The sequence below is a fragment of the Homo sapiens genome, chromosome 18 (genome assembly GCF_000001405.40).
Source record: "Homo sapiens chromosome 18, GRCh38.p14 Primary Assembly".
In the NCBI taxonomy this organism is placed as follows: Eukaryota; Metazoa; Chordata; class Mammalia; order Primates; family Hominidae; genus Homo; species Homo sapiens.
The window spans coordinates 7,223,107-7,288,836 of record NC_000018.10 but is presented as its reverse complement, the minus strand read 5'-3'; the positions used below and the strand labels follow the sequence as shown (position 1 = coordinate 7,288,836).

At 44.0% G+C, this 65,730-nt stretch overlaps 1 protein-coding gene and 2 long non-coding RNA genes across 6 annotated transcripts, besides 1 other annotated feature; 1 reads left to right on the top strand and 2 right to left on the bottom strand.

The window, feature by feature from the left end:
• Positions 1-9,791: 9,791 nt before the first annotated feature.
• LOC105371974 (uncharacterized) lies at positions 9,792-16,438 on the bottom strand. 4 transcript variants are annotated; one of them, XR_935122.4, is made up of 5 exons: positions 16,337-16,426; positions 12,473-12,603; positions 11,895-12,176; positions 10,768-11,314; positions 9,792-10,407 (listed from the first exon to the last, which is right to left on the bottom strand). It is a non-coding gene; the product is annotated as an uncharacterized LOC105371974 (long non-coding RNA). The 4 variants fall into 4 exon arrangements; XR_935121.4 differs by lacking the exon at positions 12,473-12,603 and having other exon boundaries at positions 9,792-11,314; positions 11,895-11,941; positions 12,033-12,176; positions 16,337-16,438; XR_935119.4 differs by having other exon boundaries at positions 9,792-11,314; positions 16,337-16,437.
• Positions 16,439-20,233: 3,795 nt separating this feature from the next.
• Positions 20,234-39,753, top strand: LOC105371973 (uncharacterized). The gene is made up of 4 exons (XR_935118.2): positions 20,234-20,317; positions 25,294-25,425; positions 31,584-31,706; positions 39,671-39,753. It is a non-coding gene; the product is annotated as an uncharacterized LOC105371973 (long non-coding RNA).
• Positions 40,337-40,838: an enhancer, noted in NCBI's record as "H3K4me1 hESC enhancer chr18:7247997-7248498 (GRCh37/hg19 assembly coordinates)". NCBI's record gives its function as "activates a minimal SCP1, AML or CMV promoter by ChIP-STARR-seq in primed H9 embryonic stem cells {active_cell/tissue: H9 hESC(primed)}" and the evidence as "EXISTENCE:reporter gene assay evidence [ECO:0000049][PMID:30033119]".
• Positions 56,793-57,748, bottom strand: LRRC30 (leucine rich repeat containing 30). The gene has a single exon (NM_001105581.3). The coding sequence runs from the start codon at positions 57,696-57,698 to the stop codon at positions 56,793-56,795; it is 906 nt and encodes a 301-aa protein (NP_001099051.1). The 5' UTR covers positions 57,699-57,748.
• Positions 57,749-65,730: the final 7,982 nt, after the last annotated feature.

Genomic DNA, 65,730 nt, shown 5'->3' with positions numbered 1-65,730 from the left:
AGGGTGGCTATGGTACACTTTTTTTCAAGGTGTTAGACCAAATACCTTGTGCCAAAACAAACCAGTGTCTCAGCTAATTGAGCATGCAGATGTCACCAATTCACCAGAGTCGTTAGTACGCACCGGCTCAGGACCTCTGAGGCTCCTGCTTACGTAGATGCGAGAAGTGTCTGAGAACCAGCAATGGGTCTCTCCCCATCCAGGTCACCTACAGGCAGCCCCAAGTCCTGAGGAGGGGGCTTCTCACATTCCACTGAAGAAAGAAGCTCCAGCACAAAGCACCCAGGATGGAACCAGAAATTGGAAAGCTGACAGCCCCACCCCACGTAATCCAACCTCCCCACTTCTCCCTGACCCCATCCTGGGGTGTAAATAAATAATTGAGAAAACACATTTTCTCCTGAAGTTTGTCTAATTTCCTATTTCTAGAGACTGGGAGAGCACATGCATTGTTCTCTGCTGAAGACAGTTTTCATATAAATAAGGGATTCACTGTGACTCCTTTCACTGAAGTTAAAATTCCATTTAAAAGTAAATTGAGTTCCTGAAATATATGTATTGGCAGCAGGGGCTACCACAGCTGGTATTACATTTTACATTTAACATAGTGCTGTGTGCTTTGACAGATTCCAGACTTTTTCCTACATAAATCAATAGAGTGATGTTTGAAGAGCTCAAATCTATCTTTCATTCTTCCCCCTACTCCAACCCTGTATTCTGAAACCCATAAAGAAGTAACTTTCTAGCAGGTGTCATTTCGTTGGAGAGTATTATTTACAGCATTGGACTGACTGCAACACCGTCTGTAACTGCAAACTCACACAGGAAATGCTAGGAGGAAGAGCCAGGATTTTGCTTCTGAAAGGAAGCATTCTAATGCATTTTTAATGGTATGTGTGTATATGTATGTGCAAGCATGTACGTGTGTGCACATATGTGTGTGTGCATGGGAGCATTTGTGGGGGGGTGTGTTCATTATGTGCATGTGCATGCACATGTGTGTGCACTTGGGTGTGCAAAAGTGTATGTGTCCATGTGTATGTGTGTGTGTGCATGTATACGCATTTAGGTGTGTGTAATCATATGTAATTTTTTCATGACTCCTGTGACCTGACCGTGGTGGACATAAGTATTCTAGGGAGCCTCCAGCTGAGGCAAGAACCATCAGGATCAGGCTTAAGGGTCTGGAGGAGGCAGGGGATGAACAGTGGTGGGAATCTAGAAGTTTCCCAGATGGCGTGACTTCTGCCTTTCAGGAAAAGAAGCCATGCCCCTACCTTCTCTCACCCTCAGGAAGCCAGGGTGCCGACCGGGTAATCACATTCTAGGTGGGAGAGCTGGTCTCATTTTCCAGAGGATGGAGCTTGGAGCTCCACACAAGCTCGTGCTGAGAAACGGGAGTCTCTCACTGGCCACATTATTTTTTAATGTAACGGGAAGGTGAATCTTTGACTAGAATCTTTTTTTAAGACTAAGGATCCATAATTTTTTGCCCCAATGGAATGACGTGACTTGCAGCCTTATGTTCTACAATTGGCTGATAGATTTAAAACAATGGGTAAGTAAAGAACCGGCTAGGACCTTTGACTATTTAACATTTTAGATGAAGCCAGAGTTGCCGGGTCATGACGGTGCTCCCTGACGGCTGTAAGCGAAAGCAAGGGTAGGAAGGGAAGACAGCAGAAATTTCGAGCTAGGAGCTGACCCAGTTGTTCATGTCTGCATAGCCCAAAGAGTGAAGCAAGTACAGAGCTGTCGCAGCAATTCTGATATTTCAGGAGATCTTCATTGTTCTCCTCCCCAGCTTGTCTTTGAAGAGAATATTTTTTCTTTTGTTTTAGTCTGAAACATGATTATAAAAATTCACAGAATATTTAATCTCTTTCTGTAATGGTTAATTTTTTGTGTCAACTTGACTGGGTTAAGGGATGCTCAGATAGCTGGTAACACATTGCTTCAGGGTGTGTCTGTGAGGGTGTTTCTGGAAGAGATGAGGATTTGAATCAGTGGACTGAGTAAAGCAGATCCGCCCTCACCAGTGTGAATGGGCCTCATCCAATCTATGCAGGACCCAGAACAAATAAAAAGATGAAGGGCGATTTGTGCTCTCTCCTCTTCAGCAGAGTCAGCCCTCTTTTCCTGTCCTCAGACATTGGGGCTCCTGATTCTCAGGGCCTTCAGACTCTGGGACTTACAACAGTGCCTGACTCCAATCCCTGTTCTTGGGCCTTTGGCCTGACTGAATCACACCATCAGCCTTCCTGGCATACCAGCTTGCAGATGACATATTGTCACTTCTCATATTCTCATATTGGGACTTCTCAGCCTTCATAATCATGTGAGCAAATTTCCACAATAAATCTTCTTTTATCTATCTGTCTGTCTGTCTATCTATCTATCTATCTATCTATCTATCTATCTATCTATCCGTCCATCCGTCCATCCATCTATCCTACTGGTTCTGTTTTTTGGAGAACACTAACACACTTTCCTTGGCTCTGTGGTGTAGATTTTCACATACTTTATTCTTTTCAATAAATGATATTCATTAGAAAGAGAATCATATGTGATTTAAGTTTGAGAAAAGAAAAACAGCTCTGGGCAGTCTGAGCTCTGTGACACTTGCAGGCCCAGAGAGAAATGAATATGCGGCTTCAGTCATGCCCATGTCCAGGGGCAATTGTTTAAAGTCATTTTGTTCCCAACTAACTGCCTAGCCCATTATCTTCGTGTTCCTGGAATTTGTGATACAAAGAACAATGTATTGCCAATCAATAGCTTATGCTATTTTAGTGAAATTTCTGGAAAACAACTAAATAATTTCCTCCTGTTCTCCTTTGAAAATCCACTTGTAACTACCACTAATAAGAGTGTATATTCAGGGCAACTTGAATCTAGGCTCCAGGGTTGTGATTCTCAAGTCTGGCCCATATAAACTCTCTACTTATATTACTTTTGCCTCAATTTCTTTCTTTTAGATTGGCAGATTGTATTCCTTGACAGTCGGTGTATTCTAATTTTGGGGTCAGAAATGAGAGTCACTCCTGTGACTCCCTAGGAAAGAGGAGTTGTCTCTGTCCCCTTGACTCCACCATCACTGCCCACATTGGCCCACATGCTGGAGCACCAGAAAAAGCCACGTTTTCACGTGGGTTGAGCTTGGAGTTACACATACGTTTTTCCTAGGAAATGAGAACTCTCTGGTCTAGTTCTTATGTATTCTGGAATATATATATTTGGTCTTTCTTGGTGGAGCAGAATAATCTGAAATTTAGTTTCTTGCAGGGAGGGAAAAGCAGCTACTTAGATCCCAGGCCTGGACAAATGAGTGTTTGCCAGATCCAGCTCCAGCCCCGCATAGTGGAGTTCTGCTTTGAGATTTGGGATAAAGCCATAGGCAATTCAAACAATCCTTAGCCTTTGATTTTGCTAATCACTGTCCCTCAGAGACATAGGAGGGGGCTGTGATCAAGGGTTTAGTATGGACACTCCTGACTCCTTTATCAAACTCTCTCAAAATACTTCCTGGTACTTTCTATCTCATTATCTAACAGCTCTACCAACAGGTCCCATGAAGAAATAGATTGTGGGAGGGAGGTGGGAAGAGAATTGAATCAACCAGGATGCATGGCTAAAAAATTGAATTAGAGGAATCTCACTTAAATTCACCAGCCAAAGAGAAGTAATTTGGTTTACACAGAGGAAACTAATCCCATCTACTACTCACTGTCCCTTGGACTGTCTAGCTGAATTCTCTACAAAGATGAGATAGAAGGCGTTAAACAATTGGCTGGCTCCATGGAGGTGTCTGATGAGTTGTTACCAGCATACTTTGCTCTTCCTCCTGCTAGCTATGCTCTAAAATGAGACCCCCAAAGTGCAAAGCATAGAGCATCCATCACTAGTATCCAAATCCTCCTCATTCTTCAAGATCCAGTTCAATTTCAAAACCTCCCCTATGTGCCAGGCCATAGCGATCCTTCCAGCACCATTCAGACCATGATGTGACTGTTCATGCTGTTTCTTAAGTGCTTATTTTCATCCAATATGATTCCTCTTCTCAACTAACTTATAAACACCTTAAGTGTTGCTACCATAGTTTATATTTCTCTGTTCCTTACACACAGTTTAGCACAGTGCCTTGAATATAACATGTGCTCATATACCATTAATGGATTTTTAAATGAAGAGTCTAAAAAGCCTGGGATTGAAAGAATCTGCTTGGATTTTTCATTTAAAAAAAAGGAAAACCAACGGCTCAAATCTTCATCAGCAAGGCTAGTCCTGAATTGCAGTGAGGGCTTCCTTCGAACTCTTCCTGGCACATTATCTCTCCCACCTACTTGTCTCAAACATCAGTAAACTAGTTAGAAAATGATCTATTTTTTGGATAGAAAGTCCATCAATTCAAAATACATGGTTTTTTTCTTTCATTTTTAACCCTAAAATTGGGATGCATTTTCGACTGATGGCCCTTATAACTGGCAGCACGGTTTCCCCATCTTAATGTTATATAAAATAATGGTGTGTCTTATAATCAATGGTGACTTAAAGCTGATGAAATATGGTGTGTTTACATCTATCATTTATCATATGCTTATCTAGAAATTAATCTATGCAGTGGCCTTTGCATGATGAATGAATGTGGAAGGTGTCCATAACTTTCATTAAAATGGGACAGTCCTGGCCAGGCGCGGTAGCCCATGCCTGTAATCCCAGCACTTTGGGAGGCTGAGGTGGGCAGATCACCTGAGGTTGGGAGTTTGAGACCGGCCTGATCAACATGGAGAAACGCCATTTCTACTAAAAATACAAAAGTAGCCAGGCTTGGTAGCTCATGCCTGTAATCCCAGCTACTTGGGAGGCTGAGGCAGGAGAATCGCTTGAACCTGGGAGGTGGAGGTTGTGGTGAGCCAAGATCACACCATTGCACTCCAGCCTGGGCAACAAGAGCAAAACTTCGTCTCAAAAAAAAAAAAAAAAAAAAAAGGGAGAGTCCTTTATGCCCTTCCTTCCTCCTGGTGCTACTGCCATGCATGTTCTTAGGTGTCCCCTGAGAGGTTGTAGGACATCAGTGGACTCAAAAGTGGGGAAAGAGAAACTGCATAAATGGAAGGAACAGTGAGGAAGGCATTCAGGGGGAGATGTCCAGGCACAGTTGAATCCAGGCATAGCTGGTTTGCTTGTCATTTCTACTTCCATTTTAACCTCCCTTTATTATTTATTTGTGTTTATACTGCCTGAAATTTCACCAACCTGTGATGTATTGAAACTTTGGGACTGAAATAATGATCTTCTTTAAAAACACAAATATCAGAGTTAGTGATTTCTCAACCTTAATGTGTCTTACTCTGTTCTTCTTACATCAACTGAAATCAACAACATCAATGGGGTAGTACTATGGTTTGGGATCTAGCTTGTTTGACTAAATTTGATCCCCAGTGTGGTGGTGTTAGGAGGTGGGGCCTCGTGGGAGGTGTTGGGTGTGAATCCCTTATGAGTGGCTTGGTGCTGTCCTCACGGTAATGAGTTCTTGCCCTTGAGAGACTGGATTAGTTCTCAGAGAAACAGATTATTTCCTGTGAGAGTGGGTTGTTATAAAGCCTGGATGCCCCTCAGTTTTTCCCATATTTGCATGTGTCTATCTTCTCTGCCATGTTGTGACACAGCATAAAAGTTCTCGCAAAAAGCCAGGGCTGTACCCTTGAATTTTTGAGCCTGCAGAACCAAGAGCTAAATAAACCTCTTTCTGTTATAAATTACCCAGTCTCAGGTATTCTTTTATAGCAATGCAAAATGGACTAAGACAGGGAGAGTGGAAGAGAGGAACAGATGGCATGAAATACTCTGGGGAATTGGATGGGTTATTTGGGACTAAGTCTTCAAAATAGGAGTTTTGATGTGGACAACTTTGGCCTCAGTAAAAGCATAGATGTGTTGCAAAGAGGAAGGATGGGGAAATTGGAGGTTTTCAAGCTGGCCTTAAGCAAGAAAAAGGAGAGAAAACACATCTCCCTCTTGCTTCTTTCTCTAGCACAGGTGTGGCAAACGAGATTGCTGCATTGGCTGTCCAGCATTTATCCTCTCTTGCTTTTTCTTTTTCATTCAGGCATTGACCATTTCCTATACAGTCCAGGAGCTTCAGGGAGAGTGTATACCTTCCCCATTTCCTGATTGGCTTAAGTCAATGAGCACATCCCATCCTAGAGAAAGTGTTTAAAAATGGACATATGACCCAATGTGGGGACAATGAGATTGGTATGTCTGAGAAAGAATCTCCTCTCTGCTTCTGAGAAACCCAGTGGAAGGAAAATTAGCTCTGGACAGTATAGGGTAAGGCTGTGATGTCCCATCCTATTTTAGGTGACATGAAATTTTGCAGGTTGATCTGGAAGCCTAACCAACGTGTATATCTATTTTTTTTTTTTTGAGTCTTGCTCTGTCACACAGGCTGGAGTGCAGTGGCGCAGTGGCACGATCTTGACTCAATGCAACCTCCGCCTCCTGGGTTCAAGCGATTCCCCTGCCTCAGCTTCCTGAGTAGCTGGGATTACAGGCACCTGTCACCATACCTGGCTAATTTTTTGTATTTTTAGTAGAGACTGAGTTTCACCGTAGTAGCCAGGATGGTCTTGATCTCCTGACTTCATGATCCGCCCGCCCTCGGCCTCCCAAAGTGCTGGGATTACAGGCGTGAGCCACCGTGCCCAGCCATGTATATCATTTTTACAGTAGAACATTTTCCTCTTGGGAAAAACAGTTGACTTCAAATAAACTTTTGGAAACCAACCTGTTCATCAATTGGAGAGTAACAGTGGTAATTTTTGAGTAATAAGAGTCATTGATATGTACCAAAGAAGTGAAGAATATTTTTTACAATATTTCAAAAATTTAAAATGACATTGTGTCCTGAAGTGATATATTAGAATTGAAGGGAATATGACACTCTGATTTAAAAATGCAAGAAACTGAAGTAATTTATGAAGTGCTGGCAGCTAGCTTCACATCCCCTCTCACTGCGTGGGCTTAAAATTACTTTGGAGGCTTTGGTGAGAAGCTTTAGTGCATTGTGTTATGAAAGTACCAGGTTCAGGCTCCAACAGCAGGAAGCAAGCGCTGGCCCAGGTCTTGGGAAGAGATCTGCACAGCCTGGTCTTGACATATATAGAGATTAGGTCTTTTTCAGTCCAATCTTGTCCAAGGAAGGGGCCCTAGAACCTCTGAAGGTTGAGATCCATTTGGATCCAGAATGATCTGAAGGGTCTGCTTTAGCTGTGGGTAATCTTCACACTCACATGATAAAGCAATAAAATAATAATAATAGCCAATGGTTTTAGGGTTCTTTACAGTTTGTAAAGTGCTTTTACATGCATTATCTCATTTGTGCTCAGGATAAGTAGGTCCCTGTTCCAGAGAGCAGCAAGCAGGTCATGGAAGCTCACATGTAGTACAAAGGGTCTCACAGCAGAAAAGGGATCTAACGGGCTTTCCTGACTCACAAACTTAAAACTCAATCTTATGAATGAATCCAGATGCCTCCACCATATCTTGCCTTGTGCTTTACCAAAAAAATTGGGACCACCATGTTGAGTTCCTTTATTTTCCATCTTCTACATTTTGATGTATCCTCACAATCATCTGCACTCTTTCCTTTTTCTCTCATCTTAACTGAATGGAAAGATCACCCCCTACTCCCACCTAAAGCTAATAAGTTTGCCCGTGTTAATCCCTCCTGTATCCTTCCTTAGGTCATCTTTTTGTCTTGTCTCCTGCCTCCTTCCTCTTTGTCTACAATGTGTTGACCTCTGCCCTATACTAACAAACAAAGCTTTTATCTGTGGCCACTAGCCTTACCCTTTTGCTTCCTTCCTTTTCTTTCCTTGCTGTTTAGAAAAAAGCAGTCTCTACCTGCAGCCTCACCAAGAATCCTTCTCCCTTCCCCATATATCCAGTCTCTCCCCAAGAGTTGTCAGCCCACTTTTGTTCCTTTAGATTGATTTCTTCTTCATGCCCCAGAAAACCATCCTAATACAAGCCTTTATTACCTCTGTTATGGGCTAAATTGTGTCTCCCCCAAATTCATATGTTGAAATCCTAACCCCAGTATTTCAGAATGTGACTATATTTGGAGACAGGTCTTTAAAGAGATAATTAAGGTAAAATGAGGTCATACAGGCCAGCCCCCAACAGGTATAACTGATGTCCTTATAAAAAGAGGAGATTAGGACACAGACATGCACAGAGAGAAGACCATGTGAGGACACAGTAAGAAGGCGGCCGTCTACAAGCCAAGGAGAGAGGCCTCAGAAGACACCAATCCTGCCAACGCCTTGACCTCAGACTTCCAGCCTCTAAAACTGTGCAATAGTAAATTTCTGTCATTTAAGCCACTCAGTCTGTGGTACTTTGTTAGGGCAGCCCTAGCCCTCTAGTACACCTAATTAGCTGACTAGCCATTTGTTATGCTCCCAGTTCCTTCCCTTCCAATGACAATGTCCTTCTGCATGACCAAGGACAAGAATAATTTTCCCAAGTTGCCATGTTAACCATGTGATTCCCCTTCTCAAAAAGTTCCAATGGCACCCTTCTTACCTGCATAAGTTTGAAGTGCTTCATCCTGACATTTAAGGTGCCCACAATTTTGCTACCATTGTCCTTTCCAGAATCAGATTCTTTAACATCCTACCTGAACTTTCTGCTTCTTTATTTTATTTTATCTATTTTTTTATTTTTTGAGACGGAGTCTCACTCTGTCACCCAGGCTGGAGTGCAGTGGTGTGATCTCAGCTCACTGCAAGCTCCGCCTCCTGGGTTTACGCCATTCTCCTGCCTCAGCCTCCCGAGTAGCTGTGACTACAGGCACCCACCACCACACCCGGCTAATTTTTTGTATTTTTAGTAGAGACGGGGTTTCACTGTATTAGCCAGGATGGTCTCGATCTCCTGACCTCGTGATCCGCCCGCCTCGGCCTCCCAAAGTGCTGGGATTACAGGCGTGAGCCGCCGCGCCCGGCAACTTTCTGCTTCTTTCATATTCACCTCTGCTTCTTCTGTGCACTTCCCGTCCCCGCCACCCCTCCGCATCCCCATTGATGGAATTCTGTCCACATTTCAAGGCCAGGACCAAATGACACCTCCAAAAAGCCTTGCCACAATTTATTTTTCTTCTAAATTACAGAGGACAATAATATGTATTTCACTCACAGGGCATATAATCCACTTTGCCTAATTTTATTGTTATGAACACTCTGGGAATAATTCATCAACTAGACTGTAATCACCTGGAGGACAGAAATGAATATTTTATACTTTTTTTCTTTTTGTATTCTCTCTACTTCTTGCTAGAATGCTTTATACATTGCAAGGGATCCATAACTATTGGTAACAAATTAATAAAACCAAAGTACAGGTTAAAATGAGTATCTATTATTCCCTCCTTCCAAGACAACACAAATGATATTTTGGAAGATATTGAAATGTGGGATCCAGCTCTATATTCTACAATGGTTCTTATTTATTTTTATCTACCTATTGTCTTGGTTTTTTATTTATCTATCTCCTATATCTTACCTATGGATTGTTTTGGTTTGTATTGGTTGTGAAGAAGTGTTAAAATACTGCTCTTCTCTGCTTGGGTTCTCACTTAATTACTTTTGTAATATAGTCATTGCATTATTTGAAGTAAGCAGTTCCTGTATAACTTCCATGACAGAGTGTACTCATATCATGAAGATTAGAAAAATGGATAGCAAACTATTTTTATTATATGAGTTATTAAGGAAAGCGTACCATTGCTTTGTAACTTTTTATTCAGAGAGGCTTTACTTTTGTTTACTGTATTGCTGCATAATTCCCCTGCTCCCTACCCCAACGACACTCCAGAATAGCTATAGCTTTGGCAGTGCTTGCTGGCTACACAAATATATCACTGCAATTGGAAAAATATCACTGGAGGGACAGGTCCAGGTTTGAAAATAGGGCAATTAGCTCTCAGCATGAAAAGGTGTGTCAGATGCTCCTGAAACTGAATGACAGATAATGCTGGCTTGAGCCAGGCATAACACCAAGGGCCGATGGTGTTCACGTAGAATTCCTCCTGACTTGTTTCTGCCAAAAAAGATCACTTCTGAACTGAATTCCACTGCTCACCCCAGGAGAATTTGCCAGTAGGTAGTTGTGCAGACGTGTGTGTATATATGGGGTCAAACATTCATGATCTCTCATTGTTTTCTTCATTATTATGAGGAATTCTGCTGCACAAATCATATGTTACTCTTCAGAACAAACCATCATGGTAGACAGTTGGTGTCTGCATCATCAATAGTCCCTTCCTTTGGAAGACTGCCTTGCCCCAGTTCCTGCTGATTTGCCCCAGCTCCTGTTGATTTGCCCCAGCTCCTGTTGATTCTGGGTTTGTGGTGGGGATTCCAATCATATTCCTGAACACCCGACTAACCGCCCTGCAAAATCCTAACACCAGCCTCACACCTGATGACAGGTCAAAGTAGGGAAATGTCACCCAAGCTGGGCCAATGAGAATTGGCCCTGGGAATTCTCTATACTGAAGCAGGAGTGAGCGGCTCTTTCCTCTGGGGTTGCTACTCTTGACAGGACATAAGCCTGGTTTTAGCAGTACCCCATGACAAATAGATCTAATCTGTTTGGATTAGGGTGAGGGAAAGAAGCCAATTTACGAAGATAAGCAAAGATAGACTGGGAGAGAGAGAGAGAGAGAGAAAACGGTGACATTTGCCTCACTGTACCCACCTTTCCCTAAGACCATCTCTCCAACTATCTCCTCAGTCACATGCGTGGACAAATCCTCTTTTCTTCATTTCCATATTAGCCTAAAGAGCTAGATTCTGGAGAAGAGGGTGGTGGTGGTGATGGGCTGTGGAAAGGTGGGGCACCACCTTGCAGTGAGTATCAGCCCTTTGCTTGGATGTGCCAGGAAAGGTTAACAGGGGGTCTGGAGTGGTCCCGTGGTGTCCTGGGTCAGTCTCATGTGAGCTGGGCTACCAGGTAGGACAGCCACAGTGGCTGGCTGTGCATGGCTTTCTAGCATATAGCTTCTATTCCCGATTCTTTCAATCTAGCCAAGGAGATAAGACTTAACACTCCAAGTAATAGAGAACAATCGGGGCATGCTGGTCAGTCCTCCAGCATTCACAGCATGCCCATTGATGCTGCAGGGCTGTGGAGATGAGGGACAGGTGAACTTGTAGAGTCACTGGGCTGTCACTTCGTCTTGTAGGTCCTTGATCATGGACCAGCCTGAAGGCTGACTAGAGTTGGTTCTCAAATGGAATCCCAACTGTTTAGGTGACAGGATAAAGCTATTATTCTCTTGACCCTTTAGAATTAGAATAGCTCGCAGTGTTTGATTCCTACTTTTCTTGAAGGTTCTTCTTTTTGTCTTACTCTGTAATTTTCCCAAGGATTATTAGGGTGACACCAAAAGTGCAGGGCAGACTCTGTGCTACTCCTGGTTTTGGCCAAACAGGGCACCTCTCTCTCACACTGTAGAGAAAAGTGTGTCTGCGGCCGGGAGCAGTGGCTCACGCCTGTAATCCCAGCACTTTGGGAGGCCAAGGTGGGTGGATCACGAGGTCAGGAGTTCGAGACCAGCCTGACCAACATGGTGAAACCCCGTCTCTACAAAAGATGCAAAAAAGGTAGCCAGGTGTGGTGGCAGGTGCCTGTAATCCCAGCTAGTCAGGGGGCTGAGGCAGGGGAATTGCTTGAACCAGGGATATGGAGGTTGCAGTGAGCCGAGATCATGCTACTGCACTCCAGCCTGGGTGACAGAGTGAGACTCCATCACACACACAAAAAAAAATTGTGTCTGCTTCCCATGAGGTCAAACGGGGGATGCTGATACTTGTTCTACCTACCTCACAGTATTATTGTGACAACCAATGAGGCAGTCCATGAGATAGCACTAAAGAAGAGCAAATAGCATAAAAAGTATTATCCATTGATGCCTCTCAGCTCCAACACCAGACACTTTACCCAAATCAAAGAATTATAACCTTGCAAATTTGCTCTGCATGGTTCAGCATGGTCCTTTCTCAGAAATGCCAGGACCAGATGGATGAGGTGGCCTCCATCCAGCCACTGTCATGGCCGATGATCTTGACAGGTCCTTTGACTTTTCAGTATTTACTCTGAAAGAACTTATGCAAGAAATCATAAATGAGACACTATAATAAAGCATTTGTTTAACTCTCTCCAATGTATAAAACTTTTATATTTACAAACTCACAAGATAATGCATCTTTAAAACAGATTAAAACTTTTTTAAAAAGATAAAGAGGGGGAAATAGAGCAGAGAGAAAAAGCATATCTGTGGCAAGCACTCTTCAAAACAATTTAAAGTCTCAGGGACTAAATTCTTTCCCTACATTATCAGGAACCCCTGGGAAGACAGAATTGATGTGGCCACCTCAATCCATCCCATGTGGGTACTTACATCTGGAGTGAAATAGTGAACAGCTTTTAAAGAGATGAATCCTCATTTCAGGAATGAATATTAAATTTCACATTTCATAAAAGTCTTGAGCCAGATCTACTACATGAAAAGTGACTCTCAGTTATTGTCATCTGCAATGAAAGAGGGAACCCTCCACTTGTTTCTTATTTGCATTGCCTGGATCATATTGGCAAAAAAAAAAAAAGCCATTTTCTCCTCATTTTCACCTCAGCTGTCCCTTGTATACTAAAGACACTATAAGGATATTTTAAACTCTGGCAGGGCAAAGAGGTCTCTGCATCTCTCATCTCTCAATATTTATCTAAATCTAACTTTGGTCATCAAGAAATGTATAGAATATGGTCTCCTGAGCTTCTTAAAACTTGTCTACCTAGTAAATGTGGTAAAATAAGACTAACCCTGTTGAATAAAGTGACTTTATGGTGGGGTATGCCTTTTTGTCTATATTTCCTCCCATCCTCAGAATGAATATGGGTTTGCTCAGGAAAACAAAGACCATTCTAGTTAGGTCAAGCAGGAAGGGATTTCATGGAGGGGCCTGGGTGCTTATCACACTATTGGAAGTCTAAAGGAGCAACAATCTAGGGGCCACCATGACATTCAGGTTTGCTGTTAGAGTTAAGAGTTGATGTTGCCTAGAGTGGATGAAACTAGAGACAATTGCTACAGAGTTCACAGACCCTCTGTAGACATGACATAAACAAGATGTCGAGGCTGAGGCTGCTGAATAACTCCTGTCTGGCGAGAGCATGACCATAACTTCCAGAGAAAGAGACAAAACAGGGCTTCTGTCACGCTTCCACTTTCCAAATATCAAGTGAGTTTATCTCATTGATAGGATTAAAGATGTATGCAAAGCACCTGTAGCAAGGGAGAAGGGGAAATGTCGTTTTCAAGCTTCTGGGCTGTGAAGCATAAGAAAAAGCAGAAGGCAATATATTGCCAAAGATAAACCAGACATAACCTTCATCTTAAATATTTCTGGTCTGGTGGCCAGGCACGGTGGCTCACGCCTGTAATCTCAGCACTTTGGGAGGCCGAGGTGGGAGGATCACGAGGTCAGGAGATCGACACCACGGTGAAACCCTGTCTCTACTAAAAATACAAAAAATTAGCTGGGCGTGGTGGCGGGCACCTGTAGTCCCAGCTACTTGGGAGGCTGAGGCAGGAGAGTGGTGTGAACCTGGAAGGCGGAGCTTGCAGTGAGCCAAGATGGTGCCACTGCACTCCAGCCTGGAAGACAGAGGGAGACTCTGTCTCAAAAAAAAAAAATTCTGGTCTGGTATCTTTCCTTCACCAACCACCCACCTTCCTGTCTCTCTCAGCCACTGTAGGCTTCAGGTTGGTCTTGCCCATTGTTGCTTGTTGTCCAATGCATTTCTTAGATAAAAGGCAGTGGCCACGTAGTCTTCAAAATAATTTCCCGTTCACTTCCGTTTTTTCTCCTTTGGACCTCAACCTTCCCAATCCCTTCTACCTCTACTTTCCCCAAATTTAGAAAAAATGCAGGCCAGGTGTGGTGGCTTACGCTTGTAATCCTAGCAACTTGGGAGGTCAAGGCAGTTGGATCACCTGAGGTCAGGAGTTCGAGACCAGCCTGGCCAACATGGTGAAACCCTGTCTCAACTAAATATACAAAAATTAGCTAGGAAACCCTGTCTCTACTAAAAATACAAAAATTAGCTGGGCGTGGTGGCGGGCACCTGTAATCCCAGGCTGAGGCAGGGGAATCGCTTGAACCCAGGAGGCGGAGGTTGCAGTGAGCCGAGATTGTGCCATTGCACTCCACCGTGGGCAACAGAGTGAGATTCCATCTCAAAAAAATAAAGAAAAAATGCAGGCCAGCCTCGGTGGCTCACGCCTGTAATCCCAGCACTTTGGGAGGCTGAGGTGGGTGGATCACCTGAAGTCAGGAGTTCAAGACCAGCCTGGCAAACATGGCGAAACTCCGTCTCTACTAAAAATACAAAAATTAGTTGGGGATGGTGGCACAGGCCTGTAATCCCAGCTACTCGGGAGGCTGAGGCACCCAGGAGGCGGAGGCTGCAGTGAGCCAAGATCATGCCACTGCACTCCAGCCTAGGTGACAGAGAAAGACTGTCTCAAAAAAAAGAAAGAAAAAGAAAAGAAAAAAATGCATAAGTAAACATCCTATCAAAGAATGGAAATGCCAATACCTATGAAATTGATTAGATTTAACAAGGAAGATGTTACCATCATGATGAAAGCTGTTGAAAAGCATAGTAGCTAGGTCTAGTTTAAAAGTGCATTAATTCAACGCAACATGTACATTTTCATGCAACAAAAGACCCACAGTGGCATTTTGACATGCTTCCCTCCCCTTGGATCCGATTTGTATGAAAAGTAAAACCATACTAAGAGACCATGAAGATGTCATGGGTGCGGGGGCTGTGACAAGATAGAGTGAGGAAATTTTATAAGGAACTTCTGGCAAAAGAGAGGAAATAAGCTGTGCTATGGTGTGACCTTTAGTGAAATTTTATGTCACATTTGAGCAATAAAAGGAAATGAGTCAACCGACTCCCTTCTCCCGTCTAGGCTGGGAGCCATGTGCTGAGGACCAATACTCCAGTCCCACTCGCTCCCTCTCCCGCCACTGCTAGGCTGGGTCACAGCCCAGGGGGGTGAGAATGCGGTTCTGTGAGTGTGCCAGGGACTCAACTATTGTCTCAGGGCTCCAAATCCCGTCCGCGCTCTGCCCTCTGAGGGTGGGGTTGAACTGTGAGCCACATCCTTGCTGTGCCTCCAGCTTCCTGTCAGGCTGTGCCAGTGGAAGGTGCTAGAAGGAACTGGTAAGGAGGGGAGCAAGGAGGGACTTGATTTTCCTGTCCATTCCCCATTCTTGAGTGTTCACACTCCCTCCCAGCCGTGTCAGTCCCTCACCATAGCAGCAGCTGAATCCAGTTTGCAGTGTTCCTAACACTCACAGAACCAACCTCATCACACACACCCGGAGACCGGCAGCAGCTGAGCAGCTCTGCGGGCCCCTGAGCTTTTAGGTCCTGGTGTCTCCAGCCTCAGGGGTGGCAGCCGCTCCCTGCTGTTACCTCCTCCCTGGCATCCACCATTATCCTTTTGTTTTTTTAGTTCCCCAGCTTCAACCGAATGCATGGTTTACAATTCTTTATTATTACATTGTCTCTCTTCAGATAACTGGTGTGGCTTCTGTTCCCTGGCTGAACGCTGGCTGATACCATAAACAAAATGGAGTTTTTGGAATAGTGGAGGCTTTGCATGAGTATTTGCTGAATGAATGAGTGAGTGAAGGAGTGAGTGAGCCAGTGCTCCCACTGCTGTCTGTAGCTGTCCATGCCCTTTGCACCTCGCAGGAGGAAACCAAGGCGCAGCTTAGAGCCCTCAGCCTCAGACTCAGCCTCCCTCGCCTTGTTGCCGCGACTTTCATCCAGCTTTGGGGCTCCCTCCTGTGGGCTCTGCTGGTCTCAGACAGGGCAGCAGACACAGTCTGGGCACCCCAGGGTAAACATAGCCCCGGCCAGATGCGCCCTTGTGTCTGCACGAGGCCACTTGGAGCTAACGGGGAGGGCCAGTCGAGCTCTGCGTGTAAAACACAGCGTTTCTGTTGTTTCTGCCAGGCCTTCACATACAGCTCCCAAACTCCGGCAAATCTCAAACGTAAATACCCTGCTCTAGGAAAGAAAGTAGCCAGGGGGAGAAGTCTGGTTGACTATTACCCAATTGAAGTCCCACAGTAGGAAGTAAATGAACCTGATTAAAGAAAATGGAGTACATTTCTGGCTTGGCAGAGAAAAAAATATATAAATAAATTTTTATATGGGCCTGAAATTTTCCCTTGTTACTTACTTAGGGGCTGGAATCCTAAAACGAGAGTGCCACCTGCTGACCATCGTCAGACTCCGATCCGAGCGTCGCGGGTATTTCAAGGCAGGTGCCCTGAGTGGCACAATGGGGGCCAAAGCATTCTATGTGAACACCGCACAAAGGATTCTAGGCGTGACTGCCGTGGCCATGTAGTTTCCACAGGGTGTTTGGCGCTGCCCAGAGTATGTGGACTTGTTACCTGTCCAGCACCAGGCACTCCTCTGTAAAAGTGCCTCTGTGAGGCCGGGCCCGGTGGCTCACGCCTGTAATCCCAGCACTTTGGGAGGCCCAGGCGGGCGGATCACCTGAGATCAGGAGTGGGAGACCAGCCTGGCCAACATGGTGAAACACTGACTCTACTAAAAATACAAAAATTAGCCGGCATCGTGGGGTGCGCCTGTAATCCCAGCTACCCAGGAGGCTGAGGCAGGAGAATCACTGGAATCCGGGAGGCAGAGGCTGCAGTGAGCCAAGATCGCACCACTGCACTCCAGCCAGGGCGACAGAGCAAGACTCTGAAAGAAAAAAAAAAAAAAAAAGGCCAGGCGCGGTGGCTCACGCCTATAATCCCAGCACTTTGGGAGGCCGAGACGTGTGGATCACGAGGTCAGGAGATCGAGACCATCCTGGCTAAAATGGTGAAACCCCGTCTCTACTAAAAATACAAAAAATTAGCCAGCGTCGTGGCAGGCGCCTGTAATCCCAGCTACCCAGGAGGCTGAGGCAGGAGAATCGCTGGAACCCGGGAGGCAGAGGCTGCAGTGAGCCGAGATCGCACCACTGCACTCCAGCCAGGGCAACAGAGCAAGACTCCGGAAAAAAAAGAAAAAAAAAGTGCCTCCGTGGAACATCTGGAGTATCCCTGCTTTCTGACAAAACTCTTGGCAGATGAAACTGAAACGGCACAGTTCATGAGTGGAAATAAGTGATTATGGCTTTGGATTAGATACAATAAGTAGATTAAAGAACCTGTGCCAGGGAACCATAGTGTGGTAGAGCCAGAAGGAAGCCTTCGAATATTCTTTGTGAGAAAGCCATAGTGAGCCTTATTTTTCAAAATAATTTCAACCTTTATTTTATACGCAAGGGGTACAAGTGCAGGTTTGTTACCGGGGTATATTGTGTGATGCTGAGGTTTGGAGTATGAATGATCCCATTACCCAGGGACTGAGCACAGTGCCCATTAGGTAGTTTTTCAGTCATTACGCCCTTCTGTCCCTCCCCACTCTTGCAGTCCCCAGTGTTGACTGTTCCCTTCTTTATGTCCGTGAGTACTCAATGTTTGGCTCCCACTTATTATTTTTTTTTTTTTGAGACTGAGTGTCACTCTGTCACCCAAGCTGGAGTGCAATGGACTCCACTCACTGCAACCTCTACCTCCCGATTTTAAGCGATTATCCTGCCTCAGCCTCCTGAGTAGTTGGGACTACATGCGCCCACCACCACGCCCAGTTAATGTCTGTATTTTTAGTAGAGATGGGGTTTCATTGTGTTGGCCAGTCTGATCTCGAACTCCTGACCTCAAGTGACCCACCTGCCTCGGCCTCCCAAAATGCTGGGATTGCAGGCATGAGCCACCGCGCCTGGCCTTGGCTCCCACTTATAAGTGAGAACATGTGGTATTTGCTTACGTTTCTGCATTAATTTGCTCAGGATAATGGCCTCCAGCTGCATCCATGTTGCTACAAAGGACATGATTTTGTTCTCTTTATGGCTATATAGTATTCCACAGTGTACATGTACACATTCCACATTTTTTTTAATCCTATCCATTGTGAATGACCATCTGGCTTGATTCCATGTCTTTGATATTGTGGATAGTGACCATGAATCTTATGAATGAGGGCAGTGGTTGACAGTTTGTAGTTGCCATTTTAGGGTATTGGAAAGGATGGTCCCATGTAAGAGCTTTGAAACTACTGGTGATGATGAGGATGATGATGATGGTGATAATAAATAGTGCTTGTTAGCCCCCTCCCTGAGGGGAGGTGAGACACATTTCCCAGTCAGTTTCCGAAACCCCCAATAAAAAATGTAGTACTTCTAGACAAAATTAAATGAGGATTAAAATGCAAATATGCCACAGAACAGAAAAAAACATAGACTCATTTGTGTAACTCCAAAGAGCAAAGTGTTTGCAATTAAATGACTTCCTGAAACAAGTTTTGGAGTGGTGCATGTGTGTGAGGACTGTCTGGCCTGGGTGAGCTAGAGATGAAAACCTGAAAAGGAATCGGGGGTGGGGATTTATTCCAAAGGCCAAAGGAAACACAAAAGGCTGGAGCGGCGCTTGACAGAGTCCTCCTGGCCATGACGTGATCACCATGGCTGATCTCAGATACATGCCGTGGGACGCTAGAACATGACTTTGCTTTCCTGCCAACTCAGCTCTTCTGCTGCCTGGCCTGGGAGAGTGTGAGGAGGGGTCTGTGAAAGCCACAGTCTTGCTTACAAACCAATAATACATAGAATCTCCAGGATAACATAATACCATGGTCTCCAAAGTATAGGATCATTCTCTGTTAAGTTTTCTTTTCAACTTTTTACTGCTTTATATTTATTTCATTGGAACTTATTCAGTATTGACATTGTTTGGACATTTTTCTTCTCCAGATCTCATGTTGAAATGTTATCTCTAATGTTGGAGGTGGGTCTTGTTGGAGGTGTTTGGCTCATGGGGGGCAGATCCCCAGTGAATGGCTGGTTGCCATCCCCGTGGTGATGAGTGAGTTCTCACTCTATTAGCTCGCGTGACAGCTGGTTGTTAAAGGGATACTGGAACCTCCCTCCCCTCTCTCTGTCTTGCTCCCTCTCTCACTATGTGACACGCCCACTCCCATCTTCTGCCATGAGTAAAAGCTTCCTGAGGCCTCACCAGAATCAGAAGCTGGTACCACATTTCTTGTACAGTCTGCAGAAAGAACTGTGAGCCAAATAAACCTCTTTTCTTTATAAATTACCCATCCTTGGGTATTCCTTTATAGCAACACAAAATGGATGAATGCAACAACTTTCTGGTAGGTATGTGATTTACCTGCTGTCCTACCACCAATTAAATTATATATATATATATATATATATATATACCACCAATTAAATATATATATATATATACATATAGCCCACATGTACTCATGCCATCTCTCTCTATCTACCATAAAATTCGTGAGTCTCTATTGATTGACACATAAGCAGAATCAAGTGATATTCACAGCAAGACACCACAGGAGCTTAAGGTGCTTCTGAATCATCAATGATTGGATTACATTCAGTGAAATTTTAGTGTCAAGTCTATTTTCTTGTGTTCTAATATTCTAAAATTGAACATCCACATTGCCAAATGTGACATTTGGTGACTCACTGTCAGCAAGGATATCAATTGACCAGCATTCCTCTTCAAGTGTGCCTACAGCTCATTGCAAGAGGGGGAAAATCAAATCAAATTAGTTCCTTTGTGGATATAACATTTTCACTTCAATAATAATTGAAGGCTTTCTGGGCAAGAGAAATATATCTTAAGGTAAAATCTCAAAAAAATTTAAGAATATCAAAGCATGTCAGTCATAATAGATATTTTTGTAACAATGATAACATTTTGACTTAGCAAAATTATATGGAGAGCCTACGGTACCTGACTTTGTGCTCCTCATCAGCAACATGGGGGAGAAAGAGTGGCTAAGATGTGGTCTTTCCTCCTCTGGGTACATTGTCAAAAACTGCCTCCTTCTGCAATCTCTCCATCCCATATTACTAACTATACCATTCACCCTGATTTATTTCTCCCCATAGCAGTAAATACTATCTGAAGTAATATATGATTGTTTACAAAGCAAAATAATGTAACACACCACTATTATGCATTTCTTCCTTATTGGTTTTCTTTCTCTCCTGGGAGAACACAAGGTCCATGAGAGAAGAGACTTTGTGTCATTTTGTGCTGAGTCCTCAGTGATGGGAAATAAGGTAAGTGTTCAATAATTATTCGTTGATGCCGGAATGATGATTGAACAAATCTATGTCAATACATATTTTAGTTTTTTTATACTGGGTAACTTTTTTATTTCGTATAAACCCAGATGTTTCTGATTTATGCAAAACAATTATTAAAATTTAGTAGGTACTTTAATTGTTATGCATAACACATTTATAAAAATGAAACATTTTGTAAGCCGTATATATCTTCCTAATTCATTCATTTCCTACCAAATTATGTGTCTCACATTATTAAACACATCCCTTGGGCAACCATCTTTTCCTTTGTAGTCATTGCAGTCATTTCACATTAAGATATATAAACTGCAGAAATATCATTAATTTGAAACAGGTCAGGTCCCGGACATTTATGGTAAGTGATCTACTGTGCAACCATTTACCGAGTGAATACTGTAAGCCAGGCAAGGGCCAGCACTTTGCATATGTTCAATTTTAACTGCATAAAAACTCTAAAAATAAATAATATCTGCATTTTGCAGATAAGAAAATGGAGACTTAGACCAGCTTAGTAATACACCTAAAATTTAACCTTGAATCAATGTTAGATCCTGGGTCAAACTTTTCTGAGTCCCATATCTAAGCTTTTCTATGAATATGATCATCCACATGGACACTTTTTTTATATAAAACAATAACAATAAAAAGTGTTGAAGTCTTTTCTCACATAAAAATAGAACACTGTTGTTTGTACAGACCATTAACATCGGCTTAGTCATAAAACTGACATTTTCTGCCATTGATTAGATATTTAAATAATTCATGACTGAGGCCTTCTTTAATTGGTAATTCAGGCAGGACAGGGCAGAGTAGATCACTATGAGTTCAGGGGTGCTGTGAACTCAGAAGTGTTATGAGTGCAGAGGTGCTATGACATCAGCAGTACAAAGAGATCAGGAATGCTGAATTTAGGGGTATCTTGAGCTCAGGGGTGCTATGTATTCAGGAGTGCTATGAGTTTAGGGGTACAATGAGTTTAGAAGTACCAGCTGAAGGGTGCTATGAGTCTAGGGGTGCTATGATTTTGGACAACTACGAGCTCCGTGATGTTATGAACTTAGGGATACTATGAGTTCAGGGGCACAATGAGTTCAAGGTGTTATGAGCTCATGTGAGGGCCACATTATAGCTTGTATGAACCCTAGGTATTTTTGCCTTTGTGTGACTTTCTCCATAGCAAGTATTAAAAATGATATTGTACAACTGTGTTGGTATAAAGATTAACAAAAAACAAGCTAGATTCACTCTTATATATTCATTATTATCCTATTCATTTCTCTTCTGATATTAAAATAAATTATAATTTAAACATTTTCATGGGCACTTAAAAGTATTGTGGGACCTGGGCCCTGTGCCTGCTGTCGGCCCCGATGCCTGGGGCTAGGCAGTGTGCCCGACACACGTGTATGCTCTCCACTTTCTCAATTTCAACTGCTAGAAAGTTACGCATTCAAATCATATGCCCATTAAGGTAAAATAGCATTAGAAGAATTGACCTTAGGTTAGTATTTTATATGCCATTTAAATTGACAAGAGCAGACATCCGTGTCTGTGTTCTCTGATGAAGGCAGGGATGCTGGGGAACACAGGCTGATCTTGGGGAGGGTCCTGCTGATCCAGCTCTTTGGGGAGACACTGCAGACCCCTCCCCTTCCCACAGTGGTACCTGGGACTTGCCTCGGCGATATCCTGCATTATCTGTCTGCACATCTGGCGCTTCCGCCATCTTCTGTGGTCGTTATGTTGTCTGTTTTCTCTACATATAACAACATACGTTCTTCTAAAAAACAGCATATTTTGGCCCACTTCCTTTCATTCTTTTTCCTAGCATCCATGCACACATGCGTGCACATGCGCACGTATTAACATCAGAACCGTGCTGTGCATATGGGTTAAGTTATGCACATTTCCCCTTGTCCTTAAAATGTACAGCTTTTATGGCTCTTCCCTAAGTCCGTGTTTTCAGTTTTCTGTTAACACACTAGACTTTACCTGCTTAAATATTTTCCAAAGATTTGGAAGTCATGTCCTATTTTAAGTCTAACAATAAGTTACTTTTTTTTATTTGAGATGGAGTCTCGCTCTGTTGCCCAGGCTGGAGTGCAGTGGTACAATCTCAGCTCACTGCAAACTCCGCCTCCCGGGTTCAAGTGATTCTCCTGTCTCAGCCTCCCTAGTAGCTGGGATTAGAGGCATGCACCACCATGCCCGGCTAATTTTTGTATTTTTAGTAGAGATGGAGTTTTGCCATGTTGGCCAGGCTGGCCTTGAACTCCTCAGGTGATCCGCCCCCCTCTGCCTCCCAAAGTGCTGGGAATACAGGCGTGAGCCACCTCACAGGGCCAATAAGTTACTTTTTTTTTTTTTTTTTTAAGACAGAGTCCCATTTGTTGTCCAGGCTGGAGTGCAGTGGCGCAATCTTGGCTCACTGCAGCCTCCAGCTCCCGGGTTCAAGCAATTCTCCCGCCTCAGCCTCCCGAGTAACTGGGACCACAGGTGCACAGGGCCATGCCCAGCTAATTTTTGTATTTTTAGTAGAGACAGGGTTTCACCATGTTGGCCAGGATGGTCTTGATCTCCTGACCTCATGATCTGCCCCCATCGGCTTCCCAAAGTGCTGGGATTACAGGCATGAACCACCTTGCCTGGCCATTAAGTTACTTTTAAGCTATAAGAACACTACCAGACATATGTTTCTCTAAGTACCAGAATAAAATCATGACATGGTAACCACTGTGCACCCCACATAAGATGGGGTTAGCATTGCTTTAATTCAACATCACCTCCCACATCCCAGACTTTATTAATAAAATCTGGAGTTTGAGACCAGTTTGTTCTTACTAAATTACCATTTTTCTATTAAATATAATTCCATATTAAATTTGAGATTGTCAGTACATTTTAAAACTAAATTTATAACAGAATAGGTTTTATGATATATTTAGTAGATTTCATTATTCACTATTAGTCCTTTTATATAAAAATTATCCATTTGTTAACAGTGGTTAATTGCTTAGTTGGCTCTAGGTCATCTAAAACAATTTTTACCAGAATAGCACATTCGTGCCTATTTCTTGAACCTTGCATATTCAAAAATATCTTTCTGTAGCCTTCACATGAAAAATAACTCAACTGGGCATATATTTTGGGCTTGCAACTATTTTCCTTCAAAACAGCAAATGTTCCTTCATCAGATTCTGGTATTTAATGATTCCCCGAGGCCGTCCTAATTTCTGAACTTCTGTAGGTAACCTATTTTTGCTGCCTGAATGCTTGTTGGGTTTTGAGTTTTCTTTTCTTTTTTTTTTTTGAGACGGAGTCTCTCTCTGTCCCCCAGGCTGGAGTGCAGTGGCGCGATCTCCGCTCACTGCAAGTTCCGCCTCTTGGGTTCAAGCCATTCTCCTGCCTCAGCCTCCCGAGTAGCTGGGACTACAGGCGCCCACCACTACGCCGTGCTAATTTTTTGTATTTTTAGTAGATACGGGGTTTCACCATGTTAGCCAGGATGGTCTCGATCTCCTGACCTCGTGATCCGCCTGCCTTGGCCTCCCAAAGGGCTGGGATTACAGGCGTGAGCCACCGCGCCCGGCCTGGGTCTTGTTTTCTTGATCCTCAGAATTCAAAAATATAACCACTTCTCGTGTCATTGATGTCTCATCCTGGTAACCTCCTTCTAATTGCACTCAGGTCGTTTTTTCAGCCTAGGCTCAGGAAAGGCCCAACCACCCCCATATCCACCTCACCCTCACCCTCCCACCATGATGTCTTTGGTGACCATTCCATCCATCTGTTCTACTTGACTTTCTTCCTGGGGAACAGCCCTAACTTCTTTCTGTCTCTGTTCCTCCTTTTATGCGTGTTCACTGTTCACCAGATGCCATATGTCATGCTGAATTCCCATATATATTTGTTGCTGTCCCAACTGTGGTACTCTGAGGAGATATTGTTATCCCTGCACTGCAGATGGAAGCCTTGCCCAGGTCCGCACATGTTGTAAGTGCTGGGGTTGAGCTTCAAGTCTGCGTGAGACACTGAATCTCATGCCCTTTCACCCCAATGCTGTATTTTCTTTTTTTCTGTCCATCCCACCATTTCCACGTGATTTCCTTTCCTCTCCATTCTCAGAGAGAGTCTCAGGTTTGTCTCCCTCACTAAGGATCAGATTTTCCAAGGTGTCATTTCTGATTTACCATCCCCACATGGATTAATTCAGCATTGAATTTCTCGTTTCCTTTAATACTTTCTTATTTTACTTATCTCGATTTTCTTTATCTGGGCTGCTTCCATATCAGTCTATTCTCCCTTTGACATTTTGTTCCATTTCAAAAAGGCAATTTGATTTTTTATCTAAGGATGATCATTGTTTCCTAAAATGTGTTTTAGGTTTTTTTTTTTTTTTTTTTTAGAAAAACATTGTTTCCAGTGAAATTTTAGCACGAGGCTGACTTTATCAGGACCATATGATTTTTTCAAAGACTACTCCTTTTTCTTGTTTCCTTGTCCAAGAAGGCAGAGCTCTACCCAGCACAAGAGAACAAGCACACTGTGTGTCCCCACCCCCACCCTTCCCAAGTGGCTGTCCCAGGAAGAGCTGGGGGACACACACAACTTTTCTGTCACTAGGAAGCCTACTGCTGGAATGTCTTTGCTAATCTATGAAGGGAGCTTTTCCTGTCTTTGCTGTCTGACCTTCTGACCCTTTGTAAAATTTGAGGATCTGAGAAATAACAACCTTGCAGCTGCCTAGACGCCAAGGCTCTTCCGGACTCTGTCCCCATTCATGGTGCTTTATTTGGGCCACTACACTACCCAGAACGAGCCTCCTCCAGAAGCTCCAGAATTATCTAGCTCAATCTAACAGCAGAAGTAGCTATCTGGGGAGGACGAATCTGACTGTGTCAAAAAGTAGCACCTAGAGAGTCGAGGCATGACATGTTCTGGTTTTACAGTTGATGAGGCTCTGACCCGGTGTGGAGCATGGAGAGGGATGGAAGCCAGTTGACCCATTCCTGAGGCCAGACCTGCATTGTCCACTGAGTGACATTAGCTCTACAGCTTGTGGAAGGTCTTCCCAAACTCTGGTAAGAGATTGGCTGTCAGTCCTAGTTTTAAGAGTTCCAAATATATTCTTTTCTTATAAATGGGCATTGAGGGAGACTGAATCAGGAGCTGCTAGCCAGGTGACCTTTTAAATTAGAAATCTTAGGCCAGGCGCAGTGGCTCATGTTTGTAATCACAGCACTTTGGAGGCCAAGGAGGGCGGATCACTGGAGGTCAGGAGTTCGAGACCAGCCTGGCCAAAATGGTGAAACCCTATCTCTACTAAAACTATAAAAAAAAATAGCAGGGCATGGTGGCACATGCCTGTAGTCCCAGCTACTTGGGAGGCTGAGACAGGAGAATCTCTTGAACCCAGAGGCAGAGGTTGCAGCAAGCCAAGATTACACCACTGCACTCTAGCCTGGGCAACAGAGCTAGACTCCATCTCAAAAAAAAAAAAAAAAGGCTGGGTGCCATGGCTCATGCCTGTAGTCCCAGCACTTTGGGAGGCTGAGGTGGGCAGATCATGAGGTCAGGAGTTTGAGACCAGCCTGGCCAACATGGTGAAACCCCGTCTCTACTAAAGATATAAAAAATTAGCCAGGCATGGTGGCACATGCCTGTATTCCCAGCTACTCGGGCGGCTGAGGCAGGAGAATCACTTGAATCCGGGAGGCGGAGGTTGCAGTGAGCCGAGATTGCAACATTGCACTCCAGCCTGGGTGACAGGGCAAGACTCCATTTCAAAAACAAAACAAAACAAAATTAGAAACCTTAGGCCAGGTGCGGTTGCTCATGCCTGTAATCCCAGCACTTTGGTAGGCAGAGGTGGGAGGATTGCTTGACCCCAGAAGTTCGAGGCCAGCTTGGGCAATCTGGTGAGACCCCGTCTCTACAAAAAACTTAAAAATTACCTGGGTGTGGTGGCACACACCTTTAGTCCAAGCTACTTGGGAGGCTGAGGCAGGAGGATTGCTTGAGCCCAGGAGTTAGAAGTTACAGTGAGCTATGATCATGCCACCACGTTCCATCCTGAGTGACAGAGTGAGACTCTTGTCTCTAAATTTAAAAAATAATAATAATAACAAAATAAAATAAAAAATAAATTAGAAACCCTCTGACATTTTCCTTCCTCCAACATAAAATATCACTGAATCACTGGATAACTTCAAGATAACATTGAAAGTTTTAACTATCTAATCAATAAATGGATAAAAGGGAATGATAATGATGTCCTCAATGTGCCTACTGCACTGTATGACTATTCAGTCTTAGCCTATCCATAGCTGGGACACCCACTTTGTAAAGCAAATCCAGGGACAACCTAATGTTGTGCTTCTCTTGTTCCTGGCCCTTCTCAAGATTCCAGGATGACCCATTCAAAACTCAGAAACCTCTGCTTAACAAGAAGACCCTCATCCTGGCACTACAGCACTAAAATCAAGCACTGTTCCAGAGACCACACCAAGCTCCCCTCTGAGGACCATGTTAAGTCTAGCGGGAACAGGGACCTGAAGATTCCCTATATCCCCCAGTGTAACTGGGTTCATTCAAGATATCTGAGTATTGGGTGGGGAGTGAGGTTATAGGAAGTAGCAGAACTCCTCACTGGATTTTTTATTTGAGTTAAATGCATTATTTCAACAACAATAACACCAAAACTTCTCAACTGCTGAGAGGACCAGTTGTGACAATGAGCTACTACTTAAAAATCTGCAAGGTTTTATTGTCAGTTTCAGCAGCTCTTATCAAACATTCTGGATACTTAAAACCAAATGATGAGGTCTGGCTGGCCTGGGCCTTCACTGCTGCCTGGCCACTGCTCCCCAGCATGAGGCTGGGGCTTCCCTGTGGTCCCCCATGTCTGCACTGTTGGAGAGTAGAGGACGGTCACCCCAGCTCTTTCATTTCTGTCTGCCAGGTGTGAGATGGCTCCTCTGAGTCACTGTCAGGACAGGCTCCTGCAAACCCTTCTACTGGACTGACCTGAAACCCTTAGGGCAGCCCAGCTCTCACGCATTGTGCCCTGGGGTCAAGGACTTGGATTCTTGACATGTTGGGCCTCAGACAGTTTCTGGGAAGAGCATGGCCTTTGGGAGCAATAAATCCTAGGTTAAAAATCCTAGCTCTGACATTTACTCATAGCTACCAAGTTACATGGTCATTCTCAGCCTCCGATTCCTCATGTATCAATTGGGGGAATGTGACAATTTAGTGAAGAAATAGATGCAAAGTGTGGAATTGCATCCCTCTCCGCCTGGCTGTTGACATAACTAGGACTACAAGTCTAGCCAAATGGCCAACTGGGTAGGACTATGATCACCCATATTCTTTCCCCTGCCCTGAAAATTTTCTGGCAGGAAAAAAACTATCAAACATGACTTCCAACACCAGCCCCCAATACTTCTTTCCATGTCTTTTATGATTAGGGAGGGTTGGGAGTTAATGAGCTGTTTGTGGGCCTTCAACAGAAATCATTCCCAAATAGCTTGGGAAGCAGGTTCCTGTTGGCATCTGTGAGTAACTCTGGGCGATAAAGAGCTTTTGAGGTGTCATGGGCTATGAACCTGGTACGAGTTCTTTCTGATCAGCCTGTTAGAGCAAAGCAAGTGTGCTTCCCCTCTTCCTGCCTCTCAGCCTCCCCTGCACAGACCAGGACAGAACAGCCACCAGGGAAGAACAGCCGCTGGCCCTGTGCCTGCAGGGAGACATGGCTCCTCTGAACCACTGTCAGGACCATGTCCTCTGGTCCTCTAGGAAATCATCCCCTTGAATCCAGAGATGAATATATTTACTGATATTATAAATATTTATATTTATTTACTGTTTTTTTCTGCTGATAATAGTACTATGTAACTAGATAGAAATATATCAAATTTCTCATTTTCCCTATGAGAATTTTTTCTTGATGGTTTTCTATTTATTTTTGAGATGTGGTTAAGAGAGAGCAAATACCAGAGGCGATATCAAGGGGAAGCCGTTAGAAGGATGAAGAATAGAGAGCAAGGTCTCTGGGGATCACAAGGTGGGGTGCAGGGCTGCAGCCAGAGGCAAGCGGTGGGGGCACAGCAGGAGATGAGGAGAAACAGCAGAGAAGGGTCTGCACTGTGGTGAACGCCTTTAACCCCAGCGCTTTGGGAAGCTGAGGCGGGAGGATCGCTTGAAGTCAGGAGTTCAAGGCTGCAATGAGTCTGGGTGACAGAGCGAGAACCCGTCTGAGAGAAACTGAAGCACAGCAGGCAAGGAAACAGCCACTCCCTGTGCTCAGGAGCCCTGTCCTCCACTCCCAGAGAAGCATGTGTTGTTCTGGGTGGTTGAACCAGGGGGAAAATGGGCAGTCTACGCATAACATATCAGAATTCTCCCACAATAAATACATATTACCAAATAACCTTTATTTTGTCTGGACCTTGAAACAAAACAAAACACAGATACACAAACAGAAAACCAGATGTCCAAGGGAATAACTACGTACATATGTACTCATTTTTACAGCTTTCTCAATTCCAGGGTGCCTGGAGGCTCCCAGCAGCCGCGAGGCAGGTGGATAGTTCACCGGCACCTGCCGTTCCAGAGGAGCTCTTTAAAACAGCTGTTTCGGGCACTTCTGTGAAGCAAGGGAATCGAGTTCTTGGCAGCTCCTTGTCCAGACAGTGACATTCCTGTGATACAGCCAGTAAAATCGGAAGCCTTTGACCTCTGGAGGCTGTGACAAAACCCTGCTTTCCTTGCAAATAACAGAGCTGATTATTTTCCAGCCTTTGATAGAGATTTGGCCACTGCCCAAACTTGTATAATTAGCATCCTCTACTTCTATCAACCAGAAACACCACAGACGGAGCTCTGGATCTACTACACAGGGAGAAGTATGCTATCTGGATCTGGCTAATTAGATAATTTTCATACTAAATGCATTGACGGATAACTTGAAAATTTACTTCAAGCTTGAAAGAATTGGGCGATGAACTGTTTGTGCAAGAGCAATCTCTATGGATTCTCTTTTGGCCTCCAGAGTTTCTTTTCTTTCTTTTTAAAAAATAGACAGAAATTTATTTGTTGCTCACAGTACTGGAGGCTAGGAAGTTCACCGTCAAGGTGCTGGCAGATTAGTGTCTGGTGTGGGACTCATAGATGGCACCTTGTTGCTGGGCCGGCACATGGCAGAGACGGGAAGGGAACTCCCTGGAGCCTCTTTTAGGAGGGCGCTAAGGCCATTCTGGAGAATGGAGCCCTCTGACTTCATCACTGCCCAAAGGCCTTATCTCTTAATACTGTCACATTGGGTATTAGGTTCCAACATGTGGATTTTGGGAAGACATTCAGACCACAGCAATATAAGACCACATCTAAGAAGTAACCATCAATTTCTTTTTTACTTAAAAAATTATAAAATTGATGTTGAATATTATATCAAAGCCCTTAGTATTTAAAGAGATGTTTGTGATTTTTTTCTTATGTAATAATAATAAATGTTTTAATACATATCCAGTGAACGTACCATCTTTGTAAAATTTATACGAAAACTTAGACATAGTGTATTTTTTTTGTTGTTGTTGTTTTGAGATGGAGTCTTGCTCTGTCACCCAGGCTGGAGTGCAGTGGCACGATCTCGGCTCACTGCAATCTCCACTTCCTGGGTTCAAGCAGTTCTCTGCCTCAGCCTCCCGAGTAGCTGGGATTACAGGCGCCCACCAGCATGCCTGGCTGATTTTTTTTTTTTTTTTTTTTTTTTGTATTTTTAGTAGAGACAGAGTTTCATCATCTTAGCCAGGCTGGTCTTGAACTCCTGTCCTCGTGATCCACCAGCCTTGGCCTCCCAAAGTGCTGAGATTACAGGCATAAGCCAACATGTCCGGCCGACATGGTGTATTTTTAAAAATTGCTACTAAGTTCTATTGGCTAACATTTGACTTAGGGTTTTTGCATTGATATTTATGGGTGAGATTTTTCTGCACAGTTGGGGTGTTTTATTTTTGTTAGATTTTAAATCAATGTTATACTGACTTCATAAAAGAATGTGAAAGCTCTGCTTCTTTTTTCCATGATCTTTTAACAATTTAAATAATGTTGATGTTATCATTTTAAGGCTAAGAGCAGAAATTAATGATTTGGGAGACAGAAAGTGGTAGAAATAAATCTGAGAGCTGTTTTTAAAGAAAAAAATTTCCAAAATTGTAGCTAACCAGTCAAGAATATTAAAAAAGCACACGTACACATAAAAAAATTTTAATGAGAAAACTGCAGATACAGAGAAACTTTACAGAACCATGAGACTAGCTTGGTCAACTCTACATAGATAAATTTGTAACTTCGGTAAAATAAATAACTTTCAAGGAAAATGTGTTACATAGACTCGTTAACTTTGGATAAAAAAATTGGCCGGGCACAGTGGCTCACGCCTGTAATCCCAGCAATTGGGAGGCCGAGGTGGGCGGATCACCTGAGGTCAGGAGTTCAAGACCAGCCTGGCCAACATGGTGAAACCCTGCTTCTACTAAAAATACAAAAATTGCCCGGGCATGGTGGCTTATGCCTGTAATCCCAGCTACCCAGGAGGCTGAGGCAGGAAAATCACTTGAACCCAGGAAGTGGAGGTTGCAGTGAGCTGAGATCGTGCCACTGCACTCCAGCCTGGGCAATGACAAAAAAAGCGAGACTCTGTCTCAAAAAAAAAAAAAAAAAAAAATCGAATAAGACAAATTTCCATTTAAAAGATGAAGAAAGCAGCCATACATAAATATATACTCGTTTCCCAGGTAAATTCTTCCAGGTTTTTCTTGGTAACTGAGAGACCTATGTGGGCCATTCAGAGCAGGGGTTGGGGAGGGCAGGGCAGAAGAATCCCATAGAGATTGGCAGTGACAGCAGCAATGTTGGTCCATGTCACACAGTCAGCCTGGTCTGTGGGTGAATTTGCAGTTCTGTGAAAGAGTGAGTGTGCAATTGTACAGCCAGAGAAGGAGACCGCTGGGACACTGTGACAATTGTCTTTGTCCTCGTTGAAGGTGGTGCTGTTTAATTATAGAATGAAAATAATCCAGAAATAGATACCAACTGCTTAATACATAAATTAGTAACCGTGCCATGAGTGGATAATGTGAGCAGTTTGGTCTTGAAATAACAGCTCTATTTTGTGTAAGCCTGAGAATTCTGAAGAAAGGCTTTCTATTTCCCTTTTTCTTTTATTGCCGTTAAATAGAAACCTGAAAGTTAACAAAGCCTCAGCTGATACCAGTCAGCTTTGTGAACAAGCAAACCAACCACCGGCTGGGAAGCATCTATTGTATGGCTCCTCAATTCACAGCGGAAACCAAATTACAAGGTGAGAGATAAGCAGAGACACGTTTCCCGGATCCTCAACCCAAGAAGGGAGCACATAGGAGGCTCGGGCAGATTCTGTCCGTGGAATGGGGTTGTGGGGGGAGAGAAACAGACAAAGAGAGAGAGAATTTGTATTTTCCTAGGTATCCATAAATCCATTATTCATTAATTAGAGGTAAACATGCCTTGTTGAGGGGTAAATCCCACCACCCAGAAGGAGCAGGATAGAGGGACCCCATTCCCTGACTCTCTAAGTCCCATGGTTTAGACAGCAGCCTTCCAGAGTGTTCAGCCATTCAGCTGTCTCATCAGGGAGTGCTTTAGATTAACAAATGTGAACATTCTAACATTACTGGAGGGATTATTACATCGTGTTAAATATTTCATTTATCTGACATCACCCTACTGACTCACTGCTATAATTTATTAAATCAGCCTCCAGGTAAAACTATTGGATAGTTTTGCATAGTGAGGCTCGACTTTCAGGTCCTCTTCCCCTATACCTGTAAATGTGCTCCTTCCCTTTCTGCTTCTATCTGGTTCCATTTCCCGTAAGTGACATGGGGAGGTGGTGGGTCCCAGGCCACGTGAGTGGTGTAGGTGGACAGGGTGAGAGGTAACTGGGGAAGAGAGGCAAAGGCAGGTGGGGTTCAGCACAGCTGGTGTCCATGGGCTTCTGGTCAGTCTGGTGGTCATCAGGGCTCAGGCGATCAGCATGGACGTAAGGGGCTGCCTGCACGTCTAGTTGCCTGAGGCTGGAGCAGGCAGAGAATGGACAACTTCCAACCTTGGACTAGTTGGAATGCTCCCATCAGAAGTCAGCTCAGGCTGAGAAACAAAGCAAGATCTCATCTCTACAAAAAAAGTTATTAAAAAAAAATTAGCCAGGCATGTTGGTGCACACCTAGAGTCCCAAGCTATTCTTGAGGCTGAGGCAAGAGGATGAGGCAGGGACATTGCTTGAGCCCAGGAGTTTGAGGCTGCAGTGAGCTGTGAGTGCACCACTGTACTCCAGCCCAGGTGACAGAGAGAGACCCTGTCTCTAAAAATAAAGAAAGAAGAGGAGAGGAGAGGAGAGGGAAAAGAAAAGGAGAGAAGAGAAGAGAAAAGAAAAGCAGTCATCAACAAGTGTTGTTACATTAAAAGCTTCCTGGTGGGACAGCAACACGCCTTTGCCTCGGTCTTCCCACGCATTGATTCGTGCTATAACTAAGTACTTTATCCTTTCATTTGATGAGTATTTATAGAAAAACTACTCTGTGCCAGGTATTTCAGAGGCATTGAGACCAAAGTTGGTCCCAGATATCAGGGACTTACACAGTCAAGTGGAGTAACTGCCATTTACCTTGCGCTGGGTGCATTAGAGAGATCATTTTCAATCCTTCCTGCAACTCTGCCATGATAAGTATTATAATCACCATGTTATAGAGGAGATGTTAAGTACCTTTTGTGAGTTTGCACTGCCAGGAAGTGACTGGCCTAGCATTTGGATTTACATCTTTGTGACGGCAGAGCCTGTGCTTTTTGTTGTAGAAAGAGATCCTTGGCCAGGCGAGGTGGCTCACGCCTGTAATCCCAGTACTTTGGGAGGCTGAGGCAGGCGGATCAAGAGGTCAGGATATGGAGACCTTCCTGGCCAACATGGTGAAACCCCATCTCTACTGAAAATACAAAAATTAGCTGGGCTTGGTGGCACATGCCTGTAATCCCAGTTACTCGGGAGGCTGAGGCAGGAGAATCACTGGAACCAGGGAGTCGGAGGTTGCGGTGAGCCGAGATCTTGCCACTGCACTCCAGCCTGGCAACAGAACAAGATTCTGTCTCAAAAAAAAAAAAAAAGATCCTGCTCACCCTAAATAAAGCTCAGTGACTGTTATCTTTCACTGGGCTCTCCAAAACCAAACAGTAGTGTACAGCCATCTAGGACTTCTCACTGAAGGAGTTTAAAAACGACACTTCATCTTTTTGCTCATTGAGGTCTAAGGGGAAGCGCTCAGCTTTTCTCCAGGATTACCGATATCTCTGGCCTTGGGTTATTTCATTGGAATCCTCTTCCACAATGTTCAACAACCACTACGTCTCTGCCCACCTGGAAACTGGGTCTGTTTGTTCTGGGAGGCTCTCTTCCAGGCTTTAATGGACAGATAAGCATGGTTATGGACCAAAATATTTCAGATCAATTGGCCATTTTAGTAACTTGAATGAAAGCCCCCATCTGTGAGAGTTAAGACAGGCATGCCCAGGCATTTGCATGGGACCTGAGCTGTGTGCACTGTCTGAGACAGGCCTGCAGAGATCTGAGCTCATGTGAAACTTACTGAAGTGCATTTTTTTTTTTGAGACGGAGTCTCGCTCTGTCGCCCAGGCTGGTGTGCAGTGGCGCGATCTCGGCTCACTGCAAGCTCCGTCTCCCAGGTTCACGCCATTCTCCTGCCTCAGCCTCCCGAGTAGCTGGGACTACAGGCGCCCGCCACCATGCCCGACTAAGTTTGTTTTTGTATTTTTAGTAGAGACGGGGTTTCACCGTGTTAGCCAGGATGGTCTCGATCTCCTGACCTCGTGATCTGCCTGCCTCGGCCTCCCAAAGTGCTGGGATTACAGGAGTGAGCCACCGCGCCCAGCCATACTGAAGCATTTTTATTTGTAAAATACAATGATCCTTTCAATCCCAGTCCTGATTTCATCATACTCCCCTTTCTGTTGCATGGAGCTCAGACAGCCTATAGCAGCATTTGAGTGATGGCCATGTCGTTTCTGCGTGGCACTAGTCCATTAAACTTAAACACTTTAGCACCCCTCACTGAGTGGCACTGTTTCTTCAGTTACTACTCCCTGATGGTTTTCAGACTGGATTCTTTTTAATTAGATCCACCAGGATAGATTATGCTGAGAAAGATAGTGTATCTTCCAAGTAGTTAACTGATCTTCAATGACCTCAGAATAGAAAGAGAGAGAAATAATGCTATTCTGTGACTCACATCTCAAAAGAAGAATCATAACCTTCTAATTAAATAAATCTATCTGGAACAATGCTTTCTCAACTATTTAAAAATAGGAAGCATATCCAAATCTGGGCAAAAGTCGGCATAACAAAATATGATTGGTGGCTGCTTCTGGATAGTAGAAATTAGTGGTGATATTAACTTTATTCTTGATACTTTTCCATTTCACTCCATGTCTGTAATAAGCATGTAATATTATCACAGTCACTACAAACACAGTAAACATTTTGTTAACTCTTAGTTTATAACGTGTTATCCAAAAAAGGCATATTTAAACTGTATTCGTGTTATGCACACATGAAGTCTCTTGAAGCTAGAGATTTAAGTTGACTTTTCAAGAAAGTCTCAGTTTTAGGCTTTTGTCTCTATCACCATGGCAAAACCTGAGCGGTGATCCTACTTAAAACTACAAATTCTGTGCTGGGCACAGTGGCTCATGCCTGTAATCCCAGCACTTTGGGATGCTAAGGCAGGTGGATCACGAGGTCAGGAGATAGAGGTCATCCTGGCTAACACGGTGAAACCCCATCTCTACTAAAAATACAAAAACAAAATTAGCCGGGCATGGTGGTGGGAGCCTGTAGTCCCAGCTACTCGGGAGGCTGAGGCCGGAGAATGGCATGAACCCAGGAGGCAGAGCTTGTAGTGAGCCGAGATCACGCCACTGCACTCTAGCCTGGGCAACAGAGCAAGACTCCATTAAAAAAAAAAAAAAGCCTAAAAATTCTGGGTCTCTTTTCTTTTCTTTTCTTTTCTTTTTGGAGACAGAGACTTGCTCTATCACCCAGGCTGGAGTGCAGTGGCATGATCTCCACTCACTGCAGCCTCTGCCTCCTGGGTTCAAGTGATTCTCCTGCCTCCACCTCCTGAGTAGCTGGGGTTACAGGCACCCACTACCACGCCCGGATAATTTTTTCATATTTTTGGTAGAGACAGAGTTTCATCATGTTGTCCAGGATGGTCTCAAACTCCTGACCTCAAGTGATCTGCCCTTCTCGGCTTTCAAAGTGCTGAAATTACAGGCATGAGCCACCGCGCACAGCCCTGGGTATCATTTTTGTTTTTTGTTTTTTGTTTTTGTTGAGACAGTCTTGCTCTGTCACCCAGGCTGGAGTGCAGTGGCGTGATCTTGGCTCACCACAACCTCTGCTTCCTGGGTTCAAGCGATTCTCCTGCCTCAGCCTCCTGAGTAACTGTGATTACTTGCCCAGCTAATTTTTGTATTTTTAGCAGAGACGGAGTTTCACCATGTTGGCCAAGCTGGCCTCAAACGCTTGACCTCGGATGATCCATCTGCCTCGGCCTCCCAAAGTGCTGGGATTCCAGGCGTGAGCCACTGTGTCTGGCCAAATATTTTTTAAAATTGTTTTAGATGCAACAGTGACCTGGCAAGTGGCAATTCAGAGGGGGAAGGAAGCAGGCATTTTCCAAAGCAAAGCATTTGCTAACTTAGATGAACGTGAACTTAGTTTCCATAGCTTTTTAGAGCATGAGGGAAAAGAGACAGAGCCTGAGTCGACCCCAGGTGAGAAGTCTGCCCCCATGCCTTGCAAAGAAAGCTCAACTCCATCCAAATGGCTAATCCTCAGAGTAAGGGGGAACTGGAAACAAACCCACATTCCTACCCCCAAGATAGCTAGAGAAACATCCTGTTTTCAAGATTGGGTATAAGCAAAGAAAAAAAACTCCACCTAGAATTCATAACACCATACTAGGCCTTAAGCAGGTATGAGCCCAAATTCACATCACAAGGGTCCTCGAAAGCTGTAATCCTATAAACTAGCTTAAAGAAGTCACACATAGGTGAGACCCCCAAGAGCCAACACAGGAAAATGCAAATCCTTTCTGGAGGGAGGAATTCCGTCCCCACTCCAACCTGGGTTTCAAGGGATTCCTTCAGATAAAAGCTCCACAGTCAAAATTCACAAAATTTACAAGGAAACAAGGCCTTCGAGCAAGACTCAACTGAACCAAAAATTAGCAGAACTGGAATAAGATATTATATATTGAAGTTATCAAACAATAAATATTTAAATATTTTAAATAAAATAGATAAAGGATTGAAAATAGTAATGAGGAAAAGATTAGAAAGAGATCTAGCAGATTGGAATAAGAGCCAAGAAGAATTTCTAAAAATTACAAATATAACAATGCAAATAAAAAATTGAATGAATGTTGTTCAACTGATCAAGACTTAGCTGAAGAGAAATTAGTGAACTGGAAGGTAGACCTGATGAAATTTTCCAGAATTTAGCCTACAGCAAAGAAACTGATGAAAAATAAGAAAAAGAGGTTAAGACCTAAGATACAGTGAGAAAAATCTAATAAACACTGAATGGAATTGCAGAGAGTGCAGAATAGGGAGAGGCACTCATGTCACCGTGCCTCTCCCTCTTCTGCAATTTCCCTATTCTGAAATTTCCAGAACTGACAAAAAAAAAATAAATCCATAGATTCAAGAAGTGAGTGACTCTCAACCAAGCCTGATAAATAAAACACTAACAAACAACATAATGAAAGTGAAGAACACAGCCTGGGCAACGTGGCAAAAGCCCGTCTCTACTAAAAATACAAAAAATTAGCCAGGTGTGGGCCAGGCGCGGTGGCTCACGCCTGTAATCCCTGCAATTTGGGAGGCCAAGGTGGGCGGATCACGAGGTCAGGAGATTGAGACCATCCTGGCCAACATGGTGAAATCCTGTCTCTACTAAAAATACCAAAATTAGCCGGGTGTGTTGGCACATGCCTGTAATCCAAGCTACTCGGGAGGCTGAGGCAGGAGAATCACTTAAACCCGGGAGCTGGAGGTTGCAGTGAGCCGAGATTGAGCCATGGCACTCCAGCCTAGGTGACAGAGCAAGACTCCGTCTCAAAAAAAAAAAAAAAAAGAAAAAAGAAAAAAGAAATTAGCCGGGTGTGGTGGTGTGTGCCTGTAATCTCAGCTATTCAGAAAGCTGAGAGGTATGAGAATCGCTTGAACCCAGGAGGCGGAGGCTGCAGTGAGCAGAGATCGTGCCATTGCACTCCAGCCTGGGAGACAGAATGAGACTCTGTCTCAAAAGAAAAGAAAGAAAAGAAAAGAAAAAAACAAAAAAGAAAGTGAAGAACAACATGGACAAGGGGAAACAGTCATGAAGTCGGTCACAGGTAAATGATACCTAAAAGAACTGCAATTAACTGGCAGGGGACCTTTCAAAAACAGCAATGGCAGACATCATACAGTAGGCACAGATTTTAATGTGCTGAATGAAAATAATAATCAGCCTATACCTGATTAAAATATCATTCAATAAGAACAAAACAAAGATATCTTTGATAAATCAAAACTAATAGTATTTTCCAATAACCACTAACATACTTCAAACCAACAAAATTCAAAAGGAAGCATAGCAGTTAAAGAAGAAATATGGGCCGGGTGCGGTGGCTCACGCCTGTAATCCCAATGCTTTGGGAGGCCGAGGAGGGCGGATCAAGAGGTCAGGAGATCGAGACCATCCTGGCTAACACGGTGAAGCCCCGTCTCTACTAAAAATATAAAAAATTAGCCGGGCGTAGTGGTGGGCACCTGTAGTCCCAGCTACTCAGGAGACTGAGACAGGAGAATGGCGTGAACCCAGGAGGCAAAGCTTGCAGTGAGCCAAGATGGCGCCACTGCACTCCAGCCTGGGCGACAGAGCGAGACTCCGTCTCAAAAAAAAAAAAAAAAAAAAAAAGAACACATCTCAGAATCAGTGATAGAGTCCAAGAGTTGGCACACTTTTTCTGAGAAGAGCCAGAAGGTGAATATTTTAGGTGCTGCAGGCCACTGAGGTCTCTGTTGCAACCTCTCAGCTTTGTTGTGGTGTGAAAGCAGCCAACACAAACTGTGAATGAGTGGGTGAGTGGCTGTGTTCCAATAAAACTTTATTTACACTGGGCAGTGAGCTGGATTGAATCTGCAGGCTGTTGTTTTCTGGCCCTGATAAGAGTTTAAAAGACACAATAAGAGGAGTTGCTTCACCTCTCACCTAACAATATTAATTCCAGCTTTTAAACAGACGTGGAAAATCCCTCTTGCAATGTGGTCTCTGTGGCAACTGACCCTGCGGACCATGTGTGAGGAGCTATTTCAGACAGCAGTGGAGCTGAGCCAGGCAATTCACACATCACCACATGACATCCAGGACACTACAAAGGCACTGTCACTGAAAGGCATGAAAGGATCTGGCCACTCAATTAGGCACCATCTTTTGACAAGCATTCCTTAGTCACATCCCTACAACTGGGCTTGGGAGATGCTGGAATGTCAGTCCCCAAGACCATAGAAAGCCCACTGGGTAATGTCCCAGTACAGTAGAGGGATTAGCCTTGTCTAAATATATTAATAAACACAGTAGAGAGCAGACAGGTGGCTCTACCTCATGACTCTTTAAATTGGAGACACAGAAAGAGCAGAAGAGGAGAGTGACATTAAGCCCCAGTAGCCAGTTAACGAGGAATGCCAGAGTTTGCAGCTTGCAGAGATGCCTGTTCCCAGAACCTCATCTCAGAAAGGGCTGAGGGGACCCCATGGAGAGTCCTAGAGTCCGAGAGGGAAGGGGTTGACATGGACCTCTCCAGGAAATGTGTCACGCAGAAGAGTGAAATAACTTCAGGGGAATCTGAATGGCAGCCAGAGTGAGAAATAGAAACAGGGAACCCTAGGGAAGAAACCCTAACAAACACAGGAGACTTATAGGAAAAGTGATGAATACCAGGCCTGGAGGAAAAAGGCCTTGGGCTTGAGAGGATGCTGCTGATGAATGAGACTGTTCAGAGCTGGTAGAGCTCTTGGACTTCTCTTGTGTCCCTGCTATTTCCAGTGAGGGGCAAATGGGAATAGAGTGCATGGATTCACGCCTCTTACAGGGTTTCCTGGGGCATGGAAGTCTCTATAGGATGAGATAAACTTTGCCCTACATTAATTTTTTTCCTTTTCATTTAGAATACATGGTGCAAAAAGCATTCTCCATGTCAGCAGCCAAAACAACTCATCTGGGACTTGCAAGTTCCAGCTGCCACGCTCGGCATTTTGATCCAGTGTTCCGGCTAAAGCTTGAAATGACAGAGCTGCTGCCATATGTGAAATCTGCCTTCGCTCTGTTTACTGTTTCATTTCATCCTTGATTTGCTGTCACTTTTAGGGGTATTGAACACATTATTGAAGGGCTAAGTGGATGCCTGCAACAGTCCTTAAACTGTCTTCGATTTTCACAGCCAGATATTTGAATAGAGTTGCTGCAACTGAAACCAGGGTGTAAAAACATTTATATTTGTTTATTGGAGAAAATAATCAGTAGAATATGACTACGCTGTTTAAAGACCTGTTTGAATCAGAGATTACAGACACTGTACCGGGACGGGTTGGCGTGTCTAAGCGCTGAGCAATGGAGATGCTGTGGAGCCTGGACCACGCTGCTGTGGGGATTGCAGTCCTGAAGCAGGTCGGAGCAGCCCTGCACAAGGGGATGGCTTCCAGCCTCAGCCAAGAGTCAGCCAGAAGATGGCCAAGGGAGAGAGGGAAACAAGGAGACGACAGGCCATCTGGACAACGGTAGACATCTTTCTGCCAGCAGGCACCTGAGGAAGAATTTCTTTCCCAGCAAACACACCAAGGAAGTCTGGGAGGGCACCAACACTTGCAGCCTAGAGCAGGAGCCGAGGGTGTCTGCAGGCCTGAGGTGGGAGGTGCACATCAGAGTCCACCTGACGCCAGTGTGGTGAGTTTGGGCACTAGACACCAGGAACCCAAACAGCCACCTCGGGAGACATAGGACCGCGCGGCTGTGCTCTGTGCAGCTGCAGTGAAAAGTCTGTGCTTAGAGGATTTAACTTCAGGCTGTCTGGGCACAAAAGACTAATGCTCTCCTAGAGGAGTATGTTTGTTTTGTTCCAGGAAAGGACGATTCTCACCATAACAGCAGGAATGGTGCAGAGGAAAAGGGAGGAAGCAAAGCAGAATATCAATGGAAGAGGCCTTCCCAGAACCAGGACGGAGATAATGCTCCCTTGACTCCTGGCCAGGCAGGCAGGGAGACGGGACTGCTGGGCAGGGATCTGCCTGCCTAACCCCCTCCTTCAGAGGGATTTGACCACTCATGGAAGCCTGTGCTGGAAGCTTGTGGGATTCAGCCAGCTCCAGTCCCACCCATTCCTGCTCAGCCCCCGTCTCCCATTTTCTCCAGCTTTGATTCCACACTGATTTGCGACTCTCCGCACATGGGTCAGTTCCCTTTGGCAGCATTCACCTGAGCCACAGGGAGAGGTGTGCCCCATGCTGCCTGCTGGATGCCCTTTCCCGGACAGGTGACGGTGGGCACACTCTTGGTGCCACTTCCCTCATGGATGAAAATGATGACCAATTAACAGGGTTGTCATGAAGATGAATTAAAAGATATAGATCACTATATAGTTCCTCAGGACAGGTTGAGTATTCCATATCTGAAATGCAGGGGACCAGAAGTATTTCAGGTTTCAGATTTTTTTGGATTTTGGAAATTTGCATAATTCATAATGAGATATATTGGGCATGGGACCCAAATCTAAACAGGAAATCATTTATATGTCATGTACACCTTATACACATAGCACAAAGTGATTTTATACAATATTCTTTTTTTTTTTTTTTTTTGAGACGGAGTCTCTCTCTGTCCCCCAGGCTGGAGTGCAGTGGCGCGATCTCAGCTCACTGCAAGTTCCACCTCCCGGGTTCAAGCCATTCTCCTGCCTCAGCCTCCCGAGTAGCTGGGACTACAGGTGCCCACCACTACGCCTGGCTAATTTTTTGTATTTTTAGTAGATACGGGGTTTCACCATGTTAGCCAGGATGGTCTCGATCTCCTTACCCCGTGATCCGCCTGCCTTGGCCTCCCAAAGTGTTGGGATTACAGGCGTGAGCCACCGCACCCAGCCAATTTTATACAATATTCTTAATAACTTCATGCAAGAAACAAAGTTTTGACTGCATTTTGTCTGCAACTCATCACATGAGGTCAGGTGTGGAATTTTCCGTTTATGGCGTCATGTTGGTAAGCAAAGTATTTCCAGTTTTGGAGGATTTCAGATTTCAGATTTTTGGATTAGGGATGACCAACCTGTAAGAATAACTATGTACGCTGGGCTCGGTGGCTCATGCCTATAATCCCAGCACTTTGGGAGGCTGAGGTGGGCCAATCATGAAGTCAGGAGATTGAGACCATCCTGGCTAACATGGTGAAACCCCATTTCTACTAAAAATACAAAAAAAAAAAATTGCCAGGCGTGGTGGCAGGTGCCTGTAGTCCCAGCTACTCCGGAGGCTGAGGCAGGAGAATGGCATGAACCCGGGAGGCGGAGCTTGCAGTGAGCCAAGATCATGCTACTGCACTCCAGCCTGGGCGACAGAGCAAGACTCAGTCTCAAAAAAAAAAAAGAGTATGTAATGGAGATCTAGTAAGATTTAAATGGACCTGACTCATGGTAAGTACTCAACAACTATTACTTATACTTACATAATTGTCATTATTTAATCATTATTGTTATTATTTCTTCCACAAACCACTAACTCAGACATACATGTAGCTAAACTGCGGCTAGATGATGATGTCCTCTACCAAACAGTAATGAGATGATACTGCCAATGGTGGCCGTGCTGTCCTCAAGCTAATCACTTATTTATTGAACTCATGACTGGAGGTTTAATTATGCATGCACCCTTAGTGTTAAAGTTAGGTGATGAGTGCTTCATATGTTTATTCTTTGGTTCTCAGTACAGTACTTTTTAATGTAACATAACTTTGCACTAAAGGCACTCCTTAATCAGGTGTACACACCTGGCATTCGATTGATAAAATGAATTTCAACTAAGGAACAAATTAGAAATTAATGATTCTTAATAATTAGATATGAATATATTCAATAGAATGTATTAAGTGCCTAATGTATGCTAGGAAGGTTATATGCTGGGTAATGCAGCAGTGAGATAGGGTAGGTATGTTGCCTGTTGTCATGAGAGATACACATTACACAAGGTACACATCTATCTGTGTGTGTGTTTGTACACACATTTATATAATGAATTCAATTACATTTGATGGTACACACATACATATAGACACACATATATGTGTCATTTCAATTGTGGTTAAGTACTATGAAGGAAAAGTAAAAGGTTTTCTGAGAAGGTCTATTTCAGCTAAAACCTGAAGGGTGAGTGGGCTTTGGCCAGGCAGATCATTGCATGGAGAGGGAACCGTGTGTTTGAAGGTCCTGAGCTAGGCCAGTGGCCCATGGCTTCAGGAGCTAGAAGGCCAGTGTGTGTGTACATTCCTGAGAGAACAAAATGTTGTGCAGCAAATGAAGAAGTAGTTGGATGGAGCCAGGGTCTGCAAGGGCTGGTAGATCAAATGTAAGGATTTTTCTTGTATTGCAAGCACATATTAAAAGTCTTTAAGCACTGGTGGAACATGATCCAATGTGCATTTTTAAATACCTCTCAGCTCCTGTGTGGGGGATAGATTTAAAAGGGAGGCCCAGGGAAGAAAGTAGGGAGACCAGATTGAGGAGGCATGGTAGTGGCTTGGCCAAGGAGCAGCAGAAGAGACGGAGAAGAGGATTTTGGGGGTAAAGCCTCAGGATTGGGTGATAGGTAAGCTGAGCAGATTGAGTGAGGCAGATGGCTGGAATGAGTCTCAGGGTTCAGGCTAGATGTAAGTGCTTTTCACTGAGATGGAGAACAAGGGAGAAGGATCATGTTTGAGGGAGAAAGAAGAAGAAATCAATGGGCTGGTTATTGGCACCAGGTGAGCCTCTTGTTTCTGAAAGTGAGCACAAATGTTTTAAAAAGATATGTATGACAAAAAAGACAAATTTTAAGATTTGTTTGTTCTAGGTCTAGAGTCTGCAACTATTGTATGGGTATTAGCCTGGTAATATTAAGAGAAGAAAGAAATATAAATGTTTGGCCATCCTTTGACCTATGGAATTGTGCACAATGTGCAATTTTTTTTTTTTTTTGAGATAGTCTTGCTCTGTCACACAGGCTGAAGTGCAGTGGCGTGATCTTGGCTCACTGCAACCTCCGCCTCCCAGGTTCAAGCAATTCTCCTGCCTCAGCCTCCCAAGTAGCTGGGACTACAGACGTGCACCACCACGCCCGGCTAATTTTTGTATTTTTAGTAGAGACAGGGTTTCACCATGTTAGCCAGGATGGTCTCGAACTCCTGACCTCATTATCCGCCATCCTCGGCCTCCCAAAGTGCTGAGATTACAGGAATGAGCCACTACGCCCAGCCCCAATGTACAATTTTTTATTTCCTTTGGTATCAAACTAACACTTCTCTGCATTATACAGTATCATTACGTTATATAAAATTTTGAGTTTTAAAGACTTCAAGTAGTGTGATATTAACTAAGTCTTGATTTTGCAAAAAATTCAGAATAATGTCAATCCTCTAAGTTTAAAAATATTAAAAATTATAGTTTCAAAGCCGATAAACCCTGTGAATTCTGAATTGTGTTTATGCTACTTTCTTATGGCTGTGTCATTTTAACTAGTAAACAGAAACACCCATCATTGTTTTCTAGAATAGTGATGAACTATGACAATTTTGAATTATGTGAGATATAGAAGAATACATTTTTGCTTACAATGGTACTTCCTATCTGCAGAATTATAAAATTTTAGCTTAGAAATGGCCTTAACCAAGCCCCATATATGTAGCTTTATGCAATGTTATGCACCCAGGAGAATTAGTGAATCACATCCTTCCAAATATTTCACATATATTCTCAAATGTATTATTTTAAGAGTCTTCCTTCTCTTCCTTTTTGCCTCTTGTTTTCCCAAAGTGTAGTTTTAAAAGTAAATTGTTGGCAAGTTTGTAGGTAGTTTTTAAACTGCAGTGGTACGTGAGTAGAACAGCAAATATCAAATCAGAAATTATTCCTTACATTTCTATTCCCCCAAGGAAGAACAGCCGCAAGATGGAAAAAGGCCTGTCATCATCAAAACACATATGGAGAAAATAGTTTCCCAGTGAGAAGATAAAATTCTGTGGCTGTCTCTGCAGTTTAAATTACGAGTGCAAGATTTGTTCAAAAGACCTCGTATGCATTAGCAAGATGTAAACAGCAATCAGATTATTTGATCAATATGTGAAAAAAGTAAGCACACATACATGCCAGTGGAACTCTTTCTTTGGTTTTCAAAATTATTTATCATTTTGTGTAACGGAAACAATGAATATCACACCCTACCATTCATCTCAGGAAGGAATTCCCCATCTCCTGGTGACTTGTGAGAAAACAGGTCACAGGTTATAGGATGGTTTCTCTGCCCCTTACCAAGAGTAAGAATCTACAGGGCCATCATTCCTCAGTATGCATGACTTTATGGCGTTTCCATGCCTGTGGAGAGAATGCAAGATGAGGCCAAAATAAAAGACGATTTTTAGCTAGAGTTCCAAAAGAAGGCTATTGCCCTCTGCTTAACTTAGAGAGATCTTAGTAATTCAGACAAGAAGTCCAATAGAATACACACACAACATATAGAGAAGCCTTTTAGGCCGCTTGCCAGCAAGACACCCTGCGTTGGAGCAAGTATCAGTAGTGTGTAGGTAGGAGAATGTGCAGGGCTAACTCTGAAATTCTGTTGATCAAATTTCACACTCTGAAATGTATTCATTAAATGACAGACTCAAGGAAAATTTTCCTTTCCACAGTGCTAAGAGGTAATCTAACACGAATGTTGGTTTTGCTATCCTTTGCTCCAGTTTTAAACATGTAGCTTGAAAACGTAATGATGTGCCCCAAGATAGAAACAAATTAAAACACATGGAGAAGGAAAAAGAGGGGAAAGGACATGAATTGAGACTTGTCCAACTATATTTCGGTGAGTCTTGTCCCATACTGTTACGGATCTGTACTTGATGACGATTAAAATTGCTGCCAGTTAGGAGAGTAGGCAGAGGGTAGGCTGCCTGTTAAATTGCTGCCAGTTAGGAGAGCAAAAGGCAGAAGTGCGTAAGTGTCCACTTGGAACACTTGGCCCTGCTAGCTGGAATTTCTGTGTGATTAGAGAAAACTTCTTTTCATCAACCAATAATTTCAAGGGTTTTCACAAATACAGATGTGAAATATAGAATAGTAATAGCCCCTTTATCTAGCATCTGGAAAAAGTAAGCATTACTGCATATGGGAATTTTTGAGATGGCTGAGCATAGCACTTTGAGTATCACAACTTCAAGAAAAAGAATCACCAGTTTTGACTGAAACCCTTCACAGGAGAGTCGATTTTTTCCTAACTTCTTCCTGTTTGTTTTGCTAGTGATTCCCAAATTTTATCTCCAACCCAGATCTCTTCCCTGAACCCTAGATGGCTTTCTCACTTCACTCAGAGCAAAAGCCAAAGCTCTTCCAATGGCCTAAAGCCTTCTACTAGCCAATCCCACCATCCAGGTGACTTCGTTACTCTCCTTGCACTCACTCCATTCAGCCATGCTGGCCTTCTTGTTTTTCCATGAACATGTCAGGCACACTTCTAACTTTCCATGGCTTTCTTTTCTGTCTAAAATATCTTTCCCTGAAATATCTGCATGACTGTCTCCTTCACTGCCTACAAGTCTCTGCTTTTTTTTTTTTTTTTTGAGACCGAATTTCTCTCTTGTTGCCCAGGCTGGAGTGCAGTGGTGCCATCTCGGTTCACCGCAACATCTGCCTCCCAGGATCAAGCAATTCTCCTGCCTCAACCTTCCTGAGTAGCTGGGATTATAGGCATGCACCACCATGCCTGGCTAATTTTGCATTTTTAGTAGAGATGGGTTTCTCCATGTTGGTCAGGCTGGTCTCAAACTCCCAACCTCAGATGATCCACCCTCCTCGGCCTCCCAAAGTGCTGGGATTACAGGCGTGAGCCACCGTGCCCGACCAAGTCTCTGTTTAAACGTGATATTCTCAGCAACCTTCCTGACCATCCTATAGCAAATCCCCCTCCAGCCCTATTCTCCCTCCCTGTCTTATTTTTCTCCATATGCTTATTATTAATTGGCATAATATGTATGTATGTATGTATTCATTCATTCATTATCTTATGACTTGAAGGTCTTACCTATGAATACATGAATAAAATATTTGACATTAACTCTGGTATCTCAGACAGGTTTAGAATAACTGAGATTGCACTTTGGGAGGCCGAGGCGGGCGGATCACGAGGTCAGGAGATCGAGACCATCCCGGCTAAAACGGTGAAACCCCATCTCTATTAAAAATACAAAAAATTAGCCGGGCGTAGTGGCGGGCACCTGTAGTCCCAGCTACTTGGGAGGCTGAGGCAGGAGAATGGCGTGAACCCGGGAGGTGGAGCTTGCAGTGAGCCGAGATCCCGCCACTGCACTCCAGCCTGGGCGACAGAGCGAGACTCCGTCTCAAAAAAAAAAAAAAAAAAAAAAAAAAAAGAATAACTGAGATTGACTTATAAATGACCTCCTAATAGAGTAGCACTGTATCATTCAGAAGGAAACTGTGATATGTCCAACATGTAGTCAAAGCGTTGTTTACAGTGCACAAAAATAATGTGGGAGTTCACTCTGGGCTGCCTATATAATGAGCCTGTGGGACCAGAGTTTCACTGTTTTTTCCAGAAGAGTAAATGAAACTCCAGATTGTCTTCTCTGGGACTAATGATGCCCAAGATCTCTCGGTGCTGAGTAGCTGGCTTTCTTTGGCAATTCCTAACACAAAAACCAGCCAAGAAGCCACCAAAGGGATTGATACAGTTTGGCCGTGTCCCCTTCCAAATATCATCTTGAATTCCCACATATTGTGGGAGGGACCCGGTGGGAGGTAATTGAATCATTGGGGCAGGTATTTCCCATGCTGTTCTCATGATAGTGAGTAAGTCTCACAAGATCTGATGGTTATATAAAAATGAGAGTTTCCCTGCACAAGCCCTTCTCTTGTCTGCTGCCATGTGAGATGTGCCTTTCACCTTCCGCCATGATTGTGAGGCTTCCCCAGCCACATGGAACTGTAAGTCCAATAAACCTCTTTCTTTTGTAAGTTGCCCAGTCTCAGGTACATCTTTATCAGCAGCATGAAAATGGACTAATACAGGGATCTAATTAGTGTGCTCATGATTTCCGTATAAAAAGGGAGAACTACCAGAGAAGTGAGTTCTCCTCTAGACAGACACACCTCCCATGCATGGCCAGCCAAATACCTTGTCCCTGGCTTCCTTTGACCCTCTCTGCATCAAGAGGAAATCTGGGAACCTGTGGCTTCTCCTCCTTGATGACTCTTGGCTTGTAAGTTTCTGCTTTCTTAATAAAGTTTATTCTTTAATTCATGGTTTTGGGGAGTTCCCAAGACCATCATCCAGTATGACAATTTGCTAGAAGGACTCACGGATCTCAGGAAATCTGTTTATTCAGGGATATGGTTTATTACTACAAAATGATATAAACAAAATCAGCAAAATAAAAGGAGCATATGGCAGAATCAAGGAAAGCCCAGGCACAAGTTTCAGCCGTCCTCTTCTAATGGAGTTGTAGAGATGGTGCTTAATTCTTACAGCAAGGATGTATGACAGCAGGTATAAAGTGCCACCCACCAGGGAAGCCCCCCTGAGCCTTGCTGTCCAGGAGTTTTATTGGGAGTCACTCATCATGGAGTGCCCATGTGGCTGACCTTTGTACTTCAGACTCCAGCTTCTCCAGAGGTCAGATGGTTAACATGTCACCCAAGGCCCACACCATAAATGACACTGATAGGACAGACTATCTGATGTGGCTCAAGGCCCCAGGAAAGTGCACCCTTTTATCAGGCAGGATGTTCCAAGGGCTTGGAGGTTATCTCCCAGGAACCATTCAAAACCCAAGCCTTTCTTTAGAATGTGCAGGATCTGAGCAACTGCTGAGCATTCAGACCTGCTGGGCCAACATTTTGATGCACACATACTGTGTGATTTTGTCAAATTCATCCTCAGCCTTTGCACAATAGGTGATGACTGTTAAGGAACCAAGATCACCTGACATAAAGATAAATCTGCTTATTCTTTTTTTTTTTTAAGACGGGTCTCACCCTGTCACCCAGACTGGAGTGTAGTGGCACAATCTCGGCTCACTGCAACCTCTGCCTCCCAGGCTAAAGCAATTCTCGTGCCTCAGCTTCCCAAGTAGCTGGGATTACAGGTGCCTGCCACCATGCCCAGCTAATTTTTGTGTTTTTTGCAGAGATGGGGTTTCACCATGTTGGCCAGGCTCATTCTGACTATCAGAAATGGAGCTAGTTTCCTTCTCCAGCTGTAGAAGAAAGCTGGCTCAAGTGATATTTGTTGTGGCAAATTAATCAACAAGAGCATGATAAGTTCATTCACAAACTGAGCAAACTCAGTTTTCTATAATCAACATATTATATAGTCAAATGAACAATAAAAAATTTCTGGGCCAGGCGCGGTGGCTCACGCCTGTAATCCCAGCACTTTGGGAGGCCGAGGCAGGCGGATCACAGGGTCAGGAGATCGAGACCATACCTGCTAACATGGTGAAACCCTGTCTCTACTAAAAAAATACAAAAAATTAGCCGGGTATCATGGTGGGCGCCTGTAGTCCCAGCTACTCGGGAGGCTGAGGCAGGAGAATGGCGTGAACCCGGGAGGCGGAGATTGCAGTGAGCCGAGATGGCGCCACTGCACTCCAGCCTGGGCGACAGAGCAAGACTCCGTCTCAAAAAAAAAAAAAAGAAAAAAAAAGATTTCTGTAGAAAACATGTCATATATATTTCTGGGAAATCAAACAAATTCTTTAAATCATTTATAGTAGAAGTTTATGAAAACAAGAGAGCATAAACATTAAACATACGGAAGACTGTTATCTTTCTTGGATAAATTCTTTGTTTATACTATTCCTGTGACTTCCAGAAAGGAAATCCTTAACTTTCTCATATATTGTGGCTGAAGAGGATAATACCAGAACTAGACTTTGAATTCTCAAAGTATATGGCAACAATATGACAGCAATATTATTTAAGAATTGTTATCATGTGCAATTGTAACCTATCCTTTCATAACTAAGGTTAATCAAAACCAAATTAAGTCCTTAATTTCTGATTTCCACAGTGTAAATAACATCAATTTGTAGCTTTGACTAAAACAGTGGAGGTGGAGAGAGGAACAACATTATTAAGAATCAAAGATACCAAAGACTTATTTTGCAGCTTCATATGTGTTGATTTGCAGAAGTTACTTTTGAAAATTTATAACAAAAATCAAATTTGATTCACATGTGCAGGTAGATAAGGAAGGGCTATGTAAGAGGTATGAATTTTATTATTGTATTTCCTCAACTCACACTTTGGAATACACTATGCTTTTTTAAACAAGAGGAAAGATTTCAGCTCTAAGTGCCCAAATCATTTAATTAAATCAAACCCAGAAGTGTTTTTGTTTGTTTGCTTGTTTTTAAGGGAAAGCATAACTAGGAATTTCATCTCGTCCAGAAACATGAATCAGAGAAGTGGTTAATCAGTCAATTAAAAAAGCGAAACAGAGGCTTTTCCCTCTGAGCTTCCAATCCATTAAAAAATTAGAGATGGAATCCAGGCAGTTTGGAGGTCTATAAACCCCTAGATTCACCCACAATACTGCTCGCTCTTTTTATATTTTTGAACATCAACCAAAATTAAAATTACCTTTTCTGGTGTGCTGGAAGGGATATCAAAGCACTCATACTGATCTCGACCCATCTCCACAATGCTCCACAGTGATTTTTGCTTTTCTTGAGTAATCACAGTAATTATAAGCCCAATATCTATTTACCAAGGCATTAAATCAGAGATAGAATGCAGTCATAGAATTTCAAAGCTGAAAGGAGTGTAAAGCAAGATCACCCCACCCTCTCTGAGGCCCAGAGAGGTGGGGTGGAGAGGTGGGTGATCTTGCATGCTCTTTCACTTTCTCATTTGTCCATTTGATACATTATTCTTATCTCCCCTATGCTGGGTGCAAAGATAACAGCCATCAAGGCGTGCAGTCTCCAGTGGCAGAGAGAGCCAGGAGCAGCTGAATCTGGAGACCAGAGCTTTCATTTTCCAGTGGGCACACGTTCTGCGAGACCAACTATTCTCCTGTTTGTGTTGTGATAGGAGACACCTAGAGTGTTTGTTAGGCCCACACATGCCAGGCCCTACCCTGGCTCACTGAATCTGAAAGCATGCCAAAGGAGCTGGGGCTCTACCCTTTTAACAAATGCACAGATGAGTCTAATCACCAGGCACCAGCAGGGCCCCTGTCTGCTGACCAGGGCCAGAGACCCGCCTCTTTCACTGGCCTCTTTCAATGGCCAGGCTCACAGCCCCATTGGCTTCATGGTCCTATATCTGACGGTTTAGGTAATAGCCGGCATCATCATTTCACAACCCAGAGTGAGCCACAGAATTACCTACTTTGCTTTAAGCAAAGTAAGAAGCCCAGGTCTAACCCAGACCAACTATATTAAAATCTTTCAAATCTTTTTTTTTAAATACCAGGAGGTATTCTGATGAACAGCCAACATTGAGAACCACTGCCAGCCCAGGGTCCTTTCTGAAACCTCGGGAAGGATCCTGGCCCATAATGTGGTAAAGGAGAGGCTTGGGAACACTTTTCGAAGCCAGGACACACAGTGTCTCCAGGTATCATGACTCCTTCCATGTGCTTGCCTATCCTCTTAGATTTTGGTAAAGAAAATAGAAAAATGAAAAGGGCAGATGTCACAAAGGTGTTATAAAGCAGCCTGCTCTGAGACTGTGGGATTCACAAATTTCCCTTCAAGACAAAGCAAAACAAAGGAAGCATCATGTCTGTAACTGTCATGCTGGACTGTGCATTCCCCACACCATTGCAGTAATGCCACATCTCTGCCATCCCATAATTTCACCTAAACGCCTTTGCACTTGTCTACACATCTCTTCGGGCAGGGCTGTCACAGGATTGCATCGTGTTTAGCTGAGCCTCACTCCTTTGCCCCCGTCCCATCATCCTGTCCCGATGTCACCTGCTCAGGCTCAGGACACATATGCACAGTAAGCGCCATGTGATCCATGTGCCTGCTCTCAGCTCAGAGCTTTCCCACCACCCCGCAGAGCCTCTTCTTAATCTTCTTGATTAATCTGCCACAACAAATATCATTTGAGCCACCACCCCCGGGCATACATAGGGTGGTGGGCATGACCTTTAGGAGACGGGAAGATAACAGAGACTTCCCCACAGTGCCATGTCCGGGCACACTGACTTCTGAGGAACCCAAGTCACTCAAGACCAAAGAACATGGGTGAGTAAGTGATGTCCCGTCAGCAGCTACAGCTCACACCCTCAAAGCTTGTATCGCCTTATAGTTTTCATAATCTATGTTTCTCTTAAGAGTTTCACCGGGCACGGTGGTTCATGCCTATAATCCCAGCACTTTGGGAGGCTGAAGCAGACGGATCACCTGAGGTCAGGAGTTCAAGACCAGTCTGGCCAACATGGCAAAACCCCGTCTCTACTAAAAATACAAAAATTAGCCAGGCATGGTGGTGGGTGCCTGTAATCCCAGCTACTCAGAAGGCTGGGGCAGGAGAATCGCTTGAACCTGGGAGATGGAGATTGCGTTGAGCCGAGATCATGCCACTGCACTCCAGGCTGGGTGACAGAGTGAGACTCCATCTCCAAAAAAAAAAAAAAAAAAGAGTTTCAAGAAATACCCTGATGGTACTCCAGTTTGCCTTTTATTTTCTGTCCTGTGCTGAAATAAGGAGTGAGTCTAGAGGCATATAGGAAATCAGCTCTCTCCTTGCAAGCAGATTCCTATGGCACTACTAAAAAAATCTGCATAGCAAGGTTCATGTTAATGGCTTTCGGTTATGCTTGCCTAATGATGCCCAAGCTCTTACAAATTCATTATGAGCCCTCCCTGCATCCTCTTTTTATTACTGTGCTGTTCTTTTTTAAAAAAAATCAGTAATGCTTTGGATTCAACATGTAACTAGACAGGAAACTTAAAAGAAACACTTGTAGAAAGTTCTCTTCTCAACAAGGTCGAGACTGTTCCCATTATTGTTTACAATAACTTTCACGTTCCTCTTAATTTTATTTTGTTTTCTTGAAATATAGGAAGGGGTTGTATTTTGGTATTCTTGGATTAGTTACAACTAAGACATTACCTCAAGGGTACTGGTACTTCATTGCACACTAGCTGGGTATTTTGTGTTTCTCAAATATATCTTACAGAGTACTGAAAATAATTCTTTTGTGGAATGAGAAAATCAAGACCATTTGGATACTTCAGTAGTAGATAATAATGCCATAATTTAGTATTTAGAATCTTCATAGTGGCTTAATTTAGCAGCTTTAATTTTTTTAGACCACTTCCTGAATTCATCTTCTCTTTTTCACCATTTGTACCAGAACCTCAGGGACTCCATCTAGACAGGGGACTCCCCCTAGCATATGAGAAATACACTCCAGTCCAGCCTCTGGGCCTCCGTCTCCCCAGTAATCTCAGGTGTCAATACCTGAATGTGCGTTCCAGTAGCTGAGCCCACATTCCTTTAATCTTCCTCTGTTTTTAATGAATGGCCCTCAAAATGCATATTCAGTATATGCTTTGAGCCATATGAAATACACTTTCAAAATGCAATATTCATTGCCAAAAGAAAAAGGTTGAGTTTAATGCATCTGTACAAATAGTGACAGCATTCCCTCTTTTATCTCTTTCCAGCACAAGCATGACTTTACTGTGAAATCCAGGTGCAGTCATGAAGTCGTTCTCTTTCCTTACTCCAGAAAGGCAGTCTATTAACTAAAGCCCAAGAATGGAGTGCATTTCTCTGTTAACCATTTATTAAGTCAACAAGCTAAGTAATGACTACATTTTTCTTTCTAATGTGCCTGCAGTATTATGCATTTAGCAATATTATTCCTTGAACAGATGTGTCTTTTCACAGTCGTCTTCCTTTCCTATGAACATAGGATTTCTTCATAATTGTATGCCTGTAAGCTGCAACTGTTTCGAAAGGTGCTTCTGAACACACACTGAGATCCCTCCATACTGAGAGCCAAGTGACATGAAAACCAAAACATCATCAAGAATGGGAGCAGCCAGCTCCCCACATCAAGCACCCAATTAGCTCGTATTCTTTGGCTAAGTATACTCCGCAGCCAATCCAGTCACCTCAGTGCTTTGATTTCAGAAGCTTTAGAAATACCTGGAGTTACTTGAATGTGGCAGTATTCAAAATACAACAGATAAGGAAGAAGCATTTCACAATCAGTCAGCAAACTATAGGATTTGACAGCGAAGACACTGAAGGTTATATCAAATTGTTTCCGCGTTCACATTTTGAATAACTAAGCACATTAACCAGTTTTGTGCTCAGCACTTCCCTTTATCAATAAAAAGGAGTATTCACAAAGAATCAATATCTAAAGCACATCGGGCAACTACTACACTTTTATGATTTCCTCAATGCTGAGTGTTAACAAAGAAAACCTTGCTACTATACTTTTGAAAGACACCAATGGAAGCTGACAACCAAATTGATATCATTTTTTTTCTTATAAAAAGTATAATGAGCTCTTGGGTCACCTTCAAAATATGGTCACATTCTTTCCCTGGAGTAGAGTTACTGTGGGATCAAGTGACTGAAAAGGCTAGGAGAGGAAATAAAATGATTGCTCAGCAGGACAAGTGCGGTGCTGCTGTCCTCGCCTGCGTCTCTGCCCACAGCAAGGTCATGGAAATTCAGCGTGAGCCCAAGTGGTTCTTCAGCAGCAGACACTCATGGGCATGATCCTGGCACTTGCTAGTGTTTGTCTGACAGCTGCGTGTGCTTCAGCCAAGGCTGCAGTAAGTGACCTACCAGGTTCTGCGGAGGAAGCCTGGCCCTACCATTCCCCATTGAGTCAGGAGGTCAAGTGAGAATTCCACTGATGTCTTTAAATAGTCTTGCCTGCAACAAGCTAACATGGGGGAGAATTCTGGAGTGTGCCTGGATGTGCCTGGCAGGGATAGGCAGGTCTCCAGTTGCTGCTAGAGGGGGAATTTGGAGGAGACTTCCTTAGCTGCCTCCAAATGATACCGGTAAGGTCTGTGTGCAATGGTTCAACAGAAGACCTCATGCACAAATGTGCTAATGGAACTATGGTATCTGGTGATAATAGCAGAAATTGGCTTCCTTCTTTTACGGGTGGGAAAATTGAATTGGGGTCTGTTGGGAAAAAATCACTTGCTCTATGAATAAGCTATACGGACCCCCTTTGAACAGCTTTTAGAAAAAGCAAGTATTTTTCACAGTAAAATTGCCTAAGCTCAGAACCTGAGAATGAGCTAGCCACTGCCTCAACACTCCGCTGCTCTTTCCAAATCAGGCGAGTGCAGAGGTGGGGAGGAATTAGGGTTTGATGGCTGCAGGGAATGAAGGGGTTGACTGATTTATCCCAGCTGTGCTATTTGCTTACTGTTCTCTGGTTACTGAGACTTTGGAGCTCAGTCTAGTCTACGCCCTATAGTGTGTTATTCTTGCCTCAGCCCATTGTTTGTATCCTTCTTGAGCAGGGATCACATCTTGCTGCACGTTGTAGAAACCACGTGGGTCTCTCTCCTTCTCCAACCTGGGAGCTCTGTGGTAGGAGGAGCAGGTGTTGTTCTTCTCAGGTTTCCCGCCCAGTGTCCGGACCGGAAAAGGTGCTAATAAATATAAGTTAAATTGAATTAAACTAGGAATACTGAGAAGTTATACAAGTGTTGGCAGCAACCCCAAATGCTAAGTCTTGGTATCATTTGCTATAATTTTGCAGACAAATGTGCCAAGAGATCAGAACAATTGGCTCTTTGTAGACCTGAAGGTACTTGATTTTCTTCAGTGTCATCTTTTCATTCTGATTCTGTAGCTCTAAACCAATATTAATGCCATGTGGCTCTTGGCTGCTGCCAGAGCAGTGAGGTCCAGTGACCTTTGGTGCAGGAACTCTGTCACTGCTTGCCCTGGTGTCTGTATTTCACTAACAGCTGTGTGCTCTTAAAATAAAAAAACAAGCTTCGTGTTTTTATAGAGACTTTTTTCCAAGGAGCTTTTAAATGTCACTAAACTCATTTTTTTTTTAACGTTAACATGGGAAAGTCAATATTACCCTCCTCCAAATTGTAAAAGGGTGATTACTTTTTTGCATGACTTGTCTATGTCTTTCCCCTCTTTTCTGCCTTTTGGTCATTGTTGGCCAAATTATCCCATTTAGTAGTTTATCTCTGAGAGGGCAGATGTAGTCATGGAGAAGTGAAATTAAAATGGGATCATTTGATGATTGCCTAGTGTCTAGCAAAGAAGTTCAAGGACATGACAATGAGTGGGACAGGACTGGGAAGGAAGGTTGAAATACACATTATATCAGTTCATATTTAATATCTGAAAGCCATCCTTCTACCCATTTACTCACCACCAGACATAAGCATGAGTGGCTTGGTTATTCCTCTGTAGCCGCATGAAAGAAAAATTTCCTATGATTGTCCCCCAGAACTCAAGGCGAAAACTCTGCCTCTTTTGGTCACTGGGGACAGAGCCCACTGTGGTTTGCCTTTTGGTCCCAAGTAATGTTTCACAGAGGCTGATGGAGGAACGTGTCTTGCCGTTGCCACCTGGCCACAGGTTGCTGATTCAAGGGCAGAAACTATCTGAAACCAGGTTTCAGCACCTCATACTGTACTTGGCACACAGTACTTAGCAAATATTTGCCTTTTGAATTACATTGAATTCAGACCTGTTAGGTGTCCACTCTCCCAAGGGCTGAATCTCACTGCTCCTCAGAAGAATCAGAACTGTTAGTTCTCTTTGGGGAAAACCAACCCCCTGTTTCAATTTATGTTTAGGATGAGATGAACATGATATTCCAGAGGTTATTAAGAACATACAGAGTTAAAAACAATCACCTCCTTAACGTGGATGTTCAACAGCGACTTAGCAAATATTAACAAAGGTATTGTCAGACACTAAGGATGAGAGTAGAAAGCTGAGACGAGAGAAGTACCCCGGTTGACAGAGTCCAGATGAGCTGCCTCCCATCCAGGCCTCCGGGACCCAGGTCAGGTGTGTTTTTTGTCCTTCAGGTAGCCGAAGAGCATCTCCAGGCCCCCCTCCACCAGCTCCGGCAGAGGCTTGGATAAAGGGTTGTGGGAAATGTGGAGCCCTTTGTCCATGGGATTCCAGGCGATCCTCACCAGTCTACACAGCAGGTGGAGTTCGCTCGGGAGGGTCTGGATGTCATTGTTGTTGAGGTTCAGCAGCTCCAGGCTGGTGACCAGGCAAAGCGACCTCGGGAAGGAGTGGATGTTGTTGCCCTCTGCGATGAAGATCTGCAGGCTGGCCAGGTGCTGGATGCTCTCAGCGATGTTTTCCAGGCGATTCGAGCCCACGTGCAAGAAAATCAGTTCCTTCAGGGAGAACACACACATGGGGATGTGCGCGAAGAAGTTGTTGCTGAGGTTTAGCTTCCTCAGTCTAGAGAGGTCGGCGAAGCATGCAGGGAGCTGGGACAGGCAGTTGTGCGACAAGCTCAGGACCTCCAGCTTTCGGCACAAGCTCAGCTCGGCCGGCACCTCTGTCAGGCAGTTCATGTTGACAAACAGGACCTTGAGGCACTGTAGGAGGCTCACTTCTCTGGGCAGGCTCTTCAGGCGGTTCCCGCACAAGTTCAGGACCACGATCCGGGTCAGTTTCCCCACCTCGGGAGGGAGAACCCGGAGCTGGTTGTGAGACAGATTGAGTTTCTGGACCTCGGACAAGCCCCACAGAAAGTCGGGGATGTCTGTCATTCCTCTCGTGACCAGGCTGAAGCTGACGTGGTGCATGCCCCGCTTCAGCAGGGACCGCGGGTCCCTTCCCGAGAGCAGGGCATCGTCCCACGGAGAAAACTTCTGTCTCCTCCCCGTGAACAGCATCCTCTTGGGGCCCTTATCCTTGGAGCTGGCCCTTGACTGCCTGGCCCCCATTGTACCTTCCCTTCTAGTCACTCTCCTCTGCCACCTCCCAGGCAGGGACCGTGTCCTCTCAGCTGCTAAAAGCCAGGCTGTTGCAGGCAGGGAGTGTGCGTCAGGGTGAGAACCAACTTGTGACTAGGAGGTCCTAGTGTGGAGAAAGCTGCCAGGAGAGTCTTGATCAGGCCTTGCAGGTATCTGAGACAGGTCCCTGGGTGGCTGCAGGAGCTGTGCCTGTTCCCCAGGGTTTAGGTGTTTTCTTTCTTAGCAGCTGGGCTGTAATGATATACTTGTCCAGGAGGCTGCTAAACTGCTCAAATCCCTCTGAATGCCACAAGGCAGCTGTCACTGTCACTCTGCCTGAGTTTTATTGACTGGGTACATGCAAACAGGTCACAGGAAGGCTGCATATAACTTTACTCTCTCAGCTTTTCTTGGGTATCACAGTTGAGCAGGGTGATTAACAAGCCCATCTCTAAAAAGAAGTAAAATGGAAAAACAGAGCAGGCCACACAAGTACGGACTGTTGGCAGGATTGCGGGAGCTCAGCCAGACAACTTTACAGTGAAACTGGGCTGGGTGCTAGTGACAGTTATGTCTCCAAAGCTAAAGATCATCAGATGATATCATAGGTCCCTGTTCCAAACCTTGATGAACTGTGCGTTTGTGAAAAGATAACAAAAGCAGCCCGGATACCTGGAATCTTCCAGGTCAAAGGTTTTTATCCTGTGCTTGTCAGAGGTGATTTAGTGAGAAGGGAGTTGTGGGGGGATCTCAACCCCTCACTCCCATTTCATCCAGAGAAGCTCTGGGCTCATGTGTCTTACAGAGACCTTCTGTATTTAGTAGGATGCACTTTAAGTGTTTGAACAGTCACTTGAGTGGCCACCTTAGTATGGTAAGCGCGGGCCACCTATTGTCCTGGAAGGATATGATGAGGCCCCCCTCGCTACACACCGTTCTCTTTCTCTCTCTCTCTCTTCTCCTCCCTGTCTTTTATTTATTTTTATTTATTTATTTATTTATTTTTCTTTTATTTTTGATGGAGTTTTTGCTCTTGTCGTCCAAGCTGGAGTGCAGTGGCACGATCTCGGCTCACTGGAACCTCTGCCTCCCGGGTTCAAGTGATTCTCCTGCTTCAGCCTCCCAAGCAGCTGGGATTACAGGCACCCACCACCATATCCAGCTAATTTTTGTATTTTTAGTAGAGACGGGGTTTCACCATGTTTGCCAGGATGGTCTTGACCTCCTGATCAAGGCGGGTGGACCTGCCTCGGCCTCCCTGTCTTTTTCTTGAATTAAAAAAGTTAACTTACATCTTAAGTTTGCAGAGTTAATTGTTGGTGTTATGGGCTGAACTGTGTCCCCTCACCCTGCCCTCAAATTTCGTATGCTGAAATTGTAACCCCCAGTATCTCAGAAGGCGCTGGGTTTGGCAATCAGGCCAAGTGAAGACACAGGGAGAAGGCAGCCACCTGCGAGCCAAGGAGAGAGGCCTCAGAAGAAACCAACACCTTGATCTCAGGCTTCCAGTCTCCAGAATTGTGAGAAAAATACATTTCTGTTGGTTAAGCCACCCAGTTTCTTAGAGCAGGTCTGGCAAACTAATATAGTTGGGGAGGAGGCGGACACACATCTGCATAGGTGAAAAATCCTAAAAATAGGTAGTGATTAAGGGGACAAGGGATATCAAGGAGCTGACCTAGGTTCTGAGCAAAGGGCTTGTGGCCCGTGGCAAGGGCTGGTTTGGCCTGGAAGGGTGAGATTTTTGCTGCTATATATCCTGGAGACCCCTGCTGCTCCTGGGACCCTGACCTCACAGGGCTGTTGCTACCAACCCAAGAGTTGTCACTGGGTCCTAGCTGGGTGCTGCCTGGGGAGCCTGGAAGTCCGTCCGCATCCAGGGCGCAGGATCTGAGCAGGAGGAGCAGCAGAGTTAAAAACAAGAGGAGGCCACTTCTTTCTCCGCACACCGTTGGAAAGAGATCTGACCCCTTTGACTGAGTCAGCCCCAGGGATTCTAGACAAAGGTGGAAACTTTGCACGTGCTTTTTATGGGGCCCTTGAGTGTTCTAGTTATCAATTGTGGTGGCCGGCGTGGGAGCAATGTGGCTAAATTTAGACTGTAAGTTTTTGGAGCAGGCCATGCCGTATATATGTAAATTTCATATGGTTCTGCTGGAAAAAAAAAAAAAAAAAAAGCTAGCTGTGCTTCCTCCTTCCTTCCATGAGCCTGAGAAATTATGCTAGAGTACTTGAAATGTGGGGAATTGCAGGACCTGGAATGGTTTGAGAAAAATATCGACAACTTTCTTCTTGTGGCAATTCTCTCTCTTCCCCTTAATACATTTTTTCTAATAAATATTTCTTGAGCACTTATCAATAGCCAATATTCATCAGATGTTCACTTATGTAAAAGTCTCTGTACGCCTCACTTTCTATGCAGAATGGGTATTAAAATTATCTCCATGTTACAGATGAGGAAAGGAAGATAGACGAAGGTAAAGTTACTTATGCAAAATCAACTCACTTCCCCAAAATCAACTAACTAGTCAATGGTAGAACCAGGATTCAATCCCAGTTGGTCTGCACAGAGCTCAGGCTGGGAACCACAAGAAGACGCTGGTCTTATCTCTGTAGAGAAGCAAAGCAACTCTGGCTAGGACGCGGCCCCTTGCTTTCAAGTGCCAGGGTGTAGGAATGAGGGAGCACAGGTCAAAAAATGACTACATTACTCCATGCATAGAAATAACTACACAGGGCTGGGGGCGATCACTCATGCCTGTAATACCAGCACTGGGAGGCTGAGGCGGGTGGATCACCTGAGGTCAGGAGTTCGAGACCAGCCTGGCCAACATGGTGAAACCTTGTCTCTACTAAAAATACAAAAAATTAGCTGGGCATGGTGGCAGACAGCTGTAATCTCAGCTACTCAGGAGGCTGAGGCAGGAGAATTGCTTGAACCCAGGAGGTGGAGGTTGCAATGAGCCAAGATCGTCCCACCGCACTCCAGCCTGGGCAACAGAGCTAGACTCTGTCTCAAAAAAAGAAAGAAAGAAAGAAAGAAATAACTACAGAGCTAGATACCAATCCTGCTTACTCTATGCCAGCATAACCAGGAAGAGCAAAAGTTAAACTATCATTCCAGAAAACTTCAGAGTGATGGATTTATCGCCTCCAAAAACAGTTCAGGTCTTCTCCAGAGAGTTTCTCATATATCAAATGGATGAGCTGAGTCACTAGCTGACTTGGTTTCTTCTAATTTTTTGAAATGTAAAGGCTGCCCACCCAGTGACTGTCAGTTATCCGGTCAGCACGTAGTTCTCTGAGAGGACGTTCCTTGTCTCTGCTCTCAGTCTTCTCCTCTATGAAATGGGCCATTTGGAGGGGATAATGGCCGAGAGCCCCTTCCCACTCTCCCAGTCTGATTCTCACTACAGATGAGGCCACTTGTGAGAAAGTGAAAGTCACATTTAACCCCCTTTCTGGTGAAAGTATGCAAAATCCAAGACAGCCTTCATTTTTGTAACTTTAATGTTCGTCCTGGGGAATAAACAGTAACAAGGAAATGTTGGCTTTAGGGTTCTCTATACTGTATAGACCACACATTTGACCTTTACCAAAAGAGACTTTTCAGGGCTCTCTGAATGGAATGCAGCTTGAAATAACTCTCAGAACATTGTTGGACAATTTTTTGAAATTCCAGGGCATTGTAAGTAATGTGATTATCTTTAAAACCTAAGGAGCCTGCAGAATAATTGAAATGCATTTAATATGCCTGACGTGTTTACTGCATTGCTGTATGTTCCAACTGATTGCTCCAACATATGAAAATCAATATGGATTATTTTTTTAAACCTAAGTAATATAAAACTGAAATAATGAGAGTATAAAATAGTAGGTTATGAAAACATCTGAAGCTACTCCTGAATTCACCCTAATGGAATATCTACGGGAAAGAATACTTTTTATTCTCACTATGACTTTTCAGCTTATGTCTGTACATCACATCTGTTAATTTCAGAAGAAAGAAATGTGTACCTCTAAATAGTTTATCAAAATAAACTTTCTACTGTTCAAAAATTTTAAAATAGGCCAGTTGCAGTGGCTCACACCTGTAATCGCTTTGGGAGGCTGAGGCAGGCAGATCACGTGAACCCAGGAGTTCAAGACCAGCCTGGGCAACATGGTGAAACCCCATTTCTATAAGAAATATGCAAATTAGCTGGGCATGGTGGTGCATGCCTGTAGTCCCAGCTACTAGGGAGGCTGAGGTGGGGAAAACATTTGAGCACTGGAGGGCGAGGCTGCAGTGAGCCATGATCGCACACTGCACTGGATCCAGCCCAGGCAACAGAGCGAGACACTACCTCAATAATAATAATTAAAATAGAAAATATAGAAAAGTGTGAAAAGAGATAACCCAGTTAACATTTTGCATATATAAAGCTAGATCTTTTACCTATGTATATTGGCTTCTGTTTTCCTTTACCAAAAAAAAATATTTTTTTTTTCAAAATCTGCCTTAGCCTAGGTTTCCTCAAAAGCAGAGCTTGAGGCAAAAGCTTATGGGGCTAATATTTTATTAAGGAGCACAATTGTGGGTAAGCAAGAATGAGGGAGGCATCAGGAGGGGGAGCAAATACGAGTGATGTGCTCTGAGCTGCCACATCTTTACATCAAACACAGCCTGTTGCTAGGTTTTGCAGAGATCTGCAGAGAAGCTATATTAAACAATTGTAGCTCAGAATGGTCCATGGTTAAGCATCTATGAAATGCATGCAATAGTAAAACCCAAAGCACATTTTAAAAAGTCCCTAAATCATGGTTATTGATGACATATGGCCCATAGTATAGTACTAGGACAGAGTAAGAACTCAATCAATGATAGTATATGGTAGCCATTACACACATACACACACACATGCCCCTGGAGTCGTTCAGAGAACATTCTCCATGTGTTTGATTTGGATTTTGTCCTTCTTTATGAACTTTACACTTTCTTTAAGCCCAATCAAACCTGTAACTCTGAAGCATCCCTCATTTATCTCCCATTCATCTTCCATGCAAAACCTTAGTTAGTGCTAGGAGCTGTTTGAGACACTTTCATACATTCTATCTGACACAAATAATACTTGGGAGATTGATATTATTAACCTCATATTAACTATGAGGAAGTTGAGCCTCACTGAAGTTAAATGACTCTCCAGGTTGCAAAGTCAATTACTACCAGCATCAGAATCAACACTCAGGTCTTCTGATTCTGACTGTGGTTCTCTTTCTACTACATGGAAACCTGTCTTCCTCTGCACAATTTTTTCTTAGTAAGGTGGCCAATTATTTTTCCAGTTAGAGCACCCCACAGCCTTCTAGCACACAGACAAGGCAGCAAGAGGCAGCATAATCTAGTGGTTAATGTCATAAGCTCTGGTTGCATGACCATCTTGGGTTTCAATCCTGGAAATTTCAGTCAAAGGCTGTGTGACCTTGGGCAAGCTACTTAGCTTGTCTGTGCTGTTTCCTCATATATAAAGTGGAGATAATAATACTACCCATTCATAGGACGGGCGTGGTGGCTACACTTGTAATCCCAGCACTTTGGGAGGCCGAATCAGGTGGATCACAAGGTCAAGAGATCAAGACCATCCTGGTCAACATGGTGAAACCCCCTCTCTACTAAAAATTAGCCAGGCATGGTGGCATGTACCTGTAGTCCCAGCTACTCGGGAGGCTGAGGCAGGAGAATTGCTTAAACCCAGGAGGCGGAGGTTGCAGTGAGCCGAGATTGTGCCACTGCCCTCCAGCCTGGCAACAAGAGTAAGACTCCATCTCAAAATAGTAATAATAATAATAATAATACCCATCATATAAGGTTGCTGTGGGAATTAAATGACTCTGTACAGAGAACACATAGTGCATGGTTTCATACATAGCAAGAATACCTGAAGATCCCAAGGAAATGTCAATTCCACGGCCACCTCTGGGTGCTCAAGGGCTGAGCACCTTCACCAGCAGGGCAAGCCTGGTCCCTTTCCTCTCCTATAACCTTCCTTTTGATCACACTACACCTCAATCAGCTATTCCAAGGGGCAAACATGCTTCTCTAGAGTGCAACACGCTTAGAGGCAGGTTCTTAGAGAGAGATCCGAATTGAAATGCTTCCCTCTGAAAGTCAAGATCCTCTTTGGAGATCATTTGTCCTCAGTTTGTTTACTCTCACTCTGTTCATTCAGCTCACATTTGCTGTCAGGCCAATTCTATTTCAAACCCCTTGTCTCCCTCAGAGCCCTGGAATAATCCCGAGGACACAGTAGGCACTCAATCAATGTTCATTGAAATGAACAAACATTTGGGCCCTGATGGAAGTTTCAGGTGAGAAAAGAACAATGAAGAGAGCCTTGAATATCCTGCTTGTTTTTAATTGCTTCTGTGTTACTCTATTTGTATATTTATCTGCTTACAAGTCCCTCCAGAGGACTCTGCATACATCCTGTTCACGGCTGACCACAGGATCCCTGGTTTGACCTCCATCACAGCAGCTCACTGAAAAAAGTTTTGTCAGACAAGCCAAGCCTCTTTTATCTTTAAGAGAAGACCTCAGCACCTTCTCCAGGGGTTGCAGTGAGCTGAGATCGTGCCAGTGCACTCTAGCCTGGCTACACAGCAAGACTCCATCTCAAGGCAAAAAGAAAAAAGAAAAAAAGAAGACCTCAGCACCTGCACCTTCTCAGGGAATCTGCTCGGCCCTGCTACGCCCTCCTCTGTAAGTGGGGATAATTGTGCCTCCTTTGTATAGGCCTATTGTGAGGATTAAATGGAATGACACAGGTAAAGCAAGTAGCTCAGCACAAAAGGGTCCTGATGCCATGTTACCAGCCACAGTAATCCATCCTTCCCATTGTGGCCAGAATGTTCTAGAAGACTGTTCCCATCAACCCACTGCTTATGGACCATCCACTGACACACCTGTGCCCACAAGCTGTCCATGCAGACCATAGTTGCATGCATGTTTGCATCACAACCTCACGCCTCACCGTTCACCTCTAACACACCTACTTGATATCCCAGAAGTACTGAGGTAGCAGCTGGCTCCCCTACACATGCCTTGGCATTTTGTAATGCCACTCCTTTGTTCATGCTGATCCTTTGCTCCACATGGCTCACACCCTTCATGTTTCCACATAAGAACAGTGCCCCCTCCTCAAGGAAGCCTTCCCTGACCACCCACCTTCCTCTAGGGCCATCTGGGCATCCTTCCTTACTTCCCAGAGCGTCCTAGACTTACCTTTGTCACAACACTACCACCTCAGATCTCAACTGGACCAATTTTGCCCCTCATGGGATGTGTGACAATATCTGGAGATATGTTTGGTCATCAACTGTGCAGGTGGTACTACCGATGTCTAGTGAGTAGAGGCCAGTGATGCTGCAAACGTCTTACAGATCAGGACAGCCTCCACAACGAAGAATTATCCAGCCTACAATCTCAATAGTGCAGGGCTTAATAAACACTACCATATGCCAGGAGTGGTGGCTCACGCCTGTAATCCCAGCACTTTGGGAGACGAGGCGGGCAGATCACCTAAGGTCAGGAATTCGAGACAAGCCTGACCAACATGGTGAAACCCTGTCTCTTCTAAAAATACAAAATTAACTGGGCGTGGTGGTGCATGCCTATAATCCCAGCTACTCTGGAGGCTGAGGCAAGAGAAGCTCTTGAACCTGGGAGGCGGAGGTTGTAGTGAGCCAAGATCGAGCCATTGCACTCCAGCCTGGGCAACAAATGAAACTCCATCTCAAGGAAAAAAAAAAAAAATATATATATATATATATATAGAAATCATCAGCTTTTGTGCCAGTCTCCTCCATTAGAGTATAAATACATTTCTTAAGGCTGGAGCTAAATCTTATTCATCATCATTTGTTCTCCTTGAGCCTAGGATGTTGCCTCATATGTGGTACCTATTCAATGAGCCCTGGTTTCTCCCCACTGTATCCTCTTATTTATGAATCAAACCTACTCTATTTTGAGAGGCTTACTGACTCT

Bases quoted from the DNA above. Each gene is read 5' to 3' on its own strand.
- LRRC30 (NM_001105581.3), bottom strand. From the start codon at position 57,698: ATGGGGGCCAGGCAGTCAAGGGCCAGCTCCAAGGATAAGGGCCCCAAG.